This window comes from Perissodus microlepis, chromosome 10 (genome assembly GCF_051167445.1).
Source record: "Perissodus microlepis isolate ML-2025 ecotype Zambia chromosome 10, ASM5116744v1, whole genome shotgun sequence".
Lineage (NCBI taxonomy): Eukaryota > Metazoa > Chordata > Actinopteri > Cichliformes > Cichlidae > Perissodus > Perissodus microlepis.
In genome coordinates, this window is record NC_140470.1 from 12,206,899 (window position 1) to 12,278,328 (window position 71,430).

General features: G+C 39.2%; 4 protein-coding genes across 4 annotated transcripts; 3 read left to right on the forward strand and 1 right to left on the reverse strand.

The window, feature by feature from the left end:
• Nucleotides 1-2,420: 2,420 nt before the first annotated feature.
• Nucleotides 2,421-6,956, reverse strand: LOC146378917 (uncharacterized). The gene is made up of 4 exons (XM_084942074.1): nucleotides 6,811-6,956; nucleotides 6,560-6,685; nucleotides 4,624-4,971; nucleotides 2,421-4,548 (listed from the first exon to the last, which is right to left on the reverse strand). The coding sequence occupies exons 2-4, from the start codon at nucleotides 6,630-6,632 to the stop codon at nucleotides 4,442-4,444; spliced, it is 528 nt and encodes a 175-aa protein (XP_084798200.1). The 5' UTR covers nucleotides 6,633-6,685; nucleotides 6,811-6,956; the 3' UTR covers nucleotides 2,421-4,441.
• A 2,868-nt stretch (nucleotides 6,957-9,824) lies between these two features.
• thy1 (Thy-1 cell surface antigen) lies at nucleotides 9,825-12,739 on the forward strand. The gene is made up of 4 exons (XM_084942075.1): nucleotides 9,825-9,931; nucleotides 10,447-10,490; nucleotides 10,576-10,899; nucleotides 11,036-12,739. Exons 1-4 carry the CDS (start codon nucleotides 9,918-9,920, stop codon nucleotides 11,140-11,142), a joined length of 489 nt encoding a protein of 162 aa, XP_084798201.1. The 5' UTR covers nucleotides 9,825-9,917; the 3' UTR covers nucleotides 11,143-12,739.
• Nucleotides 12,740-14,361: 1,622 nt separating this feature from the next.
• On the forward strand, nucleotides 14,362-22,516 carry f11r.1 (F11 receptor, tandem duplicate 1). Its single transcript, XM_084942077.1, has 10 exons — nucleotides 14,362-14,627; nucleotides 18,308-18,367; nucleotides 18,715-18,831; nucleotides 19,391-19,540; nucleotides 19,635-19,837; nucleotides 19,928-20,030; nucleotides 20,149-20,256; nucleotides 20,416-20,428; nucleotides 20,558-20,612; nucleotides 20,980-22,516. Exons 1-10 carry the CDS (start codon nucleotides 14,576-14,578, stop codon nucleotides 21,013-21,015), a joined length of 897 nt encoding a protein of 298 aa, XP_084798203.1. The 5' UTR covers nucleotides 14,362-14,575; the 3' UTR covers nucleotides 21,016-22,516.
• A 6,201-nt stretch (nucleotides 22,517-28,717) lies between these two features.
• Nucleotides 28,718-51,129, forward strand: ubash3ba (ubiquitin associated and SH3 domain containing Ba). Its single transcript, XM_084942076.1, has 14 exons — nucleotides 28,718-29,578; nucleotides 44,698-44,751; nucleotides 45,003-45,189; nucleotides 46,495-46,693; nucleotides 47,388-47,557; nucleotides 47,673-47,881; nucleotides 47,971-48,115; nucleotides 48,304-48,424; nucleotides 48,522-48,644; nucleotides 48,793-48,885; nucleotides 49,189-49,333; nucleotides 49,433-49,539; nucleotides 49,810-49,919; nucleotides 50,027-51,129. Exons 1-14 carry the CDS (start codon nucleotides 29,451-29,453, stop codon nucleotides 50,162-50,164), a joined length of 1,929 nt encoding a protein of 642 aa, XP_084798202.1. The 5' UTR covers nucleotides 28,718-29,450; the 3' UTR covers nucleotides 50,165-51,129.
• The last annotated feature ends 20,301 nt before the right edge of the window (nucleotides 51,130-71,430 follow it).

A 71,430-nucleotide genomic window follows, 5' to 3' on the forward strand; every position in this document is an offset into this window, starting at 1 on the left:
AGCCCAGCGTATTACATTACCTTGAGAAACTGGTATGTGTAATATGTGTAAACTGGTATGTAGCTTCATATGTTTTAACATTACGTTCAACAAATCTACAAACTAAACTTAGCAGAAAAAGTAAGCAGATTTGTGTTGGGCTGATTATTTGTTGTAAAAAAGCTACCTGATAATAAATATTATACTGTTGCAAAGCCTTTTTATTTCCTCTTAAATGGAACCACATTTGTAAGAAAAACTGCATTTTTGGGTTGAGCAGCAGAGTTGAGTCTGTGGGTCATGCCCATGAAAAACTTGACAAATCGTCTGTGCCAATGCCAAACCACTTATTGTATAACAAACACAACCATGAAATGCTGGTTGAAGAAATGGGAAGCCACCCCACAGCAGAGTGTGACCAGGCTGCTGATCAACATGAGGAGGAGCTGCTAGACTGTTGTGGCTGTGTATGGCTCCTCCACATGCTGCTCAGGCCCCTGTTTGTCAATGAATAAATTGTTAAATTGCCAATAGGTCTTGTTTCTCCTCCATATTATTGTAGGGTCTTTATTTTACAATATAACGGCCTGATGGCAAATTTTGTTGGGATTTGGTGCAATATAAACAAAATTGAATTGAATCAGCTGAAATTTCCTAAAACTTCACCCCATTCAATAAACTACACCAAACAGTTAATAGCAGAATCAGCTGTTTGGCATTTGCAAGGAAGATATGGCAAGTTTTTCATGGTTGCAACCCTCAGACTCAACTCTGCTGCTCAACCCACAAATGCATTTTCCTTAAAATGTGGCTCCATTTAAAGGTAAATAAACAGGCTTTCCAACAGTACAACAATTTATTGCCACTAGCATTGTTACAACAAAGAAATAAACCAAACACAAATCTTCTTACTTTTTGTGCAAAGTTTAAAAGAAGAGCTAACAGTTTGTCTTTAAAAGTGTTGTCAATGTTGGTTCTCACTGTAAATTGGAAGTCTTTCTTCCACTACACTAAGAACCCATGCCCTTTCTAGACAGAAGACATTTCCTCTGGTTTTTCTGATCTATGTTTATTATTACAGGAAGTGACATCAGCTTTACCGTCATTCTTTACTATTAGTGCGTCTGCACCAAAGTTTTGAGGCTTTGCAAAGGGCCTTGAGTTCTTCAGTTTCCTTAGCTTTAGGCCTGTGTGAACAATCACAACGAGAAGATTACTCAATTATGACCTTTTTGAATGCTGAAACATCAGATAACCACCTATCGTCAACCACACTCTCAGTTAATTTGGAGGTGTCTAATGGAAAAAATGACGAAAGACTCAGTGCTGCACAGCTGAATTGCCTTTTTGCACAGCTAGAGCTGTGCCCAAACCTGCAGTTTCCTGAGCGGCCACTTTAGGGTGGCTCCAAAAATGAGTCAATCCCAATATGCTCACATGTGAATATACCAACTTATAGCGTGTTACAAAAAATGTCTTTGGTCTTTATATCTAAAATACCCAACTGGCCCTTTTGAACTCTATCGAGGCCTTTAGCCAGCTGCCAGTCAAAGCTCTGCTGGTGTCTCACTAAGAAATAACATGGCTTGCTGTGCTGTTAATGAACAGACTGTCCAAGAATGCTCTGCTCCAGTTTTGGCAAGTAAAGTTCAACTTTTTTAGTGTGTTATTTGTGTGTTATCACTAATTAGTAGGTATCTGTTTCTGGGTGAGGCACAACCAGTGGATGCAGTATTTCTCTCATCCAATTATGGGCACTTCTGGCTCCAAAAATAACACGGCAAATGTGAACATATTAGTTGAATCACAACATTACCGCTTTAAAATAGGGTCTCACTGTGGCAGCCAAGAAAAAAAAATCATGCATATGACTCTGACTAAATAGAATAGAATAGAATTCAACTTTATTGTCATTGCACATGTCACTTGTACAAGGCAACGAAATGCAGTTTGCATCCATCCAGAAAGTGCTTAGTAATAATATAGACATATTACAAAATATATATTACCAATAATATAGATATATAGCTATATTACAAATATGGGTCTATTATAGGTATGTTACAATGTACACGGTATGAAGGTATGTTGTGAATATGCTATAACTATAAGTATGTACAGGCTGTAGTGAGTGTACAAGTTATGTACAGGCTATGAAGAGGATATAAATATGAAAACTATACAGAAATATGAACTATGAACTATGCAAGTTATAAACAGTTGTAGAACTATAATTATTGTATTATGATCTATTATGTAAATCTATGTAAATCTATTATGTTCCACCAACTCGTAATCACACTGATTATAATCAGGATGCATGACACAAAAGCTGTGGGCCCCCAAAAAACAAAAACTAATGTTGATAATATTAATAATTACACCTGAGATTTCCTGTAATAAAGCCGTGTGTAGTGCTGGTGACAAAGACCCACAGGCAATACAATATGAGACAAGTTTATTTTTACAGCACCTTTCAATACCAAGACAATGAATGTGCTTTACATACATTAAGTCATAAAAGGCATTTTATGTATAGGTCTTTATGGATACTATACTACACATATAATGGCTTTCTATATATTGCAAAAGTGCTCCCTCTACTGGACAGAAATAGTAAGGTAGCAAAACCAAAAAGAATCAGAATCATTATGGCTAACTCGTTTTGGTAGTGTTTAGACATGTGTACATGTGTTCTTCTATCCTAACCTGAAACGAGTGCGAGATAAGACCCACCTCTTGTCCTCCAACTATATTTTAATTTGTTTCATACATTTTATTTCTGTGAAATGAGTTGGCACAGGGCCAAGCAATAAAAACAAACCATAACACAATAAATTAAAAAACACATTCTTTCAAAATAGTGACTTGTGCAGAGAAAATGCAGGTAACGTTCATAATTCATTATCTTTATTTTTCAATATAGTTTAGCAAACCTTAGTACACCTTTAGTGTTACAGTAAAACAATCAAAAATGATGACTAGAAGAAAAATATTAGGCCGTCTTCCAAGAATCATTTTCTAAATAATACTGAAAAAAGGTGCCTTGAAAATAATGCCAAAGTTAAACGGAGAAAAACTGCAGACACAATTATTCGTACACTGTGATCATTAAAACTAAAAAATGCATACACACAGCCTAGCAGGGCCCCAAATGTTGGTGTTGGATAGTATGGAAGGTGAGTACATTTTAAAGATAACATAATAAAATTGAAACACTCTAATATTACTTTCATATTTTGCCAATACTATGCACATTAATGTTTTAAGCAATAGCTCGTTTAAACACCCAAGGTGTGCTGCAGCGATTACTTGAAATGCAAAAAGTTACACTTCCAATATCTATTGCTTATGTTTCATATCTTGGAGATGTGTTTCTGCTGGACTGCTGCTATTTAAGTTTTTATTTAATCAATGCAAAGCTGCAAAAGTCGAAACAGCTACACCAACTCTGTGTCTTTTTGAGCTTTGGGGTGGAATGATGATGATAATAACATGAGAAATCCTTTAAAGTAAAGACTGAAACGCGGTGGAGTGACTGCAAGATCTTCTCCGAGATCTTCGAGGGAAGGAGCGATCATCCCAGCTATGTTATTGCTCTCCAAAAAAAGGTTTTATTTGAGTGATTTTCTTATTATCAGGTGGCCCTCCGTGCAGATCCGGTGTCCAGGTGTAATTTAAATGAGCTAAAGGTCAAAGAGGTCCAGTGCTAGCAGGAAAGGCAGTGTTAGTGCAGTTATGTATTACTGTCATTCAAATGTCATAGCGGCCACATGAATACATCTTTAGGTTTACAGACCGTATGAGCTGTTGCGCACTCTCTATTCTTTTATAGATATGTCTCTATGATAGAAGAACAAAAGCGCTCAGAGATGACCTCCACTCTTAATATAGGCATATATAGACTTCTTCTTCTGTCAGCTTCTCTAATATGATAAAACTTATTTGTAATAAATTTCATTAACAAAATATTTGTATATCCCAAAACTTATTTACAAGAGAGACCTAATAAAGACAGACAAACAAACGGAACCGATTACGTACTCCCACCATTTGGGGTGAGGAAAAACAATCTGATTTAAAACAAATCATAAAAGATTTGTTAGGGAAGAAATCTTTTATCATAAAAGAGAACGAACACCCTTTAGCGCTGCATTCATTTGCCGTGTTTGCCATTTCCACTTGTCATGAATTCTTTTCCCTTGTGAAACAAAGGTGATCAAGGTACTGAGGTGACAGTGAGGTCTAATACATACAATCTCTTACACATCAGCGGTACATTTTTGAAGAGTAGTCCAATGCTAAGGGAGAGGTTATTTAAAATTTTTTATTCAGTCTTCATTTAGAGAGCTTCTACTCTCTGCCTATAACTTGATTTAATGCACAACCATCATGCCAGAGAGAGAAATAAATCGTGTACTAAAAAAGGCCCACTGAGTTGCTATCCTGTGAAAGCAAGAGATCAAGGACTCAGAAGACCCACAGCCACAGGAAGTGAAAACACCAGCGATAAAAGCCAAGGTGCTGATTTGAACATAACACTTATTGCAGAGCAGATTGGAAGAAGCCCTGTAAAGGAGAAAAGCTTAAGTTTAGTTTCCACCGGTGTTTGTGGGAAACAGATAATGAGTAAACGCTACTCACTGTGATGAACGGCCATGCTGTTCTCCTTCCAAGTGCTCCCCTGATAAACCCTGCAGGTGTAGGTGTACGGCTTCTCATCGGCCATCGGCGCCCAGGTGAGGCGGCACAGATTAGGGTGGACCAGGCTTACGTTGCTCCTTCTACGGTCGTCTATGGACACGTAGATGACCTGGTTGGGGAAGGTGGTCCCCACCAGCCGGCTGTCCTGCCGATACTCGCAGTAGGGGCCGGGGACCTCGTAGGTCTCCGGGAACTCACAGTCCACCCTGACATTTCGCTCCAGGTAGGTGAGACATGGAAACATCTGGGGCCCACGTGGAGCAAACAGGAATGTAGTCACCGGGTTCACTGAAACAGAAGCAGCCAGGATGTTTGCTCTGTGATGGAAATTTTTAAGATAAGACGATAAGATTTCAAATTTAAGACAAGAACACACAGAGAGCGCAATTCCCCTGAAAGTCAAAGGTTATACTAAAACTTTGATATTTTATGCTAAGGTCAGCAGTGGTAATACGGATCTAGCGTAGTATATTAATCTTTTGGTGTCATTGTGAAGTTATATAATGTTGTATTGAAAAAATAATAATTAGTGCTCAGACAAAGAATGTGCTTATCTCCCCCAATATTACTTTTAAAATTTAGAGATAGTCTAACGGAAATAAAAGCTTTTTCTTAATTTGTTTAACCTTATGGTTTCTTGAATTTTTTTTCAAGGTCACCTTTGATCTCAGGCGCTAATATATTGCGGTGAAGTTTGAAGACGATCCATGAATACAAAGTTTTTACCGGTTTTCACATTTGGTGTGATCTTGATCATTAAATCAGTGAGTTCAAGCTGTTATTAACTAATTATTATGAAATATCGTTTCATTACCCTTAGTGTTATAACACTACAACTGAAGTAGAATGTTTTTCACAGGCCATCATTCACAAGGCTACTCACTGAGCTAGCTAACAAGCTAATTTAGCATGTAAACATAAAATATGATCCTGCAAATGTTTTTATTCACATTCCAGTTCATTCACACAACAGTGTTGTGCGTCTTTCTCAGATGAAGAGATTAAAAGTAACCCTCAAATATCTGTAACTCAGAATAATAAATGAATGTTAGCCGCTATCGAACAAAGTGCTCATGTGCCAAGATATTCAACAAGCTAGCTGGCATGTGTATTGTTGTTGGGCCAAAGTAATTGTAATTGTTTGATAATTTACATTCTTTATTTTGTATTAGTTTATTTTGAAGATATATCTTTGCTGTTCACACTAACTTAAGAGAGCTGTAGGCTTCTTGACTGGTTGAAAAGAGAAATGGCAGGGACAGCAAAAGTGTCATTGGGAAATAAAGCAAAATTTATTACAGCTTTGCTTGAAAAATATAGTTTATGTACAGCCTATTCATTAACTAATTATAATATTAGATAAAGACAACAAATAAATACGAAATAGAGTTTTTAAATGATTATTTTATTAAGTGCCGTTTTTATTTTGAACATTTCTTTCTCTTTCTCTCTGTATATATCTAACTATATCTATTCATGTGTGCCTGTGTGTTCTCCTGTCCACTCAGGTCAAAAGTTATAACAAATAATTTGTGATAAAAGACTCTTTCCTTGTATATTACATAATCTATATGAATCTTTACTGATCTCTGTGGTGAAACTGAGCAACAACATCTTCGCTGCAGTATCACAGAAAGATTTTTGACTCAATCACAAGGACTGTGGAGCTTACATTTCAGTAACGGTTTTATATATATATATATATATATATATATATATATATATATATATATATATATATATATATATATATATATAGATAGATAATATCTTTCATGTTATCAGCATTCTCGTCCTAGTAATACATTCCACTTAAAACGGGGCTGGATGCCAATGGATGGTAACAAAAAAAAAAAGAGTAATTAAAGAGACATACTGTGAGTCGTCTGATGGGTTATCATTATGTTGCCAAAGAGGAGACAGCCTATGACGGACAGGTGCAGCTCCATGGCGATAGACAGGCTATCTGTCGGATCAGATCAACCTTCACACCAGCCGGAGCCTGGCAAAGTTCATCATGGGACAAAACGTTAAAGTTACGCTGCCGCAGAATGCCACCACAAGATATGTCAGACAAACACATATACGAGCATGCAACCTAAAGGTGGGATAACCTTCAAATCGCACCTATTAGCCTCCTGTAGCCTCTAATAGCGTAATTCTAACAGGCCTGGATGTGGGACTCTGTCTGCAGCCCGAATGCCGATAGGACTACGCCCCTGCGGTGTCCGTGCACTGCAGCAGACTGCTGAGCGGTCCACGTTTCAGGCGGGTAAAAGTGAATTCTTGCCGCAAAACAAGAGTTCCCCCTGCAGGTCAAAAAGTAGAAGCACAACCGAGAAATACAGCAGTCACTTCTCTGCAAAGTACACACGCGGGTAAGCATGCTGAATCCAAACTCAGGGGGGCTTTAAGCATACTGATAGCTGACATCATTTGTCTTCAGTAGTCTTAAAAAACATTTTACCCACGGACAAGTAAATGTGTAGAGGTGGTGTTTGTTATTGCACTGTACTGTATATATTTGCTTCACCTAAATACTGACTTCCTTATATTTTTAAGGATTAGATGTCAAATCAAGCAGTGAACCCTAATAAGTGGCAGAAGAAGCCTTTAAATTCTTAGGACAAGTAAAATGAGTTTGGCATTTCTGTAAAATAGAGTACCTATAGTATTAATATCCCTTCATGCTCTAGTCTGGTGTGATCAGTGTTTGTTGGTAAAACTATATAAAACACTTAAACTAAAAAGAAAGACATTCTAGCAACTGAACACGCTGATATAGAGCTATATTTTATTAAACTTTAAGACATAAATATGACAAATATATATAAACAATGACCTTTATTATAGGTACATCTTGTAATACTGGGCTGGACCTTCTTATACCTTCAGAGCTGTCTTAAATCTTAAAGTCATAAATTCAGCAAACATTCCTCAGAGATTTTGGTCCATGTTGACAAGATGGGCTGTAGTGTTTAAATGGTGCTCAGTTGGTAGTGAAGGACCCAAAGTGTCCCTTGAGCAGTGTTCTTAGCTGACAGTAGTGGCATCTGGTGTGGTCTTCTGCTGCTTCAGAGATGGTATTCTGCATACCTTGGCTGTAAGGAGTTTTTGTTGCCTTCCTATCAGTAGTCTAGCCATTCTGACCTCTGACACCATCAAGAGTTAATCACACTGAGGCTTTTTTCCCCCCAGTCTCTGAGCTGGTTCTGTGAGAAAATCCCAGTAGATCAGCAACCTGTCTATCACCAAGAAGCATGGCATGTTGAAAGTCACTGAAATCAGCTTTTTTCCCCCCATTCTGATGCTCAGTTTGAACTTCAGCAGGGCATCCTGACAATGTCTGCATATATTAAATGCACTGAGTATCTGCCATTTGATTGGCTGATTAGATGTTTGTGTTAACAAGAATTAGAACAGGTGTACCTAATGAAGTGACTGGTGAGCATATACAAAACATTTAAAAATAAAAAAGGAAAACGAGGTAGTTTTTCATATATGGACATTACATTTTTAGATATAAATATGACATTTAACAGAGACAGATGTATGTAGCCTATAGATGTATGTAACCTGCATTCAAAGTTTACTTTGGGGTCGCTGTAGCTCAGGAGGCAGAGCAGGTTATCCACTATTTGTAAGGTTGAATAGAAAGCACTTAAGCATAGAAAGTGTTTGTATGAATAAGTGTGAATGGGTGAATGAGGCATGTTGTATAAAGTCCTTTGAGTTCTATATAAGAGCCAGTTCATTTACCATTTTAGTTTCTTCCTTTCTTTCCTTGGAAAGGATAACACACAATACACATTTGACCCAGTAGGCATACCTCTGTACCCCAAGAACAATAATGCTAAGTTTCCTAAAGTGGAAGAGAGATACCAGAAGCATGTATCATATTCTGCATAACATAAAACTGTTATTTAGTAACCATTTCTCAATGATAATATAATACTAGTTATATGGTATGGCAACAGTAAAGGAGGAAAATACTTATTGGAAAAGAACAGGCGAGGGCTCGTCTTTCATCTGCAGTGTATTAGCAGCAGAGGACCAGCAGGGTTCACAGCTACAGAGTCTCTAATGAATACTTTTGGCATGCGGGGATCATCACAGCCTGCACTCTCAGCTATTTATATTCGAAAAGGAGAAGACAATAAGAAAATGCAAGAAAACGTAGTGTCAGAATATTAAAAGGGAGGAGAGTAGCAGGCATCCTCTGCTATCAGAGACTGCTGAGGGTTGTGCCTTTCAGAGACCTCTGCAACACTTCTGTCAGGGAGACTGCTTCAGCATGGCAGCTGTTCAGGAAGGATCTTGATGAAGTGGATAAGCAGTGTGATGAGGATGCAGGGCACACTGTGGGTTTGGCTCTGGGAACTTTAACAAAATCTGGAAGGTGGTGAGGATTTTAGACAGTATAAGATGATGTTGGACGTTAGATACATTTTTACCACCACCTCCCCCCACCCGATTAAAGTGTTGCTATTAAAAGTGTTTTGAAAAAGTAGGTGTGTAGTATCATATTTATGACAGCAATTCAGCTTTACATTATATGGGTCTTTACCAGATTTAATTTAGTGCACAGTGCGGTTGTAGGAGTGGAAGCTGTGGTCTCTTGTTTGGTTTTTAAAAGCTTCTTCTTTCCACTTCCAATAATGTTTGCAGATTTATCCTCCCACATGGTTCGCTATCAGGTTAATTAAATGACTGCTGATAAAGTATCAGCAGAAAGCTACTATATGATCCTGTCATCAGCCTCGTGATCTCGTGATTTCTGTCTCCTTTTCTTCGTAAACGAATCTCCACATCTCTGTGTTTAAAATTCATGTTGGTGAAAGTAGCAGAGAAACTGCTGACACACATAGCGCTTGCACATATTGAGTAGATCAGCTGCGGAGGTGTGCCAGCTAATCAAATCCTCGTCACCACGTATCCCTTCTCATTCATCTGCCTCCTTCATTCTTTTCAGAATGAAACCAGATGTTTGTGTACTGACACGTGATCCTCCGTCCTCTGGTAAAACAGCCTGAAAATCAATAGAAAACCGTACACAGTCCTAAGAAATGTCCCCAAAGTCCACCGGAGCAGCATTTTCTCCCCCTCCCCTCTCTGTGTCCCCCCCTCCCCTCCCTTCCTCGCGCCCTCCCTCTCTCCCCTGCTTCTTCTATAAGCCGACCTCTACTGTATCTACCCCCAGCATCACACTGCAGAGCACTGAGGAAGACTCAAAAATGCATCAGAGAAGGTGAGAGGGATTCATGTGCTATGTTTGTGCATGCTGTTTAATCTGAATGGCAAAATATCGAACCGTGGCATGCACAATGCATTTCTGTCATTCGGTTATTCTGGATGAAGTATATGGTCCAGCTGCTCTAAAGCAAATGTTTGAATGCAGGCAAGGGTTGGTTTGCATCAAGCAAATAAAATGAAGTGCTTAGTCTATTCTTTCTACATATCGAGGACGTGAATAATTAGCCGGAATCCTCTAAAGAGGTTAAGCACGGAAATGTGTCAGTAAAGTTTGTACTTCGATTCTTTGCATTGTGAACAGTGAGGCTGGATTGTGATCGATTGTGTAGTGTTAAGGGTACAGCGACTTTTCTGTGGTTTAGCACAGAGCAGCAGAAGTGTGATGTTCATGTCTCCGAAGTGACTTGACTCCACTCTTTACAGCTGACTCAGATTTATTTGGAATCCAGCTAATGTTGAGACGAACACAATAAAAAACTCTTAACTTCCTCTTTTTGTTTTGTTTTTTAGGAACCTCGGGAGAATGTCTTTCTTTACCACCATATTACTCTTTGGTAAGACACACATCCTCACGTGAGCAACCCCAAATGTATAAGTTTGTGTTCTTAATTCGGATCATGTCTTCCTGCTTCATTATAGGCTTTGCATCTGCTCAGAAGGTGATTCAGTTGTCCTACTGCTCTATAGACGAGGACCACCTCAGGATGGACTGCAAATACTCACTTCCTTCTGAGTCATCAGAAGTCTTTTGCAAGTACACGCACGGTGAACGCCTCTTCGACACCACTGACCCATCGGAGGAGCAGCACGCCCCCTTCAAGAAACGTGCCAAAGCCCGCATCTTCCCAGGCAACATCTGTCGCCTGCTGTATAAGAACCTGCCCAACGGCAAGTCCACCTTCACCTGCAACATCAAAGTGGGCGACTCGGCCCCTGTGACCAAAACTTCGGTAGTCGAGAAGAGTAAGATGCTTATCCTCCCGCTCGTATGACCCATATGTGCATTTCCTGTTATTTTTACAAATAAGAATAGAACATGTGAGCTTGACAAACAAAACGCGCGTCCTTGTGAACCTGTGTTGCTTTTTTCTTATCGCAGAGCTCCTCCTCCCCTGTTCTGCATGGAGTGTCCTATTACAAACCTGCAGTGGCCTACTGTTGACCTTGATGACCTTTCCCATGCTGCTGGAAATTCACTGGCTGTGAAGAAGGCGCCAAACTGCTGCATATCTTAACACTGCAACCATAACCATCTGGTCACTGATGCTGTACTCCCCCGAAGTTGCGTGTATGCACAAAGTGCAATAAGTTAAACTGAATGTACTCACAGTATATATTTGGTATGTCACACACTTGCACACTTGGCATTATGCACTCAATACTAAGCACACATACTGCTGCATATACACTATACTCTAAACTAATATCAGCTCTAAGCTATAAGTTACCTGTTGTATCTGGCAGACTTTCAGTAGGGTTAATGAGGAAAAAAAGCATGATTTAAAATTGAAATCCTAGATTCTGCAGTGTTCGCTATCTAGATTCTATCATTGTAGCAGATGTAGTCAAAGATATTGACAGATTGTTTCTTTAATAAGACAAAAACTGTCTAATTTAGAGGGTTTTTAAGAAGGGATGGAAACTAGTTTTGCTGTTCCATCTAATGAGTGAAATCTTCACAGCTCTAAAGTGCAGCGCTGCACACTCCAATGTTAATTATTGCTGAGTCACGTCGCTCGTTAAGGTAAGCAATCTATTTTGCCTGACTGAAATCTGTCCCTAGTGTCTCCTCCTGGCTGTCAAAAAATGACAGCAGATGGCAGTGACCTTGTGCTGCACAGGCCCACTAACGGGAGACCGTGCTGTGTATTTGTCAATAAAAATTGGATGGAGCAATGAAGATAGCTGACAGGGTTTTAATGTAAGCTTCAAATGATGTTTTGACTTACTATTGCATGCAATCAAGTTTCTCTATTCTATCGTGTTCTATTCTATTCTGAGGAGAGGATCAATAGTCTGTATCAAGTCCCTCAACTACAGTTGCAAAGACACCCAAACACAGTTTTTTTTTAATTTTGCCCTTCACGTGTGCCTAAAACACATAAGCCATGCTTGGCTGAGGCTTATTTAGTACATGTTTGAAACTATAAGCTAAGTCAGATACTCAGTCTTTATGAATTTATGAATTTACATTAAAAATTCTTTCACTGGTGCAGTGTTTTCTCCTGAGGTCAGCCTGTTCTGATGGCTGTTTCCAGCAGGATAACGCACCATGTCACAAAGCTCAGATCATCTCAGTCTGGCTCCTTGAACATGACAATGAGTTTACAGGATTCAAATGACCTCCACAGTCATCAGATCTCTGTGTCATCGGCAGCTGTGGGATGTGGTGGAGCAAGAGAGTTGCATCATGGATGTTCAGCCAGCAGTTTGTGCCAATACGGACCAAAATCTCAGAGGAACGTTTCCAGCACCTTGTTGAACCTGTGACATTAAGAACTGAAGCGATTCTGGAAACAAAAGGGGGTCCAGTCAAGTAGTAGAAAGGTGTATCTAATTAAGTAGCCAGTGAGTGTATACAGTGTCTGGTATTTCATACTATACTAAAGGCGCATATCCTTTGGCTGAGCCAAGTGAGTCAAATTGTATTTGAAGGTGTTGAAAAGCAACAGTGAAAGAGAAGGAAAAGAATATCTCGTTTCTATAAAAATCTGTGACTGACAGGATCTGTTTTGAAATTGCATCCTTTAACTGAAAATGAATGAATAATAAAATGAATGAATAAAATTCACACTTGAGTTCAGCTTCTGGAAAGTAGTCCTTGTAAACAAGAAATACAGTCCAACTACCATTTGAAAAAAATTATTTTACTGATTGTTTGTATTCTGCCAAAACAGGAAGATGATTAATCTATAGTACTGGTACCCTGTATACAGAATAAAGAAATAATATGGATTTTCTTTTATAAAATACATTTTTTTAATAAGTTGTATCATTAATCTCTCTTTTAAATAGAAATAACGTTGTTAAAATGCACATGCACATATACATTTCATGATCACAAGTATGCGGTGTCTCTATGCCCACATACCTTTGGCTGCATGATGTCATTTTACACCTACAGGCAATTTTAAAAATGTGTCTTCCTAAGAGTGAGCAGAAGATCTGATAATATGTGATCAGCATGCGGTTAAACAGCAACATTTCCAATGAAGCGCCAAACGAACCGAGTAACTCCTGTCATCGTGTTGCCCAATCCCGTGTGCCCGTGAGCATTATTTGAACAATTACTCAGTAACATGCTGGCGTTGCGTAACAAAGCACGGTGTCATCTCGGGGTCCAAAGTACTGAATCATGCACTGATGAATCCTTTGCACAGTTTCACTTTCCAGCACTTCTCATGAACTTTATCTTACAAATAACAAGTGATAATATGACAAAGTTTTGAATATTATGATGTAAGAAACAGTCCATATCAGCCGGATGTGGGCTATATTTAAATCATGAATTAAATATTACTAATTGGAATTGATTAAACATAAATTCCAATACAATTACTCATGCAGGGGAACTTGCCTTTAAAATGAGAGGAAATAAGAGACACACAAGCTAAAAATACAATCTGATTCATAGATTTCGAAAGGTGAAAACAGATGGCAGACAGAAAGTCAGGCAGCAGTTTGACACTCATTGTTTGTCCAGATTGCAAAAGCAGTAAATCCAGGCTTACTGGAGGTGGTTTCATTGTTTGTTTGGTTCACATTTATCCACTTTTTTCTGTTTCTGTTTCAATAAGGATTCATTAGTTAATGTACCTACAATAAACATGCATTTATACACACATGCTTAAATATGTATTTTTATATTGGTGTGTTTATAAGCAATTCTCTTTTTAATCCCCGTACATATGTTTAATAGGACAGATTGCTCTCTTAGGACTGAATTGTGCTGCATACAGCTCGGCTGAAATGAAATGTAATGGTGCTAATAATAAACTTTATTTATGCAGGACTTTTCTTAACAAAGTTAAAACGTACTTCACATAAATACATTAAGAAAAAAAGGGGCCAAGAAGCACACACAAACATTAAAACAAGGTAAAGATATAAGAATCTGTACGAATCTATTCAAACAGTGCCATCGAAAGTCTACTCTGTTCCTCACTTCTGACTCAGCTGGAAAACACCACGCCAGGACCTAACTGCAAGCGCTCGCATGGCCTACAAACACGCACATCAGTTTCACGCAGAACCCACACAGCTGAGAATATGTGAGGGTTAAAAGACTGGAAATGTCTATAGAGTATTGACAAACTAGCCATTACACATGCTTTCCTATGATGTAGTTTCTATTGGGCGTGTTCTAGTCAAACCTGTTTTTCTCCATCAGGCTCGGGGCGGCACCTGACGGGATCTTATTACCGGAAGTTAGGTGTTTGTAGTCACCTGCGCTGATTCTTTAGGTAACAAGAGGTGTTTACTCGAGCTGGAAACGTCGAAATAAGAGAAACAGGAGTCGGTGAAACGGAGACCATTCGTTCTTTATTCGACACAAAGAAGATTTTTGCGTACTTTCGGCTTGTTTTACTCGAGAATTTTTAAAGGAGAACGCCGTCGAATAATAAACAAGAAACCCGACATGACTGTGAGAGGAGTCCTTTGGCTGCTTTTGTTCTCTGGCGCAGCAGTAGGTGAGAAAACTTGGGATTTCTTTTTATTTATCTATTAATTTTTTTTCAATGTTTATTTATGTGCTGTTCTTTTAGTCTTTGTAGGCATTCAACAGTTGAAGCTCCGTGGTTTTTTTTTTGTTTTTTTGTTTTTTTGTTTTCATTTTTAAAGAAGATAGTAATCTTGTTTTGCAGTAGTTTTTGCCAAACTGTAATTATAACCTTAACGGTTCTTTAAAAATATGGGCAGGTTCAGTTACAACGCCCTAGTCTTGAGCAAAACCATGAAAGGCCATTTTGAATTATTGCATGACTGGAATTGTCCTACTCTTAAAACATCTTAACCTTCCGTTTCCACACCACCATTACTTTTACACAAATGTAAAGATGTTTAGCGAGGCCACATTCAATCAAATGTAAGTCATCAAAAGAGCTGGTATTTACTTTGGTAAGTTCTTAAGCAGTTTCCTGTCACATGCCCACTTTAAATGGGTCAGTAGGTATCGGTCAGTATCGTTTGTCCTGTTGTAATTCTCTGTGAGGTGCAGTGTGTTTTATATACAGCACGGCTTTTTGATAATCATCTCTGCAGAAAAACAAACAAAAAAAGGTGAATCTTCATGAAAAAAGCTCTTTATGGAAAAGATAATAATAAAGATAAGAATAAAATAAGAAAACTGTGATCAGGGACAAAAATCAGTTTAGTTTAGTTATTCATCCAGATACCCCCCCAATCCCAGACCTGAACAATATCTGTAATATTATTCTACTTCCGCCTTAATTTAAATGTCATCTCCTCGTTAGTTTGTATTTTCCTTCCAAGTTTCCTTCTGCTGCTTGATGGTCACTTGTGTAATAGTGTAGTTAGTTATCAGTTTTAAGTTTGTTTTGTTTTTTAAAAAAAGGTTAATATGGAGCTGCTGCTGCTTTTGTTGTTGTGATTGTTTTGCATACAGTTTCACATTTGTCATTATACACATGTTGAACGGCTTTTTATCCTTTATACTGTCTCAAATTTTCTGAATTGCTTGCAAGGTGTCAAGTATTTTTACAGTAATTTTTCTGGATTGGTATTAACAGTGAGTACCACTCAAAGTCTGTTCAGGTTATCACGTGTGTATGTTACGTACAAAAATAAAACAACTCCCCCACAAACTTGTAACGAAGTGAGGATTTTCGTCCCCTACCATTCCTCTGTAGCCTGTTTACAGCTCGTGCAAAATGTGAGCAATACAATAAGCGCACTCTGCTGTATGAATCAAACTCTGGCTTGTCAGACGAGTTCCTTTAAAACTTGTTCCACTTCTCAGGTACATTTGCTGTCAGGACTTCTCAGTATGTATGTACACCGAAACTCTAAAAGTATGCAAACAAGGAAGTCATGGTGTGTTCTTTCAGTTTGCACTCCTACCTCATCTTTCCATCAAACTTATCTCGGATGAGATTGCCTATAAGAAATGCCCACAGGCTTTAGGTTGGTCTGCCATGAAAACACATGCCAGCAGTGTATTTGTATCAATGTTAATCTGAAGTTTAGCTTTATTTTTATCAGCACCTTGTAAAAAAACGTGATGAATGCTCACAGAATGAATTTGCACTGAGTTAATAGTTATCTGCCTTCTGCTGTAGTTGAAGCTTCTCTGTGCCACCTAAGCTTAGCAGACAGGGCAGTAGTTAATCATGTAACTCTAAAAGTAATGGCAGCTGTGCAGTGTAATGTGGAGTGGGGCAACAGATGGACATGTGGTGTGACAGAGAGGCTTTTTACTGGCTGCATTAATGATTTAGTGTCCCCGAAGCTCCGCTGACGTGCCTGAAAAGACCCAGTTTCACCCAGAGAGCCGATAGTTTCACCGGAAGCTTCCTGGTTCAGCAGACAGGAATGAGCCACTTTTGTTTTGATGTTTTGCTTGACCGCTCCCTGAAAGCTTCTGAGCATGCTCCAAGTGTTTAGGCAAAGGGTGTGTTTTTCAATCCTCAGTGCTGTATGCCTGATTATTTACATAATGGAAGATTGTGGTCTACTGGGAATACCTTGTAATTTTCCTGGTAATACAGAGGGAGGACTTGGGTTTTCTGATCGTGGCCATCAGCCTAGAATGATTATTTTAATTTATTTAAATGAATGACAACCTTCGATTGATTTTTAGACACCATTAGGTCTCTTTTGTTAAACAAATTACAAATCAAAATAACTTTGAAATGATGTTACCTTTTGAAGCCTGAGTAATAAAATCTCCTCCTGGCGTCTCTTCACCTGTTCCTGCATGCCATGTTTGTGGAGTGTTAAAACTGGGTTTATTAAAACCCAATTTTCAAAGCAGCTTAAGCAGAGCACTATCTGTGTATGTGTGTAGGGTTTTTTTTTCTTTTTTTAATCTGCTTTTTGTATTCAGCAAATGGTTGGCACAAACTTCCTACTCACGCCATGCTTCACTTTTCAGACAGGTTAGACTACACAGAGTACATTGAGTACACAATGAGTATTTTTAAACCCAAAAAGTTCCTATCCTGCAGGGCCTATTGTTAGTGTGTGTTATCAATAAGCTTTTTTTTATTTATTTATTTTTATAAACCATTATGGGGTCTGTGTGTGTCCAAGTAAATGGTAAGGATATTGCTTATAGGTTTATTCAGTAAGCTTATTGTATTTTATACACTGGCTTATTTTAATATTATATTGTTGTCTCTTTTGGTCATGTATATATGTATTTTTTTATTTACACTGACAGTGCACATGTAATGAAACATGTATAAATTACATTTGCGTTTCAAGAGTGCTTGGCCCGTATGCAGCCATACACACAAGCAGCATATAGACAAAAGTATACCTGCCACCTGCATATTACGCATACAAGAGCTGCTCAGTCATGGACACTTAAGCTGTAAAGCTCCTGGTGCACATTTTTTTTGTGTGTGTGTGTGCTGATGTTAATGCTAGAGGTGGTTTGGATCGCTGGTGACTCAGTAATAATAGCACTTACAGCTGATCATGGAACCAGGGGCACCTCCAGAATGTTTTCATAGGCGTGGCCATATGGGGGCCACTAAAAATATTCGGGTGACACAACAAAAAATAGAATTTCTGGTTTTATTATGCTTTGGTCAAATATAGGTTACCTGAAAAATATGGCAAAAAAAAAAAAGAAAAAAAGTTGATATCACTAAAAATATGAAAACCAAACAAGATTTGATGACTATCATCCTTAGGCCCCCAAGTTATTGTTTCTGTTACGAGTTAGTAACATTAGTTTATGTTAGTTAACTATTGCCGACCAACCAACCTGGAGATGAAATGTTCTGTACTGACAGAAGATGACGCTAAACATGTTTTTAAAACTTTTACTTTAACCACTTATTTCTTAAATCCAGCTTCACAGACAGAGTTGCATCCATGTCAGCTTTTATGAACAGGGCTCCATGAAGTAAATTAGTCATGTATCGCTTCATGTCCACTTCAACACTTGTACCGATCACTGATATCAAACCTTCCATTACAAAAGTTATGCTTTCCCTGTTTTGTAGTTTATTTCAGAGACAAAGACTGGTAACTGTATCATGACCGTGCATTCACTTGCTTCATAATTATATTCCTTTAGGCTACAAGCCGGTTCGCTTAAAGGAAGTGAGTATTTTGGACTTGACACTTGATGCTGAGTGTTCTATTTATTTACTTGTTTTATTTTAATCTGTGTGTCTAGGTGTAAGTGGATATTTGGTCACTACTTCAAAGGCAAATGTACGAGCGGAAGAGAACACAGGTGAGTTTTAAAACAAAATTTTGAATACCATACCACCTTTATTTACGAAGCACTTTAAAATAAACCAGGGTTCACAAAGTGTTGTTCATGTAAAAAAAAATAGCATAAACAGAAAATGAAATCAAACATGTTAAAAATAGAGAATTTAAAAAAACAAAACAAAAAATGGGATTGTGAATGATTACCCAGGAAAATTGCAAACTGTCTATGATGTGTCTGCTAAAATCACAGATTCAGAGGTTTTCAAGATGAAGTCATATAATAAGACAAAACTGCATTTAAATAATAGACTGCAGAATTATGCAGGTTAATAGTGTCACCACACAAATTTCCCTCTCTCTTTCCAGATGTGGATTTGACATGCTCATTTTCAGGAGACTTTGGTTCAAACATTTTACTTAGATGGAAGTTTAAGGACCGAAAAGGCTCTCAGGTGTTTGTGGTTCACGATGGGAAACCAACAGGTAAGTTTGACGTTTCTTTCTTTTAACTGACACTTTAATTCGTTTAACTAAAAAACAAAAACACATGATGCATGTGAAATAAAACCACAATTTTCCAAAAATTCTATTTTGATGTCACTGTTGACAAAATTCGGTGAATGTAACAAATATCAGTCACGGTGATCACATTGGTGCCTGTCATGGTCCGTTTTATTTGACAGATCCAGATTTAGATTAAAAGAAAAAACTAGTTCTGTCAGCATTAATCTCGTTAAAATGACGTTAACGCCAAAACTGAATTAACGCGGAAAATCTCTGTTAGCGAGTTACCGCGGATCGCCCCATGCGTGGGGCTGCACGGCGTTAACGAGCTAACTGCACTAACACGTTGACGAGCTAACAGCGCTCGCCGAGTTAATGCAGTTATGGCGTTAACGTCATTTTAATTAGATTAACACTGACAACACTAGAAAAAACCTTTTTCTGTGACCAACCAAATAACCTGTCCTGAAACCCATCTGCTGAATGTGGTGTCTGAATACTTCCATGCTGGTTACGTAATGCTGCGTTTCTTCCACAGCGCCGTATGCTGACCGTTTGCTTGTGTATGGTGGTAGCAATCTGAGATTCTCCAAAGTCACTCGTAAAGATTCTGGAGTGTACACCTGTGAGATAACCAGCGCTGACAAAACCCAAGTTGGGGAAACAGAAGTGACTCTGACTGTTCTGGGTAAGACTATATATCACATTTACTTGCTGTAATGAAGACCGTATGTTGCCATTTATAAGTGGTCCAGATAAAAACTAAACATTTTGTCCTACAGTGCCTCCATCTGTGCCATTTTGTAATGTCCCCTCATCGGTAACAACGGGCAGGACAGCCATCCTGTCTTGCTTTGATGAAAGCGCTTCACCGCGCCCCACATACAAGTGGTACAAAAACAACGTTCTTCTGCCTGATAACCCTAGTAACGTTGCTGGCTTCAAAAACGCCACATACAAGTTGAATTCAACCAGTGGCGAACTGGTAAGCTTTAGCTAGTTACATGTGTAACCTTTACTATGACTGATATGGTGTGTTGGCCTTTAAGTTTAAAATATACCTGTGTGGCCACAGAAATTTCCTGCTGCAGCCAAGACAGATACAGCTGACTACTACTGTGAGTCTGTCAATGATGCTGGCCCTGCTCAGAAATGTAGAGCTATGAAGATGGAAGTTCGTAAGTTCCTTTCACACTTTAAACTCCACAAAATGCTTTCGCCTGAGCCATTTCTTCCTTACCTCACAAAGAAAGTGTACTGGTTCACCTTATTATGTTTCCCTGTGTTTTCTTCAAGGCGACCTAAACATCGGAGGAATTGTCGCTGGTGTAATAGTGGCTCTGCTGCTTGTGGCCCTACTGATATTTGCCGTTTGGTTTGCCAAAAAGAAAGGATATCTGCCTGGTTAGTTTTTCACATTATATTCAAAGACTTTTACCGTCCTCATTGTTCTGACGATGATCTGTGAAAAGTTAGTTTGTTGATTCAGGCAGGCAGAGGTCTAAAAAGTGTATCTGTAAGAAGTACTCTGTGCTGATGTTGTTTCCTTTCTTCCTATTACAGCAAAGAAAGAAAGGTAAGTGCATATTTCTATGCATTTAAATGTTGCTTAACATTATTGCCTTTGGTTTAATAATGTAAAAATGATAGCGATCTATATTTGGTGATGTCAATACTGGGTTTTTTCCCCTCATTTTTCTTGCAGCAGTTCAAAGATGAACACGTCTTACCAACCACCTCCTAGTGGTGGTGGTGATGATGTAAGTACAACGTTGCCTTTTATTCCAGTAGCGGATTCATTGTTATAATAAGTACTTTTAGCTCTCGTTATAATGAAGTGTGCTTGGTATGTTTGAACTTTGAAATTGCCAGAAAATTAATTTTTTTTGAAATTGGAGTGTTACTTGAACCTTCTGAGAGAAACTAAATATCAGTTTGCTTTATCGAAGGTTAAATTTTACATCTGGTATTTTTTTTTCTTTTTGTGCAAGTAGTCGGCATAAAAACAATAACTCATGTGTCACATGTGATACACTTTGCATACAGGGCTAAAACATGGTATCTGTGCAAAAACGGATGATGCCGAGCTTTATTTTGATTGTGTTGTTTGATATGCTTGTTTCTCAGGCGGATTTCACACAGAAGTCATCATTTGTGGTATAGTATACGAGCAGCAGTGGCGACAGCAAGCGCTCTGAGCGAGATGTCTCTTAAGTGTGTGGTTTTCCAGGAGTTTGAAAGTTTGTACAATGCAGTTTTTATAGACCATTGCAATATATATATTTTTTAACCTGAGCCAGCTGCAGTAGTCTGTCAAATGCATCAACACGTGAGGTTCATGCAGCAACACCCTACAGGAAATAAGGAAATGGATAACTAATGAACCTCGTACTGCATCTATCTTTACTCAAATGAACTGTGGCCACTAGTGACCTATTTTCAGCAGAGACCAATTTTCTGCTCATCACTGATGTGTGCTTTTCTGTGTGCTTTTTATCTTCTGTCTTATGAAGAACAAGATTTTAAAGATATGCGCTTACTTGTGAAAACAAGGTTAATTAGAGTACCCTTACACCACCACCAGCAGCAGTAAATGAAAATAAATATATTTATTTGTTATCTTTACATTGAGGACAGATGTATATTGCTGCATTTATTACATTTGCTGTCCCATCACATTCATTTCCGCTAGCACAACTCTCTTATCGGTCTTTGTGGGTTAGCTGAAATGTTAACAGAGCCTGAATATCACGGCCACGTTTTTAAAGGTGTTTTATTTTTTTGTTTTTCCTGCTTTTGTTTTTTTTTTGTTTTTGTTTTTTTATTTCTTCTTTTTCCAACCACAGATCTGATGTAATGTACATGATAATTTTTTTTCTGTCTCTTTCTTTGTAAATAAAAATAATTTTAAAATTTGGATAGCTTCTTGGGATTAAATGCTCACTCTTATACCCCTTTCACTGCAGGAAAATGGTTCAATACTGTTCCCAAATCTTGGAACTTTGCTGCCGTCTGTAGCATTTTCACCTGCTTAAGCCAGAATGACTGAGGATTTGGTGCAGTACTATTGCAGGCTTGCTATCTTTCTATCCAAAGACCAAATGTCCTCTAGTTTTGCTCATCTGAAGTGAAGAAAAGAGCAATCGTTTCCCATTAGATCCTGATCCTATCTCCATGGAAGGATAATTTATTAGATACTAACAACTTCCTGTGTTATAGACCATACAGACCACGTTTCTGACTTTTAAAGGAATAACATTCAATTCAATTCAATTTTATTTATATAGCGCCAAATCACAACAAAAGTCGCCTCAAGGCGCTTCATAGATACAGAGAAAAACCCAACAATCATATGACCCCCTATGAGCAAGCACTTTGGCGACAGTGGGAAGGAAAAACTCCCTTTTAACAGGAAGAAACCTCCGGCAGAACCAGGCTCAGGGAGGGGCGGCCATCTGCTGCGACCGGTTGGGGTGAGAGAAGGAAGACAGGATAAAAGACATGCTGTGGAAGAGAGACAGAGGTTAATAACAGATATGATTCAATGCAGAGAGGTCTATTAATACATAGTGAGTGAGAAAGGTGACTGGAAAGGAAAAACTCAATGCATCTTGGGAATCCCCCGGCAGCCTACGTCTATTGCAGCATAACTAAGGGAGGATTCAGGGTCACCTGGTCCAGCCCTAACTATATGCTTTAGCAAAAAGGAAAGTTTTAAGCCTAATCTTAAAAGTAGAGATAGTTTCTGTCTCCCGAATCCAAACTGGAAGCTGGTTCCACAGAAGAGGGGCCTGAAAACTGAAGGCTCTGCCTCCCATTCTACTTTTAAATACTCTAGGAACAACAAGTAGGCCTGCAGAGCGAGAGCGAAGTGCTCTAATAGGGTGATATGGTACTACAAGGTCATTAAGATAAGATGGGGCCTGATTATTTAAGACCTTGTATGTGAGGAGCAGGATTTTGAATTCAATTCTGGATTTAACAGGAAGCCAATGAAGGGAAGCCAAAACAGGAGAAATATGCTCTCTCCTTCTAGTCCCTGTCAGTACTCTTGCTGCAGCATTTTGGATTAGCTGAAGGCTTTTCAGTGAGTTTTTTGGACATCCTAATAATAATGAATTACAGTAGTCCAGCCTGGAAGTAATAAATGCATGAACTAGTTTTTCAGCGTCACTCTGAGACAGGATATTTCTAATTTTAGAGATGTTGCGCAAATGGAAGAAAGCAGTCTTACATATTTGTTTAATATGTGCGTTGAAGGACATGTCCTGGTCAAAAATGACTCCAAGGTTCCTCACAGCGTTACTGGAGGCCAAGGTAATGCCATCCAGAGTATGAATCTGGTTAGATACCATATTTCTAAGATTTTCAGGGCTGAGTACAATAACCTCAGTTTTATCTGAATTAAGAAGCAGAAAGTTAGCGGCCATCCAGGTCTTTATGTCTTTAAGACATTCCTGCAGTTTAACTAATTGGTGTGTGTTATCTGGCTTCATGGACAGATAGAGCTGGGTGTCATCTGCATAGCAGTGAAAATGTATGCTATGTCTTCTAATGATGCTGCCTAAGGGAAGCATGTATAATGTAAACAGAATTGGTCCTAGCACTGAACCCTGTGGAACTCCATAATTAACCTCAGTGTGTGAAGAGGACTCTCCATTTACATGCACAAATTGGAGTCTATTAGATAGATATGATACAAACCACTGCAGTGCAGTACCTGTAATACCTACAGCATGTTCTAATCGCTCTAATAGGATATTATGGTCGACAGTATCGAACGCTGCACTGAGGTCTAGCAGGACAAGCACAGAGATGAGTCCACTGTCAGAGGCCATAAGAAGATCATTTGTAACCTTCACTAAAGCTGTTTCTGTGCTGTGATGAGCTCTGAAACCTGACTGAAACTCTTCAAATAAACCATTCCTCTGCAGATGATCTGTTAGCTGTTTGACAACTACTCTTTCAAGGACTTTTGATATGAAAGGAAGGTTGGAGATTGGCCTATAATTAGCTAAGACTGCTGGGTCTAGAGATGGCTTTTTGAGTAAAGGTTTAACCACAGCCAGCTTGAAGGCCTGTGGTACATAGCCGACCATTAGAGATAGGTTGATCATATTTAAGATCGAAGAATTAATCAATGGCAGGACTTCTTTGAGCAGTTTTGTAGGAATGGGGTCTAAAAGACACGTTGATGGTTTGGAGGAAGTAATTATTGAAGTTAACTCAGAAAGATCAATTGGAGAAAAAGAGTCTAACTTAACATCAATGGTACTAAGAGTAGCTGTAGATAATATTACATCTGTGGGATGATTACTGGTAATTTTTTCTCTAATGATAAAAATTTTATTTGTGAAGAAGTTCATGAAGTCATTACTAGTTAACGTTAAAGGGATGGTTGGCTCAACAGAGCTCTGACTCTTTGTCAGCCTGGCTACAGTGCTGAAGAGAAACCTGGGGTTGTTCTTATTTTCTTCAATCAGTGATGAATAGTAAGATGTTCTGGCTTTGCGGAGGGCTTTCTTATAAAGCAGCAAACTATTTCTCCAGGCTAAATGATGATCCTCTAAATTTGTGACACGCCATTTCCTCTCCAGATTACGAGTCATCTGCTTTAGGCTACGTGTTTGAGAATTATACCACGGAGTCAGGTACTTCTGATTAGAGACCTTAGTTTTCACTGGAGCTACAGTATCCAGAGTCGTACGTAGTGAGGAGGTGAAATTATTAACAAGATAATCAACCTCTGTTGGGGTAGCGTTCAGATAGCTGCTCTGCTCTGTGTTGGTACAGGGCATTGAAGATGATAACAGTGGGTGGATTATATTCTTAAACTTAGTTACAGCGCTTTCAGAAAGACATCTACTTTGATAAAATCTACTCTCCACCGCTGTGTAATCAATTATTGTAAATGTAAATGTTATCAGGAAATGATCAGACAGGAGAGGGTTTTCAGGAAACACTGTTAAATGTTCAGTTTCTATGCCATATGTTAAAACAAGATCTAGAGTGTGATTAAAGTGGTGGGTGGGTTCTTTTACATTTTGAGAGAAGCCAATTGAGTCTAATAACAGACTAAATGCCATGTTGAGGCTGTCATTTTTAGCATCTACATGGATGTTAAAATCACCCACAATAATTATTTTATTTGAGCTCAGAACTAAATTAGATATAAAGTCTGAGAAATCAGACAGAAACTCTGTGTAAGGCCCAGGTGGACGATAGATGATAACAAGTAAGACTGGTTTCTGAGTTTCACAGCTGGGGTGGACAATGTTAAGCATCAGGCTTTCAAATGAATTAAAAGTCTGTCTTGGTCTTTCATTAATTAATAGGCTGGTGTGAAAAATTGCTGCCACACCGCCCCCTCGGCCTGTGCTTCGAGGTTTCTGGTAGTTAGAATGACTCGGGGGTGTTGATTCATTTAAACTAACATAATCATCCTGCTGCAACCAGGTTTCTGTAAGGCAGAGTAAATCAATTTGTTGATCAATTATTAAGTCATGTACTAACAGAGACTTGGAGGAGAGAGACCTAATATTTAATAATCCACATTTCACTGTTTTACTCTTTGGTTCAGATGTGGATACTGTATTGTTCTTTCTTTTTGATTGTTTATGTTTAAGTTGTTTGTTGCTGGTTTTTAGTTTGTTTTTTGTCTTTTTGGAAGCTGACACAGTCTCTATGGAGATGGGTTTTTGGGGGGGTAGCAGGAGGAGAGAAGCTGCAGAGAGGCGTGTAAGACTGCAACTCTGCTTCCTGGTCCCAACTCTGGATAGTCATATTTTGGGGGGTTTAATAAATTTGTCCATATTTCTAGAAATGAGAGCTGCTCCATCCAAAGTGGGATGGATGCCGTCTCTCCTAACAAGACCAGGTTTCCTCCAGAAGGTTTGCCAATTATCTATGAAGCCCACATCGTTTCTGGGACACCACTCAGACAGCCAGCAATTTAAGGAGAACATGCGGCTAAACATGTCACTCCTGGTCTGATTGGGGAGGGGACCAGAGAAAACTACAGAGTCCGACATTGTTTTAGCAAAGTTGCACACCGATTCAATATTGATTTTAGTGACCTCCGATTGGCGTAACCGGGTGTCATTACTGCCGACGTGAATTATGATTTTACTGAATTTACGTTTACCCGTAGCCAGCAGTTTTAAATTTCCTTCAATCATTCATTTCATGAATCCTACTCTTCTTAATCTACATGTATTTAATGAATTTGAAGAAAATACTTAATCATCGTTAAGCCACACAGCCTGAAGAACTGTGTAGTGTATGTCAAAACAGAACAACATTAGTGTGATCTGCTGGACGCGATTTTCATCGCAGCAAATTCTCATAATGACTTCAGTTTATTTTAGAGGGTATGTGTCTGCGTCTGTGCGCCTTTGGCAACTAAAGTCATGAACTGCTACATTCCTTGTGATGTTTATGAAGCAATGCTGTTGATGAGAGTGTGCGCGCGCGTGTGTGTGTGTAAAAATATGCCTTTCCTGCTTAGTATAAAGGCTTCCACTTATTTGGCATAGAGCCTGTTTAGGAAGGGTGAGACTTAATGCTGAGAGTGCGCAACCCTGAAGCAGTATTAGCAGTAAGCTAGCACACCCACCAATTCCACCATGATTCACACTGGAAAAACTTAATATCCATTTTATTCCAACAAGGGACCGACTGTCAGGTCCCAACCAGTTTATTTTTGGCCAGAATGCTCTGAAGGCTTCAAGATTAGGTGTACAGCCAGTACTGAACCGGTTTCCTGTTAGTGGAAAAGGGGTAAAAGTTTACTTTGTGAATAGGATTCATGGAGAAGGTTGTATGAAGTCAATGCCTTGGATCTACTTGCTTCTGACACATGCAATTTTCACACAACATATCTTAATGAAATGCTGTATACCTCTGGATGCTAACATTTAGATAGTTGTGTGATGAGATCCAGGTATATTGATGGCATTCGATATTTAAGTGGATGTTGTTTTGTCCTTTTTGTATAAGTGTATAATTTTTCTGTGTGCTTATTTATAATAAACTCTTAAAATAGGTCTACATTTGTCTCGGAAGGGTAATATTTAGCTTTTGTGTCATCTACAGCCTGACTGCTTGACTAACCAACCCTCACTTACCCTATAAATACTGCTCTTTTTGTAAAAGTTAGTTGTACTTGCAAATACATGCTGATCCAATAAAGTTAAAGCACATGTACATCAATTCCTTATAAGCCTATTGCCGCATGTTAGATTTTTTTTGTCTGCCATGTATAGACTAAAATGACAGTGGAACAGCACTTTTATTTTTGAAACTGGGGAAAGTTCATTATACCCTTCTCAAAAAATAAATAAAGGAACACTTTCTATCCTACATCATATGTGTGGGGGAAAAATCATGCTGGATTTCTATTTTAATATAGATTGGGTAATGTGTTAGGAACGAAAAGATCAACCTACAGAGGGCTGAATTCAAAGATACTCTTAAAATTAAAAGTACATTTTACTAAAATTTCACTGTAGCAACTTAGAATTGTACTCAGGAGTTAGACTGGACAGTCTAAGGTGCAACCTGGTGGCATTAGATAGACAGAAACGTAATGTCCCTGAGGAGTTCAGCTGGATTTAGATCAGGCGAACATGGGACCTGTCAATGTATTAATTCTTTCATCCTCCAGCAACTGCCTGCATACTATCACCACATAAGGCCCAGCATTGTTGTGGACTCAGGAGGAACCCAGGAACAACTGAACCAACGTAGGGTCTGACAGTGGGTCCACAGATTTCAACCCGATACTTACTGGTAATCAGGGTGCCGTTGCCTAATCTGTAGCGGCCTTTGCTTCCATCCATGGACATGCCTCTCAAGACCATCACTGACCTACCACAAAACCGATCGTGCTGAGCGATGGTGCAGGCAGCATAGCATTTTCCACAGCTTGTCCAGACCCTTTCATGTCTGTCACCTCTTCCCATGTGTGAAAAGCACAAGGCATAAGTGTTGTACTTCCAATTTCTGGTATTCTATGGCAAATGCCAATCAGGCTCCAAGGGGCTCAGCAGTGAGCACAAGGCCACCTAGAGGACATAGGACTAACTAAGAACCCTCTCTGTTACTTCCCTGACCACATACAGTAGGTTTAACTGATTTAATCCAACACTTTGATTAAAAAGTTTTCCTTTTGGTTTTTGAGTAGCGTCCATCCACCAAGCAACAATCCAAAGCAAATGCTGCCCGACAGCTTTGAGTATGGAGCGAGGAATCCAGGTCATCGTAAAACATTTTTGTTATAATTCTGAAGTTTTAACTGTTGTTTCAATTTATAACTATTGGGATGTATGGAAAAATATACCTACTGCTAAGTATGTGTGATGGACACGATGGGCAGTGGACTGAATAAGAAGTAAACATTTTTGTCCATTGAGCTGTATGAGACATGTCACCCTTCATTTTCAATACATGGCCACGTGTGCACAAATATATAATCATAGTCATGCAGACGAGTTTAAAAATTAATGCTTCGTTTCAAACACGATGGGGTACTAATTATTATCATGATTATCTATTTTATTGCAGTTCTTTGCTCTATTTTCTCCTTTAACAGTGTACCTCACACACAAGCTGAAACGCTACAGCTGTCAATATGAAAGAAAATAAAGCTACCATTAAAAAAGTTGTGCTATTGTCTACACAGATACATTTTAAAATGACAAAAATCATTCACTTAACTGCAGCAGGAATTCACAGATCACCGCGATCCGTAAGAGTTAGAAGTACCTATATTTCACGTAGTAATGTAGGGCAAATTGAGCGGGTTACTGTGGCAACTGATGGTGCTCGGATTCCCTTTGCCGTGCACTGCGCATGCGGAGTAGTGTCGACACCGACTTTCGCAGACAGGAAGTGTGACCAACTTTTTCCACCATCCAGCCCTACCTCGGCTCTTTACATCACCCTTTCTCAAGTAATCTCATTACTTTCATCGCACACGTATGTAAGCAGAGGAGTGTGCTTTACTTTTAGTTTCACCCTGGTTCCGTTTATAACAGCTTTCCTGTCCTCTCACAAACAAGCGTATGCCCCTTTAACTGAGAGAGAGGGGCCGCGCAGTCAGACCTGCGACCGTTTACAGGCTGAGCCTTCCCCTCACTCCGGGATTCATTCATAAATAAGACATCGTTTCGGCGAGGAAAGGCTGACTTTCTCACTCGAGCGCACCGGATGCGAACAGCGAGCGGGAGTCAGACACTTTCGCCTCCGCGCTCGGCGAATGTGGATCGGGGGCACGGCTGACAGCGCAGAAGTGACTTTCCATGGCTGAGCCCCCTGCTGTTGAGTTCATGTGCGAGCCCGTCAGGAGGCAGCTTGACAAGCTAAGTGCGTTTAGACCAAGTCTCACCATGCTCGCTTCCCCGCACTGTTTCGTGATTTCTACGCGCTTCCTCTTCAGCCGGGGCAGCCTGCTTTAAATAGCTCGCCTCTTCCTTTCTTCTTCTGGTTTACTCTCTACACCCATCGGTCCATCTATATCTATACACATCTATTACTTCCAACAAATGACAGTACATCGGAGGAGGGGTGGACCTGACGTACCGATGGAGCAGTGAGTTATGGCAGCTAAAGAGGAACTGTATGCCAAAGTGACCCCGCGGAGACAGCGCCAGAACCGGCCGAACACCATCAAACATGGGTCCACTCTGGACGTACTGCTGTCCATGGGTTTCCCTAAAACCAGGGCGTGAGTATACGCAGCTTCACACACTGCTCACACCATTAAACACTGTAGAGCTGACCATCAGCAGCCTGTCAAAGTTTTCCTTTATCTGCCTTTCGGCGTCAACATCAGCAGCTGATCAGCAGCATCTCTGCAGCTGGAAGGAGAGGCAGCGAGTCTGCTCAGCTGTGCGTGTTTGTTGATACATATTATCGCCCGTGGGGTATTCTCAGATGACTCCCGTAAAGAAAAATGCTACAGCAGCTTTACACAGTAGGATTTCGGCTTATCTATTGTGCCATGCGTTACTTTTTTTTCTTTTCTTTCTGCGGTGCTGCAGAAAGTATTTAGTCCAACAATATGAACGCAAGCTACTCAATTTCAGCTAAAAAAAGACAGCAACAATGACTTAAGCTCAAGTGTTGCCTCACCAGCAAACCCAAGTACCTCAGTGCTGCTTTGCACGCACCTGTCCTTGTGTTGTTTGGTCTTCTTCCCACTGCTAAGGTAATAAAAAAATGACAGGAGATGTTTAGTGTTGTCTGAGGCAGTCTTTTTTTTTGCTTTTTTTTTTTTTTTTCAATGAGAAGCTGACCCCCTGGGCCTCTCCTGGATATGCCTCTCAATACTTCTTTTCATTCATCCCTGAGCAAAGAAGTTGCCAGGAAACAAGCAGTACTGGCTTGTGATTGTAGTCTGGGGATTATGTAATTATACTGGAAAATGACAATGTGTGGTCTGCTTACTACTATTGCACCCCTGCCCCCTAAAAAAAAAAAATCATATAAATAACACATTTTCTTATAAAAAAAATGAGGGTTAATCAACAGAAGGATGCGTTTATTGAAACCAGGAAAGAAGAGAAATTTAAAAAATGGATGCGCAGCTTTGTTAGTGAGTAAAGTTATGAACATTTCTGTCGCTGAGCCTTTTATTTCACTCGAGCCTGTGGGCAAAGGAGCGTTTTATCAAACATGATGTGGTTTGTGTAACCCGACATACTGAAGAGGTGTCAAATTTTAAGTTCTGCACAGAGCTCGGTTTTTACATCTCAGCCTCCTCTCGCTGCGCAAACTCCACATAATCACATAATCTGCAATCATAGTGTCTCTCATTGCTCGCTCTGCCGTTGACTCCCACATTACATATATTTCAGCAGCCTCATCTTCTCACACAAAAGCCTTTCTGTATGTTCAGCCTCTCCCCAGGTATCAAAAGAAAGCTGAAATTACTGCCACAGCAGACAAAAGCGAATTACCTGAGAGCGCCGCGATTAACGTCGAGCTCTGATGCTTGTTTTGCCGTCTGGATCGTACAGATAGAAAACTGTCTGACCATTTAGAACAAGGAGTCAGAATTTAGCAGTGACAGTTGTCAGAGTTTTGCAAGTAGGCCGAAAGTGTTGAACAGTCTTTCGCTTTTGTTTAAGATGCAGCGTCTCCAAAATTAAGCCTTTTTATCGTCTGCAAAACTGGCTGAGGTCATCCCGGCTTTGATCGCTCCAGGCTGAAGCTCTCAGTCGTTCTGCACAAAGAACCGATGCAGACAGAGCAACCTGTTTGCCAGGGCTCGCTTCTATTATTGATGACAGACTGATACACTTTGATTTGATTGAGGCTATTACATTCATAATGGAGCAGGATTATTAGGAGCCACTGCCTTCTAGGCTGTCTGACCTCTCTGGCCTATTTATGATATTAGAAAACAAACATAAAAGGTGTTTTGTGCACACTCCCCCTAGAAAGCCTCATGTAGTGTGAGGCTCCTTTTTTACTTATATGACTAGTGATACCAAAATATAACATGACATTTTTATATTTTAGGAGCCTAATTACATGTGTGACTGCTTGCGGTTCTTTATCCCATTTTATTTTTAGGGAATCAAATATGCACAGGTTTTACTAAGCATTTTCTGGTCTTGAAATAACTGCACACAAAGCTAATTGTTTTTTCTCTAAGTGGAACATTAAAGACGTAAAAGATGAGGCGATAATGTCGCTCTGTATCTGATCGATGTGTAAACAGGCAGCTGCTTTCGGACACGCTTGTCACGTCTGCTTTATCAAGCGATAATGCAATACCTCCCAGTGTTGTCTGTGTACCACAGACAGCTTTGCAGTAACCCTCTCTAAATGAAATACTCGTGTCAGAAACTGAGAAATCCACGATTAAGACATTTGGGGGCTGTAGTTCAAGTGTAATTCACTTAAAAGTTATCTGTGTTCTGCAGATGTGTTTCAGACGGTCAGAATCTACTCTGACGACCACGCCAGACACGTTGCTGTAAAATATCAAAAATAAACATCTGCTTATTAGGTTTTGTTGTCAGCTTCTCTCCCAGTTGGTATTGTGAGAGGGAGAGGTACTAATAGGAAAATCAGTTATCAGTCATGGCTCGAGCGAACAGCAGCTTCATTGTGCTGGAGTTCTTTTTTTTCAGGGAGTAGGGAGCATGAATCATGTACACACACGCATACACGAACACGGAGAATTGGGCTTTCTGTTTTAATTGGGCAGCGAAGGGTCTGCTGAGTCATCCAGGAACTGACTTGTGTAATCAGATAGGACATGGACGGACAGTGGTCTCTCTTTCTCTGCTATAATGGTGTCAGATGGTTGGAAGACGGTTTGGAAACTGAGCCTGACAACACAGACTTGCCATAATAAAAGACCGAGGACATGATATAGAGTTAAGCTCCTTTTATTTGGATACTTGACCAAATATTTGGTATTTTAGCTTTAGATTAAGCTCATAATTAAGTAGAGTTATATGACTATGGGTAGTTTTTCTTTTCTAGAAAATAATAATGGCAAATATAATTTTATTTTAAATAAAATCTATGCCATAGTGACCAACGTAAAGGGGCTGGACCTCTACTGAAGACAACTGGTGTATGATCACAGCATCTTTTCTATGGTAAAGAAAAGTGCTGAAACTCTCCATTATGTAGGCTCATTATTATCGAATCCCTCTGTAAAGAGAAGACTTCAAGAGAGAAAAACGTAGAGATTTCAAGACGCAAAACACTCATCAGCCTCAAGAACAGAAAGGCCATTACAGAGCCGAAAATGGCCAAGCCGATCACTTGACTGACTTGGCCAGTCGAGCATGCATTCCACATACTGAATGCAAAAATGAAGGCAGAAGTACAAATAAAGAACAGCTACACACAGCTGCAGCAAAGGCCTGCAAAGCATGACAAAGAAAGAATCTTTGGTGAGGTCCACAGACATCGTGCAAAGGATCCTCAACAAGATCTTAAACTGAGTCTTTTTACATTATAGTGTGAGGGGAGGAAGTGCGTGTAAAAATAGCTGTAAATGCAATATCTTTGTTTACCACGTCAACACCTTAAGGGTAAACAAATTCTGCACATGAAACAGAAATTTGTGTCCAAAAATATGGAACAACTGTGAGTATCGGACTAGAACTACCGTTTTGTTTTTGAAGCTACACCGAGCCACCTTCTGGACTTTTGGTGATTTTTTTTTTTTTTGTTGTGACGTTATATCCAAGCTTCTGGCCACTTCCAGATATGGTCTGTATAATGACAGATATTTTGTAAACAATATGTTCTGTGAAATTCCTTGATAAAGCATTTGCTTGCATTACTGCCACCGTAGTTAAATATTAACTTTTGCCATGAGTTTATATCCCCAGTATTCTCCGGACTGCTATACCTTATCAGTAAGGCAGTTGCTCTGTCTTCCTTCCTCTGTCCTGACTTGGATCCTGACTTTTCTCTGACCTCCAATTATCAATAAGTGTGTAACGTCAGAGCAGCGTATTACCTGAGGCTAAATTTGACATAACTATGGTATCGGATGACTGTAGGTACCTGTGCCGATGGCAGATTTAGGCGCAGTTTTACAGCTCGTGAGAAAGTCAAGAGAGGAATTAAGCTCTTGATTTAAACAAATGATGAACTATGTTAAGAGAAACTACGAGAAACAGACAGTGTGTCTGCGGCTTCTTCATGTCAGCCATGCATGAAGCACAGACCTGCCTTGAAGCAGCTGTAAGAAAAAAAAAAGTGACTGAAATAGAAACAAATTAGGATATGAGCCAGCATACTAATTCGTTAAAATGCCTTACCTCAGTGTTTATTGTGGCAGTTTGGAGCAACTGAAGCGTGAAGCTGATGACCACAATGCACCAGAACAAGAACCGCAGGAACAAAGAGCAAAGCGGGGAATTAAAAGAGTAAATAAAATATTTAGACACCCTTTTGCTCACGTTTACTTTCATGCTAACAGGATGTAGACAAACTAGAAGTGGTGAAGGCTTTTGTAATGCATTATGCAGCATGACCACTTCTCAGTCAGAAGGTCTGTGCTTCATCCCAAAAGTCACATAACCTCTCGTGCATCCAGGATTGTCACACAAAATCCAAAATCTGAAATAAAAATATATATTATGGGGTAATCAGGTGATTGGGTTTTAATAAGTGCTCAGTCTGTAGTGTATTAGAAAATATAACATCATAACTAAACACAAGTTCTAAGAAAATTGCTGCTTTTGAAAGGCTGGGTCCATCTAATATCTGGCAGTTTAGCATAATAAATGCCATAAATGTGCCCTTCATTTGTTTGTTATTTGGCCTAAATCTGGTGTTGATTGTGAAATAGGATGCAGCCCTTCTGAGCTCCAGTATAAACCCTGACAAATGCTGACCAAAAGCCTCTGTTTTGTATTCCTTAACACGTGCAATTATGTTCAGGCACTGCCATGTCTGTTGGTTTCCGACAGTGTGTCTAAAGTGAAGAGGGCGATGGCACTGCGGTTGCTGCGCTCTAACGTATCTATGCTCAGATAGCATAATATGTGGTAAATTTGTCATTTCTGTCTTTGTTTCTGTTCTTTCTGTCTGTAAAGGCTTTTGTTTGTTTAAGAGGAAGTCGGTGTGGGACAATGTTCTCTTGCCTGCATCGGTTTCATAACTCCCGCCTCAACCATAGCAGCTACATGCATTAACTTTACTCCCGTGTAACACGCACCAAAGGCATCAATGAGGAACCGTTTAAGTTTAACTGAGGAAATCTTACAGCAGTCACTCAGTGTAGCTCACGAGTACATCAGACGTGTTAGTGGCTGCTTGCAGTAACAAACTCTGAGCTTGCATTGCAGACGGCCAAGAGGAAGTCGCCCATTTCCGGAAGTGGCTTGTGACCTTTAGAGTGTGCTCGTTTGAGGGTTGAAGGGTGGCTGACGCAGGGGATTCGCACGTCTCTTCTGCATTGTAAAAGCCTTTTATACCACTTGAGTTGCTGTACTTTTTTTCTCAGTAGACAAATGCAAAACTTTAGGAAATGTAAACAGTTAAAAACTCTATTTAGATTAAGCTTTTATTTGTTAACCTGTCGACAGGCCAATTTTAATCTGACCTTTGAGACCTGGAAACAAAATTTTCACGTGTAATTTAACCAAAAACAAACAAACCCCAAACTAGAATAAAGATCCTGATTTTAGTTTTCAGAAAGCATCCATGTGCGTGCCAACTGCAACTCTTGAACATTTGCTGTTTTGCTTTGCTTTGCATGACACATCCGCGGACTTTTGATGAATGCTGTGCTATGCGTCACAATTTTGGCACCGAGCCTCACATATTCTTAGTGAAACATTTGCCCTGTGCACTCATTTCACTGACGTCACGGGGCACTAAAAATAGCATGCTAAAACAGCACACTTTGTTTTAGTTGTTTTAGAAGCATTTCTAATCAATTGCTCAAACGGCAAAGCTCGGCGAACACAGCGAGCGACTAAACATTAACTTTAGTAACACAAACGGCTCACAGTTCATTAACTGGTGTCAATCTCTGACTTTCTCCGTCGGATCTTGTGGATTTGATGTGTCAATTGTGTGGAAATAATGAAGAGTAGAGGCCCATGTCACGGGCCGTACACTGCTTGCTTTGTTAGAGGGGTGATACTGAAATGTTGCTTTGATAGCTCTAAAGAAAGCTCTGAATGTACAACACCAAGAGATCAAAGTATATATAGTTATGTATTCTCTAAATTTCTTTCTTAATTTTTTTCAGTTTTGAGTTTTTGTTTTAATTCAGTTTAGTTTCACTTAGTTTCCTTATTGCACTTTAGTTTTTATTGTTTGAAAAAGCTAGTTTTTGTTTAGTTTTCAATATTTTTAGTTTTTGTCTTTTTAATTACTTAAATATTGAGAGTATTTGTAAGGGGCAAGATTTAGGAAAATCAGAATTGGTATTTTAATAAACTGCTCAAAAAAATCATCAGATCTCAGTGGGAAAGTGATCATGCTGGATATCTATACTGATATGAACTACGTAATGTTTTAGGAACACGTTTGGGTTGGGAAGCTCATCTTGTAACCGGTTCAATCACCAGCTCTCTCTGTCTTGGTCGTTGTTTCCTTGGGCAAGACCCTTCACCTGCTGCCTACTGGTGATGGCCAGAGGGGCCGATGGCGCGATATGGCAGCCTTGCTTCTGTCAGTCTGTCCCAGGGCAGCTGTGGCTACAACTGTAGCTGCCTCCACCAGTGTGTGAATGTGAGAGTGAATGAATAGTGGAATTGTAAAGCGCTTTGAGGGTCTCGAAAAGCGCTGTATAAATGCAATCTATTATTATTATTATTATTTTGCTGAAATGTAATTGCTGCAATTCAAAACCTAATGGCTGCCACGGTGCCGTTGCCTAGCCTGTAGAGGTCTGTGACCCACCACCAAACCAGTCATGTGATGTTAGAGGCAGTATAATTTTCTACATGGCTTTTCCAGATCCTGTACATGTGCTCAGGGTGAACCTGCTCTCATCTTTGAAAAGCACAGGGTGCAAGTGGACCTGCCAAACCCTCTCATTTCATGACAAACGCCAGTTGGACTCCACGGTGCTGGGCAGTGAGGACAGGGCCCGCTAGGGGACACTGAGCCCTCGGGCCACCCTCATGAAGTCTGTTTCTGATTGTATGGTCAGATACATTCACACTAGTGGTTCCTAGCAGATTGCTGCGGTCACCTCTAGTTTGCAAACACAAACACTACAAACACTCACAAGCTGAGATGCCGTAAAACTAAAGAAAGTGTCATTAAAACTTGAAATATCATTTATCATATATAACCTGGCTTCTACACAATACATTATGTTGCGAACCAGTTAGCTACCAGTATATCATTATGTCATGTTATAATGTCATCATGTTGCCTAACAACCGCCTAGCAATGGCTTAAAATATCTATTTGTTGCAGTTATGCACCTACAGCACCTTATAAAAGCATCATATTGTTTTCATTTCAAGCCATTTCAACAGAACAAACAGGCCAAACAACACTGACGCACGGGCATCTACTAGTAGATTAAACAGACAAGATAAAACAAATTAGCTGTAGAGGTGTTAGCAGGCAAATGTCTAAACATTAGTGTGCTTACAACTTTGCGCTGCTTCCACTTTTTGTGCAAAGCAAATTGACCTCAAAGATGTGGCTAGTTTAATAGTGGGATTTTCAAACTTTTCAGGGTCAGAGATGGATCTCTTGATAGAAAATTTTGCAAGGACCTTTTTATAATCCTACCACAGATAGCTGGCTTAGTGTCACTAAGTCAGTAAGCATAAACAGCTACCTGACTTGTGGACCAAACTTGAGAAATAAGTGCTTTAATGCACAGACGTCAGAGCTGCAGCAGTCTTCTCATCTAACTCTAAGGAAACAAAATGCCATAAAGCATCTCTTTCAACATATACAATAAACCTACATAATGGAAATGTTAAGTCGGTAAGTGTTATTGAACGCATCAGCCTTGTTGTGTATAAGGATACTTGTAGGCAATGTATAATGATGAATCAGCTGTTCCGGCCTCATGTCTGGCGTGGGCTTACCACCCATTTGCATAGTCTGCTAGATTGGCCGAAGGGGAGCCCCTTTCCTCTCCTGATGGGGGCTTTCCTCAGGCTGCAGTCTGGTTTTAGCAGCATCAGTCCTCTCAGCCCTGTGGCTGTAATAAGTGGCAAAAAATGTGTGGCTTGTAAACAGGAAATGTTCATTTGCCTATTGAGTGAAGTCAGGAGGGGCCCCTGGGAGCATTTAACACATTTGTGTGTGTCCTAAGATGTGTTGATATGCTTCTTTTTTTTAACTTCTGTTCTTCATTTGTGGTTTGCTACTTCTTTGGAAATTTATGTAGCTAATCTGCATGGAAAAATATCCAGTTCAGCTGTAATAAACAGTCCGCTGTATGTTTACACGTGTGAAAAACCAGAAACACTGCTGTTTTAACATGCAACACAAGACTTTATCTGAAGTGGGCTTAAATGTGGAAACAGGAACTAAACACAGTTGCCATGTGTGGCTGCCATGAAAAGCTGTTTTCTGTATTGCGTGCAGCCGTGGTGCATGTGCAAATTAAGTTAAAGCTCCATTCAATAATAGTCACTTTCTCTTATACTTCCACGTGACGGAAACTATTACTAATCCAGAGTGCGTTCACTAACAAATATATATACTGGAACGACATGGAAAAACCATTTGAAACATGGAATTAATTCATGGTAAAAGAAAACGCATCGACTGCTATAGTCAAAAAGTCTTTGCCTTTTTTGGCATTTAACATTTTTAGTAAGTGAAGGCTGGAATAACTGGTTCAACTATTTTGTTTTCTGTACTTATGGCAGTGTTGTCTTTATTTATCATTCTACTCTAAAGTGGTTAAGGTGCGTATATATTTTTAATGAAAAAAATAGACAATATTCTGTCTGTCAAGACTCTACATCTTGTCCTCACTTGGTCTTAAAATTAGTTAAATGTAACCATTATATTATTTATTTAACTTGTAGATTCGCCTTTAGCACCAATCCGGTCGTTAAGTCTGACGTCACTAGCCGTGTCTGGGCCTAAACTCCGCTGCAGGTCCATATATCAAACGATTACTATGGCATTACTGAGAATTGAAAAACTGTCTAAAGTAGTGATGGTAAATTTGATTCTTTTTACTGAATCGAGTGTTAATGAGTCACTCACCAAAGTGAATCGGGTTTTTTGAGTCATTTGATTCACTGAGTCAGTTGACCAGAGAGTGCAAAAATTTTACATTTTCACTCAAACTTAATTTGTTTCCCTTTTCATGTAAATCCCACTGCTAAGATGAATGATTCAAAAAAAAAACAACAACAACTATTTTATAGAGAAAAAAAAGAGCAAAAACATTTCTAAAATTAAGCAATTTCCTATCAAAATTGCTTAATAAACATTTATTTTGTTTATTTGTATTTTAATAATATATTCCTTAAGTGTGTCAAATATATATTTTCTCATCTAAATGTCCACTGCGCTGTGAGCCAGGGGGCGGTAATGCGCCTTAACATTGGTTGCCAACCAAGAAGAAGAAGAAGCTGTGAGTCAGGAGGGAGGGGGTGAGTGAGTGAGTGATTCGTTCACTCGCTCTATGATTCAGCACAGGAGGGAGGGGGTTAGTGAGTCCTGAGTGATTCGTTCGCTCTTTGATTCAGCACAGGAGGGAGGGGGTTAGTGAGTCCTGAGTGATTCGTTCGCTCTTTGATTCAGCACAGGAGGGAGGGGGTTAGTGAGTGAGTGAGTGATTCGTTCACTCTATGATTCAGCACAGGAGGGAGGAGCGAGTCCTGAGTGATTCGCTTATGCTTACGATTCAGCACAGGAAGGGAGGGGGTGAGTAGCTCAAATGTGTTGTTAGCATGTTAGCAGCGCAATGCTACTCTGAACCGAGGAGCTATTTTCTTGATGTGAGCTTCTACTCAGGGTTTTTTCTTCCAGTTCAGAGCAGAAATGCTTTTGTTACGAAACTGGCTGTTGTTTTTTTCCCCCACAATTTTAATTATAAGCTAGATATATTTCTACTAATGGAATTAGTTTGCTAACAGCAATAGGGATGAGTCAGTGAGTCAGTTGGGCTTGTGAATCATGATTCACGAGTCAGTAAAGTGATTCTCGAGTATTGAACGATTCGTTCACGAATCGAACATCACTAGTCTAAAGTCTTTCATCTTTAATAAAATGATCAGCGTTCTGCTCTACCAGGTGAGTTTAACATCCAGGCATCCATGAAAACGGAATTTATGACATTCAACGGAGTTAGAAGTTAGCAGGAAGTTAGCTCGCTAGCTTCTATCTAAATACAATATAGCATGTCCTGACTGCGGGGTTTTGGAAACAAATTAAAACGTACAGCTCTGTTATCACTTCCAACATAAATGAAGACAGAAAACTAAACAGCAGTGACGTTTGTAGGGTTACTGAAGTTTGGCTAGCTGGTATATAATGATGTGCTACGTGATCGCTAGCGACACAGCTATGTTAGCATAATATAAACAAGCTAACTTTTTTTTCCACTCGATAAAAGTTAACCTGAGTGTTCTTGGTGGTCAGGAACAAATGTAATCACATGGCAGGATGCTGTAAAAGGACCAAACTTCAGCCAGGAGAACAACTGAGATAATCCATCCACAATACGAGGTTAGTCATTCATATACTGCTGCATGGGCTGGGCTGTAGTTACATCCTAAGGTTTTAAAAACTGAGCTTAAATAAATGATTAGCGGTAATAAAAGCCGAGGGAGGTCAACAGTGATCACTGACTGTTTTAGAAGCTTTTTGAGATTAAATAGAAGAAAATACAAAACATTAAACATGTTAACAACACAAAAGCCATATTAAACGCAGACTATTTTAGGCCGGGAAGTAGGATTCATCATGTCATCACTTAACGACCGGATAACTGTATGACTGTATCAGTCTCTCACATTGTTGTGGAGGATGTTTGACCCACTCTTCTTTCCAGCGTGGCTTTAGTTCAGCTGACTCTATAACATTTTGCCATACAGACAACTTCGTGGTCGACTCAACGGCTGCGAGGTGCTAAGGTCCTTTTACTGAAAAACAAGCCGAAATCATCACACCTCCACCACTGTGCTTGACAACCAGTATGAGGTGTTTGTCCTCATTAGAAAACCTTCGAAATGTACTCTCTTTTTACTAGGGATGGGTATCGTTTAGGTTTTATACGATACCGGTGCCAAACCGGTACTTTTGAAACGGTGCCGGTGCTTAAACGGTGCTCAAACCGGTGCTTAAAGAATGGAGAACACAAAATTGGTCCAGAAACCTCTCATGTTCAGCTGTTTTTTTGTAAAAAGATAACAATGTTAGCCTTTTCTGCAGCTATGGGGCATATATGGTATCACTCTTGGCTGGAAGCAGTTCTTAAACAATGGAAAAAACACAAACTTTGTCCAAAAACCTCTCATGTTTAACTGTTTTCCACTTTTTCTTTGGTCATTTTAGCCTTTTTGGCCACCGTGAAGGGAGTATCTGCCATCAAACAAGAAGACAGCCGCATGTAGCTATGATGATGTTTGCTAGTTCACCTTACATGCATTAATGTAATAACGTGGTTAGCCTACTCAACGTAAATTACACACGAACAACATTAAGCTACTCACGCAGAGAAGAACGGCTGCTGCTGCTGCCATCATCATCCGTCATCATTTCTGCTACACTGGCAGGGCTAGGGGCCAGGACTCTATTCTTCGGGTTTTTGGGGATGTTGCTCCGGGTCCGATAACTGGCAACCCACCCGCAGTAGATGTGCACGGAGTGAGGTCTCGCAGCAAGCTATCAAATACGGCGCATTTCTCGGCTTTAAAAAAAAACGCTATGCGTCGCCAGGTGTTTCATCGGATTTGAGGTGTTACCTCCTTTGACAGTATCACAGTATCACCTTAAAGCACGTGTTGCAGGCTGCTGAGTTTGCATTTTTTGCTGTAAAGTACAGCCATACATTTGACCGGTCCTCCTTGGGCATTTTTAATCTGTAGCTCTGCTCTAAAAGAAAGTACGTACCTGGACCCGCCTACTATCCTCAGAAACGTAAAATGATTGGCTAGAATCTAAAGTGTATCACAGCTCAGGAAAAAAAAGCACCGAAATAAAGCACCGAAATGTGCGCTGCTTTTCGGTCTGGTTACTACCGTTTATGTCAGAACCGGTGCCATCATGGCACCGGATACCGGTACCCATCCCTACTTTTTACCAAGACTGCATCCAAATATCTACACTGATATGATCTACATGGGTTGTGTGACGCCTAGTTCTTGTAATCAGTCATAACCACTCTGTAAAGTAGGCACTCGTCTGAGGTTAGATTATGAAATGCAAGCAGGCGTGTAGGAATTTGCGGTGGCGAAAGTATACATGACACCTTTAAGCATGTCTGTTGGTGTACTACGACTTCCTTGTGGTCCCGCATGTCAGTCAAAATCAGACCATGAAAGTAAGGCTTTAAAAAAGTTAAAGATATTTCTGAAAATGGCCTCACCACAGCTTGGAAATGACTGCAAGAAATACCAAGAACAACGCATACTTAAATCAGCTCATTTCTTTTTCCAAAACTATTAGAAATGTGGGAAAGTTTAATAAAGAAGGCACCGAATTTGAAAGTGGGGTTTTGAAAAAAGTATTGCTACATTTATAATTTAGTATAAGGATATTTCATTTTCAAAATGTGGAGCAGTTGATTATAATATTCCAATATGAGCGTTAAAAATTGTGGAAAGATTACCTTCTTTATTAAACTTCTGGCAAAGGAATACATCACATGCATGTGATTTCTTGCTTAATCAGTATCTTAATATAAAGATATTCTTTTCTAAGGGAACTATGCATGGAAGAGCTCATCGTGAGAACATTACACTTACAAGTTTTAACAAGTTCCACCAGAGGAGTATAACGATTCCAAAGTGAGCCATCAAGCACAATCATGAAGAAAAATGGTAGCAAAAAAAAAAAAAAACACAGCACAAACCACAGTGAAACATGCTGCAACGAAGCAAGCCTGGTGGTATTTAGCACGGCTTCCTCACAGGAAGAGGCTCCTCTGTTTCTCCAGGCATGAAAAAACCTGCTCGGTTACTGTTACCTACTTCAGTCGAGGACACTCTCACAAAAGATCTCAAGAATTTTATTTATGGATTTAATAAAGGAGGAAAAATCGACAAGTTTCAGACAGACATATTTCTGAATCGGCTGTTAGCTGAAACGTATGATTTGATCAAACGTGTCAGCATCGATGTTTTTACTTTGAAGTGTTGCCTGAGTCGGTAACGATGTCCTTTTCACGTGGACTGATCCACGAAAAGCTGAAGCTAAAACTCCAATCTTGTGCGTTACATTTTCAAAATACACACATACAAAAAAAATCTTTTGTTTAAAACATTGCCCTTTTTATTCATCTGTGCCACACAGATGAATAAAAAACGGCAACACCATCCTGCTTGATGGTGTGTTATTGTTTATGCATGGATTCTTCTCCTTTGAAAAGCTTTAAAAAAAAAAGGCAGATTAAATTCAAGTGCCATTGCATCAGTTTGCTCTGTGACGCCGCACTAAGAGCATTACTATTATTTAATATCGCAAGGGTTCACACATAAAAAACCAAGGAGATAAGAAGCAAGAATCCAATGTTCCAGCCTGGATTGGATTTTGTGACGTCTCAGTCACATCTGCATGTAATCCCATCATGCCTTCTGAGAGAAAATCCCCTTCTTTTCCTCCTCCACACAGAACCAGGTGGAATCTTTTGAAAAGGACAACTGACTCTCTTTCGTAAACCTCCTCCTTACAGTGGTGGTGTAGTGCTGAAATAGTATAAATAATAGATTAACCATAGAATAACCAAAATTTTTGACTCTCACTGTAGCTGATATATAACTCAAGTCTTTATGTAGATCTGTGTGAGCCATCTGTTAGGATCCTGTAGGCTTGACGCTCTCATCGTGCACGCTGTGCTCTTTCAGTGCGCGCTGCCCCAGGGTTGGGGGATTTCGCCGTATCTAGGACCCTCTCACTGGGACAAATTTAAAAATAGCTCATTGAGTTCGAACATCAGGGCGGCACAATGAACTCTGTCCGCATCACGCTATAAATTCAGTCAAATGGTGACCATACAATGATGCAGAATACGACCCCTTGTTCAGTTTTATGGCTCATTAGAACTGCCATTAAGAGTACCAACAAGCAAAGCTCTCTTATGTGAGAATAGAGATATCATTTAGAAAAATGTGACATTATTATGAAGGTTTTGCTTTTAGGGTTATCTGTTGCAATGAATGAGAGCTAAACAGACTCAGAGTTCTGCTTTATTTTCAAGCACCCTACAAAGCTCAAAGGAGATGGTGTTGGGTGGCTTGTAGCTGAGCTTTAAAGCTTAAATGCTACAAAGCAACGTGCAGTTACTTACCATGAATTCCCTGTTGTTTAAAAATGAAACTGTCTCCTTCCTTTCTTTACTCGTTTATCAGGAATCCAGCTCTTACAGGCTGTAATACCAAGCATAAGATATATTCGACAAAACAGCAAAGTTTGTGCTACAGTGCACCAAAGATTTGCAGTGCGTGTGTGCTCTGAACCTTCTAAATTACCGTCTCTTGCAGATATAATCTGTGTTAGTCCTCTAAGAGCTGAAGAAACCTCCTTGAATCAGCAAATCCCTTCAGAGGCAGCCTGCAATAACAGAGCTTTTATAAAAAGATGCTAATTAGATTTTGAACACTCGAGAGTAATCATTTAATCAGCTCTCTGTTTCAGGAAAAAAGAAAGAAATTAGAGTATAAAATGACACAGATAAATCTTGTGGTAGGAACCGTTCATTTTATATCATTTTAGAACCAAAGGCGTTATTTTATCTGTCATTTATAGCAGATCTTGGTATCGTGATACAGGGGTTTTGTTGGCCTACATTTTTAAGCAATGAGACGAGTGATTTGAATGTGTTGTTAGCGTACTCGAGTGTGCTCGGCTTCAAGTTCGACCTCAGTTAACACTAACACAGGGAGATGCATCTCCCTGTAGGTGGCCACACCTAACTGATGATAGAACCAGACTGTCCTAATGCATTCTTAGTTCTTAGCAAAGAAGCTAGCTGCTTCAAGTCAGAGTGTTTCATGAACCTCTGGTATGAATAATGAAAGAATCATTGTGTGCTTGCTGTCCTTTTTACTGGTCTCTCTGGATGTTTGTTCTTTGTTCACGGTCACACGGAGACGCAGCAGTCTCTTCCTAATAAATACAGTCCGGAAGAGAAAGTATTGATTTGTGTGGCTGTGCTTTGATCTCCCCCTCTTGCTTTCTCTTCCTGTTTTGCAGCCTAAAAGCTCTGGTTTCGACAGGAGGGAAAAACGTCCAGGCGGCTTGTGACTGGTGAGAGCAACACATGCGCACACTCATATTTACTCTCCCTGTTGTTATTGCTTAACAGGAAATCAAATGGATATTCTTGACATGGCAAAAATATACTGACCTAATGTAACATTTTATTGACACGTCAGATTGCATTTACAACCATCGCTGCCCTCTGCTGGACATTAGCTGCTCCTTCCTTTTTATCTTCCATTATCACAGCTTTTTTTTTTTCTCCCTCTTTCCACTTGACGTGATCTTGGTCACTCCAGGCTCTTTTCCCATGTCGATGACCCCTTCCTGGATGATCCTCTACCCAGAGAGTATGTGTTATATCTGCGACCAAGTGGGCCACTGCTCCAGCAGCTCACGCACTTCTGGAAGCAGTCCCGCCTGTCTTGTGGCAAGAACAAGGCACACAACATCTTTCCCCACATTACCCTCTGCCAGTTCTTCATGGTCAGTCTCAACTTCCTGTGTGTGTGTGTGTGTGTGTGTGTGTGTATTTAAATTATTTGTGCTCACCCAGAGGAAGTTGTTTTCAGTTTCTGCACATGTACAGTAAACATTTAATATATGCTGTCACATTTCCGCGTGAAGCTTGCTGCAGAGAACGCAGTGAACAGTTTAGAACTGAAAGAAGTGCTTGCAAATACAACATGTTAGATTTGAGTTTGCTGGATTGGTTAACCTCCTGCAACCTCTTTGTGGTCTTCAAATTTAAAATCTGTCCCTCAGTTGTTAGCTAACTTATGACCCAAGTTCCTCGTTGTTAAAGCATTACGTCTATGTGTAGAATTTCAGCCCAATTTCTCCCAGTTCAAAGCCTTGCATGCATAGACGTGCATTGTGAGACAGGATTTGAAAGTGGTGAGTGTCACAGATGTCAAGGTGCGGAGCTGAGCGACTGAAAACTCTACTGTAAACATCATGGTAGTCAAAGGGACTGTGAGAAGAAGACCTTTGGGGCCAGTCAGGAGAAAGTCAGAGTTGCAAGCAAAGCAGATTTCCTGGAGGTGTCACAAGTGGGAGAGTGGTGTTAGGTTTGGTAGACAGGTAGAGCTGGATGTCATCAGGATAACAGTAGAAAAGTTGACTAAACTTACAGAAAATATATTCAGTGGAAATAAATAAGTAATGAATAGAAAAGGACCCAGAACAGATCCCTGGGGAGCACTGGCAATAACTGGAAATGGGTGGGATTTTACATGAGTGTGACCGAGAGCCAAGAGATGGGATTTAAACTAGTTTAAGGGCGTGTCTGCGATTCCAGTACAGGCTAGTCTGTCTAGAAGGATGTTATGGATATATAGTCAAATGCTGCACACAGATCAAAGTGGATGGGAATGGTTGATAGACCGGAGTCAGCTGCCAGACTGTAATTGTTCACAAAGGTTATTGCCAGACAAGGGAGCATAAACTGGAGAAACAGCTATTTTCACAAGGACTAAAAGAGTAAATTGATATAGCACAAACATGACTGATAATATTGGAATCTGAAGCAGGTTTTTTTTAAATACAGGAGTTATCACTGTTGATCTGAGAGATCAGGGAACGACATCTGTGACAGGCCTTCTTTGTTCTTCTAGTTGCCAAAGTTTTCTATTGATAGTCCTGTGTAATGAAAAAGGATCTATGCAAATGTTTGCACTAAACTCTATATTTGCCCATGTACAGATTGTTTTTTGTATGCATATCACTAGCAATGACAGAGTGTTCAGTATATCACTGAGTTTCCTGTGTTGTTATCTCCTTTACACTCAGTGTACTGATGCGAAGGTGGAGGCTCTGTCCGATGCTCTCCAGACCACCATGGCCAAGTGGAAAGGTCGCATACCTATGCCCCTCCCCCTGGAGCTCTACGTCTCCTCAACCTTCATTGGTCTCTTCGTGGAGGAACAGATGGCAGAAGTTCTGAAGAGTTTTGCTGCTGACTTTGCCAGTGAAGCCGCATCAAAAGCAGGTTCAAGTCCTCTTTTTCCCTTTGGTTAAGCGGTTATACATGAACGCTGTCTTGCAGACGCAGTGTTGGATGCTAATGCTCCCAGGCTCTCTGCAGCAATGATTTAGTTCAAAGGAGTAGACAGACATTTGCATGCCTAATTGCTTTCTGACTAAGAGTTTTATGAAAGGATCAATACAATTCTCTCTTGCTTATCCCGTGTATTAGAATTATTTGGGCAGAACTGCTTAATGTATTATTATTTGGGGCTTGGTTTGCTAGTTGATACCATATCCTGGAAGTTCCTTTGCCTGGTTAAGAGAGTCCATCATGTAGCCATTGACGAAAAACTACAACCATGGAACTGTATCATGGTACAGAGCCAGGCTAGCTAATAGTAACATGAAAGATGCTATCGTCAAGGTTAAAGGTCAGAAGTGGTACTAGTATTTTCTATATTTTCAACCGGTGCATCCCAAGAAACCCTTAACTTTTGCATGGAAAAGGCACATATTAGAGTTAGGCTTAATATGGTTGGGCTGAATTGGGGGTACTTTTAGGCTTTGGAAAGATGCTGAAGGCCAGGATCCAGGTTTTCCCATAAAAATATACCACTGTGACACGATCTGTAGTGTTAATTACTTTACCTGCCAGTGCTTTTATTATTGTGGATGACTGGTGTGTATATGTTGTTCTTTTTTTATCCTTAATCCAGATGTTCATGTTGAGCCCCATAAGAAACAGCTTCATGTCACGTTGGCTTACCACTTTCAAGCCAGTAGCCTTCCGGCTTTGGAGAAGCTGGCCAAAAATGTTGACGTGTCTGCAGGGTGTGACTGGCTGGCCGTGCTCTTCTCCAGGGATATTCGGTTTGCTAATCACGAGGTACACTCTCATTTAGTGCCATCTCTTAACAAGCATGTTTCCGCTCCTCAGTTGTAGCTCTGGCACTTGAAATTGCTGCCGTCTTAATGGCTCTTAATCATCTGGCCCCCCGCAGACACTGCAAGTCATGTACCCGTACATGCCTCAGAACGATGACGAGCTGGAGCTGTTGCAAGGAGACTTTATTTTCATGTCTCCGATGGAGCAGAGCACCGCTAGCGAAGGCTGGGTGTATGGCAGTTCTCTGAGTACGGGGCTGTCCGGCCTCCTGCCTGAGAACTACGTCAACCGTGCCGATGAGTCTGATACATGGGTCGTCCATGGGTAAGGAAGGGAAACAGGGTTGCTGTGCCCTTTTTAAAACTATTAACAATTTAAATCATTTGTGTTTTGTTTTTTGTTTCATTCTCTAGGTCTTACTCCTTTCTTAACTGTGCCTCTCCATCGAACTCTGGCAGCACTGTTGGTGGGCTATTTTGTGACGGACAGCAAAATGACAGTTTACTTGACAGTCTTGTGGATCCTCCCAGCCTTCCAGGCCTCTGTCTTCCTATGCAGGTACAGCCCATGTTAAAGTAAAAAAAAACCAAAACAAAAAAAACATCACGAACCTCACTGTTGTCCTGTAACAATCCCAGTAAAGAGTTTGTTAATGACAATAATTACTGCGTGGGCTCCTAGCAGAGGCTCCAGATTAGTGCATGTTGTCTTTAATGACTCACAGTTTCAAACAATTCTAATCGTAGGTGTCAAGACCAGCTAGTCAGCCGTCCCTGTCCAAGATGAGGCTGTTTGTGTGTCGCCATGGAGAGAGGATGGATGTGGTGTTTGGCAAACACTGGGTCACTCAGTGCTTTGACTCCAAAGGTAAGGGTTTAATAGGGAGATGACCATGTTTTTTACACATTAGTATGGCATTAAATATGTTTAACTTGATTTGTTATATTTTATTTGTGTTGTGCAGGCAGATACATTCGCTCTAATCTCAACATGCCAACCAGTCTCCCAGCTCGAAGTGGTGGGCACCGGGACTTTGATAAGGATTGCCCAATTACTGTCTTTGGCGCCACACAGGCCCGTCTTGTTGGTTGGTATATTTTACTTTTATATCATTTACCAGTGTAAAGCTATCTGAGATTCTGAAGAATTGAGCTTTTTAAGACTGAAATTTTTTATTTCCCATACTACATGACATTCTTGCCTGTGGAATCACACTGTATTTTGTCCTATCTCAGGGGAAGCCCTGTTAGAAAGCCATACAACAATAGACTTTGTTTACTGCTCTCCTTCTCTTCGATGCATTCAGACTACTCAGCACATTCTTCAAGGTAGGACCTCATCTTCACAGACGTCAGTGTACTGACACCAGCACCTACTCAGCTTCTTTCTACTGTGTGATATTTTCAATGTTAGCTTTGAGTCATAAATCTTTAGTTCAGGTCTTATCACAGCGAGGCTTTTCTAGGTCCATTTTATAAAGTGTAACGGGACCTTCGTAGTATTTAGACACATCAATATGTCTGCTTTAAAAAGGCAAATCCTTTTTAAAGTTTACCTCGTTTGCACATATTTATACATTTCCTTTACATTTTACTCCAAAAAGAGTAAGTCTCAGTTCAACTCTCTGCCAGGTCTCCAGCAGGACGGAAAGACAAAAATCCGTGTGGAGCCAGGACTGTTTGAATGGACCAAGTGGGTTTCAGGTACATGTTTACCTTCCTGGATCCCTCCAGCTGAGCTGGCTGCTGCTAACCTGAGTGTGGACACAACATATAGGTACACAGCAACACTAACACTAACACTATGGAGGTTGTGCTGTTTTCTCTGATCCTACAATCTACTTCACCCCTAGTATCTATTTCGTTTTTCTCCTAGACCTCATATTCCCATAAGTAAATTGACAGTTTCAGAGTCCTATGACACCTACATCAGCAGGAGCTTCCAGGTGACCCGAGAGATCCTGACTGAGTGCAAAAACTTGGGTAAAGTATAATAATTAACATGTATCCAGGATTTTTAAGTAATTGCTTAGTAAGCATTAAATGTTGCCAACATTCACAGGTTAAAACAGCCACTTTATGTAGATAAAACTGTAGTTTTCAGTGTTGTACTTTTAAACTTCTTAGCTAGACTTTTTAGCCCGTAAAACACGTGTATCCAAGAAACTAAACATTATCAATGGCTTAGTTTGGGACAGAAAGCTTATGGTATCTGAGGAATGTGACTCTATGTTCTCTACCTCTTTCACACAGGAAACACGGTCCTGTTTGTGGCCCATGCTTCCTCCCTGGAGGCCTGCACTCGCCAGATACAAGGCCTCAACCCCCAAAACTCCAAGGACTTTGTCCAAGTTGTCCGAAAGGTCAGTGTAGCGTTTCAGTTTCAGCGCTTCTTTGATTTTCTTTGTAACCTCTCCCTTTCCCAATGCTTTTTTTGGACAACATCCATATCTGTGTCTTCTTTGTCCAGATTCCTTACTTGGGATTTTGCAGTTGCGAAGAAATGGGAGAGACTGGGGTGTGGCAGCTGGTCGACCCACCGATTCTGCCTCTGACACACGGGCCCAATCACAGTTTCAACTGGAGGGAAATGCTAATGCAAGATTGAAGGATATGCTCTTTGGCTCTCTTATCTTGAACTGCTGAACAAAAAGTGGCTTCCATCAAAAGACATCATGCAAAAAAACAAAAAAAACAAAAACAAAAAAGAAGCGCATAAATGAAGGCAAATGTATTCAAACACACTGCTCAGGAACGGGAATGTACAGTTTGTGTGGAGATTACAGAAAAATGTGTTACAGTTTGGGCGGGACTTTGCTGCATTATCCTCAGCGATATACTTGTTAACCCAAAATGTAGAGGTGCTGCGAGGAATGTAGATGGCTGCTTGATTTGTTGATGGTTGCCGATGAATCAGGTTTTATGTCACGAGAGGGTGCCTCATTAAACTGTGTCTGCGGGCCCCTCTTTGGCAGAGAGGGGAGTGGGTGACGACTTTGTGTTCTGCTGCCTTCTCACACACTGTGACCAGAATTAGTTGAGAAAGACTTGTGTATCAGAAAAACTATATTGCCGTGGGTCAAAAATAACTATTTAACTTGTAGCTGTGACCCTCTGGTGAAAAAAAAACAAAAAGCACAAAAGAAATGTTGACAATCAGACAGGGCAGAACTGATCTTCATCGTTTTTTGGTGCTCAGGTGGGTAGCTTGTTATAGGTTTGATTCCTGTAAAATGTCATATCATTTTCTTCTGTGTTGACATTTACATGCCCACATGACTCATTTAATCTTGCTGTAAGCCATGGACTATGGGATTTGTCTGGAGACAACCAAGTCAATATGACCAAGAAAATTTATATGATAATATACAGAATGTTGCTGTGTTGTTGTTTTTTATCGACTGAACCTTCTGCTTGCTTTCTCTGACCACGACAGTACTTTTTCGACAACGTGATGAATTTTACTTTTTCTGGATTACATAAGACACCAGTTATTTGCTGCATGAATCTGAAAATCCACAGATACTCTAAAAATTAATAAAACAAGGTTGTGGAGCTACAAAGGCCAGCATATATCAGCCCTCCATGTCTTCTGTAAAGACCTTACTCCCTCTTCTCGTGCAGCAAGAAAACGAGCATAAGTGGACACTGCAGTGCAGTAGAGCAGTGCTGCCAATATCCCCTTACTGTAAACTGTCTGCACAAATGCATATCAAATAAGTTTAGTTGCTTTAGGGTTTATTCTGTACCAGTTGCAACATCTGATTTGTTTTTAAAACAGTAATGAATACAGGGACATCAAACTCATTTTACACTTTGATATTAAATCTCTGAGCACAGGTTTAATGTATTTGTATTTTATGTTATGTATGTGTGGTGCTTTTGCACCACTATATTTTGGATACAATGTACTCAACACCATTTATTTGAAGGCTTTAGGTTTTTCTTGTGTTGCAGATAAATTGCATTTTATTAGAGTAAGCTATTCAGCAACATATAAGTAATTAAAATTATTAAAGAGACATACACATGAATGTATAATTATGACAATATGTATAATAATAATAATAATATGTATATATGTAGTCTGAAAATTGCCATTCTACATAATTAGTACAGGTACTATTTGAGGTAATACCTGTACTATATATGTACTTCAGGTATTTTAATGTTTGATTATACAAACTGAGTACTGTTAGGCTACCAAGTAAGGTTGTAATTTTTACTAAAGTAAAAAGTCTGAATGCTTTTTTCCACTGCAAAACAACTGTCCACCGCAGAGTTATATTTAAAGTCTTGTGCAGAACCCCTGCGCATGAATCTGAAAATAATTCTTTTCTATGATAACTTTATTTCTGATTAAATATCTGGATTTCCTGGAGCCCCCTGTGCCACCCTATTTTTTTTAAACCCAGTGGCATACATCTCTGATTAAAAACACTTGTGCAAGTCATAAACGAAAAGGAACTAGTTTTTTGCAGATACTTAGACGATTCACACATTTTATTTTCAGACATCATGCTGCCAGATGTGGTTTATAACATTTCAGACTTCCGTTTCTTTCAATTGCCTACTATAAACCTTGCACTGCCTGCAAAGAGGATTTCTTGCTTAATGTGTGAAATTTATCAACATTTTATGAATCTGAAATATTAATTTAGGACATAGAAGAATTATATAAACTCACAAATAATACTATGCTAGCTAAAAGTAATTGCGCTAACCTGTTCACCTGAATTTCCTAATTGTTCGAGGCGCTTAGTATAATGCACTTATAATAGTGACGAAACTTAAAAAACTACATTTTATTTTAAATCCGTGGGACCACTAACAATATATTAAACTCACTACAGATTAAAGCGCAAAGGTGAAAAGCACCTGGGACATGAATAACTACTGTATTAGCATGGTAGCCCCACAAATGAAACTTTCTAGCTAATACAGGTTCTTCCACGTGACATGAGAAGCTGAGGAGGATATAAGGTATGTTTGATTTATGGCCTGCTGCTTATTGCATAGTCTAGTTGTCAGAGTAGTTAAAGCCGATATAGTGTATAGCAAATATTACATTAACAGTATATCTTGTAGTATGTTAAGAGGATTGAAGATTCAAGAGTCAGTTACTACAGGTGGCGCAAAAAAAAAGAGACTTAACATAAACATACTGACATAGTATAAATAGAAATACAACAATTAAACACAATTTACTGACATGTAGTAAAAAGTAGAAAGTGTGTGTATACACACACATATATACACATATGTTTATGTCTACAAAACCCGCAAATACCTGCTCATACGGTAAGATTGGGTCTTAATATTGCACTGTTTTAATGAACATGAGCTATTTACAGGCTGTGTGCATGTCTATGTAAAACGTATTCAAGAGGGTTGTAATTGTGTGAAGCTGAGCAGTATAAAGTGCACTTTACATGAGTTATTTAGCACATTATAAAATGTATATAAAGAAGTATGTCAGATTGAAGCAACATAGCTTAATCCGCCTTACAGTGTTTTAGATACTGTCATATGAAGTGCCTTTAGTTTCAATTCTTGCTGTAAATATGTAGCCTCAAACCTTTTTTTGTTGTTACTGGCTTTTTTGACAACTATAGTGATTATCTAAGGATATGCATCTTGTTCTAAACTGTATAAAAAATGGAATTATTACAGACTTTTAAGTATAAATTATCACTAGGAGTAAATTGATTGCTTCTAAAATCTTAGTCTGCGTTGCCCGCGTTTCTCCTCAACATCACTCACACGTAAACTCTTGGCATGCAACACAGCGCCATCTAGCACTCACGCTAGATGGCGCTGTTAAACCAATCTCTGAGTCCCGCATAGTCAGTTACTCACAGGCTCACAAACACTATGAGCCAGCAATTTCTAAATTCTGCCCCGGGTAACATGTAGATTAACACTGATCCTGGTGTTTGATTTGTTTTGCCTCAGAGAGCTGTGTGTTGGGCCTGAGTGGCATTTAAACTAATTCAGTTGTGGGTTCCCTGCACTAAAATCTAAGAAGAAAAATAGGACTTTATCTAAAATTGTCAAATGTAGTTTTTTGACAGTGAAAATTTTTATTTTTTTAATTGGGAATCGGAAAAACATGGATTGTTTTACTTAGCAGCGATTACTTAACAATTGCTTTTGATTGTTATTAATAATACATTACGAAATAGTGTAAAAGACTAATGTTTAATGATAGCTGATCAAAACATCATAAAGAAAACATCTACACAAAATCAGCACAGTAGGTATTTTTTAGGGCTTACTGGTTCGGTTATGATGGTTTACATTTCATGTATGCATTCTTTGGTAAGGCCCTGAGGGTAGTCGCAATCTTGACCAACATCCCTTTAAGTATTCTGCAGGTGTTCATAACTTGATCACACATGTAAATAATCTCAGTCTATTAGTTAATTAATTTAGACAAATTAATGTTCAATTCAGCATAAAGAAATGCTTCAACAAAAGTCTGTAAACACAGTTCTGTCCTCTCTGTTGGTGCAGAGGTAAAGCACAGGCAAAGAAAGAAACCATGCAGAAACTGAGCAGATATTTTTGTTCAGAGGTGCGCGATTAGGCCTTGGCCCAGTATGCATTCTCCTTCGTCGAGTTATGCAGCCGCTGTGCTACACTTAAGATTGAATAACTAACTAATTGGGGTTAGGGTTTGGAAGACCGTAATTTTTAATGCTGAACAATGAATTGGTATTTTTAAAAAGGATTTCTTTCCGTCCTTTATGCATGTATTTTCTATCAAATGAGTCTTGCAACATCAGTATGATTTTTTAAAAACTTATTGTGTTATTACTACTTAGATAATCTCTTAACTATATGAGCTGTTTTCATCTAATTTTTAAGTCTGTCCTTCTTTCCTGTGAAAGCGCATTCAAGTTTTGGGTTTTTGGGGGGAACTTTGGGCATGGATTGCAGTGTAGAAACTGGAATATTAATATAGTTGTTACGGTGATTATAATGTGAAACAGTTACCTGTTTGCACATCTGTCTGGCTTTCATTTTGCAGTTGTGTCAAATTAAACTCAACTCACTCTTGTGTGAGATATCCTGCTCTTCAGTTGCTAAATGCTCCACTGTGTTCACAAGCTGTTTTCCTGCTTTGACTGTGTGCTGTTTGAGCAGACCACTTAAAGTGTTTTCCAGAGCTTTTTGACTAAAAAAAGGGTTTTTGGGTGGGAGCAGTGAATCAAAACTGTGGAGCTGCCAGCTGTAAGCTGAAAAATGCTAAAACGAAGTTAAAAACAGAGGTTTGTGACTTCTTCCATTAGAGATAAGTGCTATGAAGACTTTCACAGTCCAATATTAAGGTGATCTGTAAATAATAGAAAAAGATTGTCGTTGATGAATATTTATGGGCTTGATTATAATGTAGATTTTACTCTGGGTTACATGTGCCACAATTACATTGCTGGTCTTTTTTATTTGTGTCCTCCGTCTAAACATTTTGGAATTCAGAGTCATTGTGAGAGGTGTCTCTTGGCAACTTTGAAGGTCTTCAGACACATTGCAGAACAGCATTGGCAGTTTGCATGTAAGAGGAATCTAAAGTGGCTGTCATAAGTCCTTGGGCCTTCGTGTTGGCAATAACATGAACCAGATTACTGGGGGTCCTGACATACAGCTAAGTCAGTTTGGAAAAGAGTCAAAATTCTTGCTCTGTGTAGTGCCTTGGCTAGTTTATGACAAAACCAAGAATTATAAAAAAAAAACATTTTTATTTCAGTACTATGCTTGACAGCATGACATCAAATGCAAAGTCATTGGCTTGTCACTCGAGCAAAGCAGCTCTAGCAAATAAACATGAAAATGTCAATTTTTCACAGAAGCACAAGCTTAGGATTAGGCAACCAGTTCCTGCAGAGCTAGTCATTCTGACCAGCGATAAGGTTGGACACAGCTGTCACGAGTTAAGTGAGGCCATAACACATTATCACGATGAGCTGAAGTGCCTGCAGAGTACAAGAACAGAAAAACATGGATATACTGTAAGAAATAAGATGTCAGCGAGGTCTGACATCTTATTTCTTACAGATTGACGGATGTCTTAGTGTTAGTGCTTCTCAATGTGGGGTACAGTTATTAATCGACTTTGGATATGTGGATGGACTTAAGCGCAAACATCATCAATCATAGTGGTACCAAATGAACAAACATTTTTGAGAGCTAGCAGAAGCTATTTGAAAGCAGCATCCCTCCGAACAAAAACAGTAGCCTTCACCTTTACTGATTTATTAAAACAGGTTTCACCATCATCATGGCGAGCATTCTCATCTGCTCTACTGGGCACACAATGCAAGCCGTTACTAACTATAGTCAGCCGTACTGAAAATTCATAAGAAATGTCAGTTAATGTGAGAGATTTCTAGCTGTTTGCTAGGATTAATGCAGCATATGAAATATATGACATATGGCCATGCTTATAGGTCTTTGATTGCACAGACATTTTTCATTCATGTATCTCTGTGACGAGTCACCTGAAATTGTGTCAAAGGATCATGAAATCTGGGCTATTTAAAGTAGAGCAGCTAAAGGATTACTGTGCATATAAAGTGTGTATCTTTTTTCTCCGCACCACTGAAAAGACAGAAGCAAGCAAAAGGTTTGAGCTTTTTTTTTAAGGATTTAAAACGCACGTGAACATTCAGTTTGACTGTTTCTGATTTTTATGTCAATAAAGAGGATCGTACTTTTAAACAAGTGTGGATAAAAACAAACATTTCACACTGTTTTGCTCTGCTTTGTCGTACAGAAGCAGTTCGGTGTTTTTTTGTAACCAGGAAAAGACGACAGTTCTGCATTGTGCGTTGAACCGTTAACAGGAAAAAGTTGAAGAAAAAGAAACTTCTGAGCCCCTTTCTCTTTGTGTCTTGGAGCTGTTTAGGAGAGAGGGAGGGGAGGTGCGTGGAGGGGGAGGAGGAGGAGGAGGTAGGTGGAGTAAGGTTGGAGTTCCACACAAGGGGCGAACTGCTGGCAAAGGAGCTGTTTTATACTGTGCTTCTCTAAGCTGTCTATGCCTTCTCTGTTTGTGTTCACTGGGGGTCTGCGTGCACCTGTGTGTTTGAGCACTGGTGTCTGTCATTCCAGTTGGTTGTTTATCAGTGTTGTCATGTTAGCAGCTCATGCAGCAGTCAGTAGGAGAGAAGCAGAACCGGACCTGCTAATAACAAAAACTCAGAGCAAAGGAACGGTGTTTGGAGAGTTTCTGCCTCCATCTTGAGACGAAAGAAATCTGAGGAACAAACTTGCCTAGCTGGAATGAAAGACTGACAACAAGCAGACTTGTGGGGAAAAGGGTAAGTTTCACAAACAGCTAAAGTTACTTCAGGTTGTTTGGTTTGAGCCAGGAGCACTGTGAAAGTTTTCACCTTGTTTATTTTGTTTAGTTTTGTTCCAAATTCTGTTGCAAACCCTAGTAAACTGTACAGGACTGTGGCAGTGATACACTTTTCTTGGACTTGAGCTTCTGTTTGTGCTCTTTGTGTATATGTGTGTGCCAACACGTTTGTGGGTGTGTGTTGAATTTTCTGTTGTCTAGTTTGTGGTTAATCTTAGCTGCTCTGCTTCTTTCAGGATGTGTCTTCTTTTGTTTTTCATTTGTTGCGACATCTCACATGTCCAGAGGTTAAAATAAATAAATAAATAAAAAGAACTGCGCACAGGACAATGTGATGGCTTCACTCCAGAGCAGACAGCATTTACCCCTGCTGGCTTAAATTAAGGCAGTTCACTAGAAAACCATTAATCCATTAACCCTTACTGAAATGATGCTCACATGTTTAAAGTGGAAAAAAAAGTGTTGTTGCTAGATTATCTGCATTTGGAGATTTCAACATAGGGCCAGTCTGAGCACAAATGACAAGATATCACAGCAGGAGTGGATCAGAGAGAACTGTTCTGCTAACTTTTCCAATGATGTTGCTGCTTTAAGGACTGTAGTGTAAAACATTTTACTTATTGGTAGCTTAAATGGATGCCAGCAGACAAGGGCAGAATTGGTCAACCTGGCAATGACTAAAGAAGGTGGCACCAAATGACAGTTAACTCATGGGTCAGCATCATGTTTTTGAATTTTCTTTTATGCACAGTTATTTAATATGTTGCCCTTAATTATGTAATACTTGATACTTACCAAAACAATCACATATGATGGATTTGCACATCTGTGTACCAAAAGAGGGAAAAATTAGGAATTAAGGATTCGTTCTTTACAGTTCGGTGTCTGTGCATTTTGTTTTGATAACGTGTGAGTTTGATCTTTCCTCGGTGTCCACACTGTCTCCATCATTTTCCCCTGTGAATTCATTAATTTGATAAGCTCCATCACGAGGAGTCATGACGTAGTGACTAAGTAAAACTGTTGGGGTAATGGGTTAGACCGCCTGACTGTTTAAAATATTGATGCTGTTTGTTGACAGTAATATTGATAACTTTTTGCAGGAGGAAGCTAATGCCGAAGCAAAGGAAGTTGATATTGCCTCGCTGATATTGTTTCACCCCTAGGCTGGGTTCATATGGTCATAGAAAGCTTTTGGTCATGGAATTGGGAAATGGCAAATAAATATACTGGGAAACTTTAGAAAAGGCAAGACTGTGAATTTCTGCAGTACCTGGAAAATGCTAAATTAGGTTTCTATTGTAAAGTTATAGGGCATGACTTGAAAGACCAGTACCCAGGACATGAAGTGAAGACTATGTTGACTCATTTGGTGCTCTTAGCATGAGATAGCTAGCTAGCCATTCGATTGTAGATACGCTTTGGGTGCCTCAAGCATATTAAGTCTCTTCTCCAGAACGGTCTTTGTTTCCCCTTCCTGGTGTGACACCTGCTAGCAGATGCACCGTTTCCTCTTGCCCACCATGAAGCAAACCATTGTGAGGAATGTGTCCAGAAATGTACCCCAATTTGCAAAGGAACTGTGGATGCTAAAGGTGGCTAACAGCTACGCTAATTTAGCTCTTACTTGCTATCTTCTCTGAAGATCGTTCCATTACAAGGTGGGGTATTTTTTCCAACGCTCCTACAGTAGCTGTTTGTTAATTATGGCTACACAATGAATTATCGTGGTTTGGCACATTTTCTTTCTATAGACATTTTCCTGGTGTGTTGACCTTAAATGTTTATTTCATATTAAAACATTATTTTTTTATCCCTTGAAAGCCTACTTGAAGTCATCCTTGAAGCTCTTTTCTGAACCCAGTGATTTCTGTCATATATGAGGGCTTCTTATTGAACAAAATGACTGGGTTTGAATCAGAAGTTATAGTGAGGGTAGTCTCTGCCTAACTACCCTTAGAAAAACCCAGAAACTATTTTAATGGTCATAATGATATATACTGAGGTGTCAAAACTCATCATTATGGGTACTGGGGAGGTTGTCAAATGTTGTGTTTATGTGGGAAAGAGCTGAGACATATTAAGGTACCACTGTAATAGATTTAATCATTTTTATTTTCATTTTCAATGCAGATATTTTACACAACCATGCATTTCAGAGAATATGTGGTGATGAACATTTGCTTAAAAGTCAGGGAAGTTTTGCTGTATGAGCCTAGTCTGACTCAGCATTGTAATAGAGGACTATTCAATGCTACTCAATTTGCCTTTTCTCCCAAAAGTCTGTACATTGTTCTTCCATATAACTTTCAGATTCAGAGAAAGACAGTTGGTAGTTTTTTTTTTTTTTTTTATTATGATGCTAAACAGCCAAACCCATTTCTTGCTTACCTTACTTTCTTACTTACATGCACATCTTCCCTCAAGCACACCCCACACATAATAATCTTAATCTTAAATTTAAATGTCATGTAAATTGATGCTTCTTTGGTATGGGAAATAAAATAAAAAACCCATCAACAACATAGTGACATTTAAAAACTGGTGAGTCTTTTGGATTGTTCAGAGCGACCAAAGAGAGGACTGAATGTTTGTAGCTAAGCTAATGAGCAAGGTAACGTCCATATAATGTTAAAATATTCTTGTGGTACTCTCTACACAATGTCTGTGTTTATGAGGGAAGAACCAGAACTTGGTGGTGCTGAAATCAGCTTCTGGGGGGAGCAGTGTGTGAAGAATCCACTCAGTTTATCTTCATTGAAATTTTGTGGGGATTCATTGAGATTTTCTACATTATATTTGTACACTTACCAGTAACCTCTACATTAGAGTGCTTTACAGAACAAAAACAATAAGAAGTAGTCATGTTAAGGATGATTAAAAGCGACGAATTCTAGGTTTTGTGTACATGCAGTGCTGAGATGCATAATTAAAGATTGTGAATGCCACGAGCTTGAATGCACTCAGAATGGCTCGACTCAAGTTAATGTCTGTTGTGTGTGATTCTGTTTGACATGCTGTCCAAGGATATCCTGCAGGGAAACAGATTAAAATAGCTCTCCTATTTTTTTCTCAGGTCTCTCCAATGATTTGCTACTGTTCTTCAAAATACTGACCAGCGTCACCATGACATCCTATTTAGTGCTCACAATAGGGTGTGCTACAAACCTGAGGCAGCTGAAAGTGTAGGACAGGAAGAAAAAGGAGAGGACATATAGGATGGTGGAGTTACCTCAAGGTATGCTTCAAAATGTGCTTGGTTTCAAACAGAAATGAAGGTACTGTATAGGTATAGTAGTAAAAAAAATTTAGAAAACAGTGTTGGGGGTTGTTGGGAAGAGAAAGGGATCTTTCAGGCTCTGCATGCTTCACATTCTTAGCTGCTGATCTCTGTGGAAAATAATAACAGCCGTACTTGAAGGTCACACCACCACAGCCAGTGGTGGAGTCAGCCTCGTTACTGGCTACAAATTGGATGTTTATAAAGTTATAAAGTGCACTTGTCTTCTCTAATTATCTATTTATAGCGGGATATTACAGTTAGAGATTACTTAAGTTATTTGGAATGATTTTGTTGTTGTGAAACTGTCAAGTACTAAAGGTGTCTGCTCAGTACACTGTGTGGTCGATGAGGCAGGACTATTTCTTATAGATGTACAGTAGTTAAGCAATTTTATAGAATGTATGAAGTACCCATCACAAGTGTTTGCCTGAGGTCATATCATTTTAGGGCCCTAAGGATATCTGGACATATTTTTTTCCCCTAGAAAATGTAAAAACTGAAAGCACCGTCTCAGACTAAAGTTTAGGTGAAGGTGAAAGAATGTGACAGAGCACCTTTTTTTCCTGCGGTAATCAGCAAGAGGCTTAGGTCTGAAAAGACAGTATCAGGCAGTGATCACACACCATTTCACTAAACGGTTTAGAGTAATCCCTAAACAAACCAAAGGCCAACCAACGCATTAGTGTCTGTGAAAACCTCTGCTTGGCTGGTTGCAAATGTGGGACATATATCTCTTTAAATATAATCCTGGGGTTTTTGGACAAATAGCTTCGATGTTCTACCTAAATCTTCCCTAAAAGATTTCCTGTATATTTTTTAATGTGGTTGATTTGATGTATGTATTCGGGAAACTAAACACAAAACATCTGTAGCATCATCAGAGTTTCCTCCACATCAGAATGATGTATTGAAGGGTAACACTTCGTATGAATTATTATTTGTCGGCATTGTGCAAGTTGTAGTCCTCCATAACCTTTCATCTACTTTTCTTACTTTCCCTGCTCCTTGTGTCTGCTGAGGTAATGTTTCGTAAATTGGTGCACTGATGCAACATGTCATATCCTTTTTTTTTTGCTTCTCTTTACATTAAACAAAGCGATTGCAATGATTGTCATTTCATCTCATTAAGATGAACAAAACTAATTTAATCCAAATTGTGCTGCTGTCAGACTTGTCAAGCTTTAATTGTTATTTTCATATCACAGCCTAGCATAGAAGTGTGTACAGTCACTTACAAAGAGTAAGATTAGGTCTTGCTCATGTAAAGCTGTTAGCCATGAATTTTATAAAATTGAACAGCTTGTTGTTTGGATGTTAAAGCTTGAGTAATCGACACAAGAAATGCTAAAATCCCATTCTGGCTTTATAGGTTTAATTTGACCATATGAACATAGACACACTCCTGCTGATTGCTTGTTCTTTAGGTGTTATTTATGCAGTGATTTTTTTTTACATGCAGATCTATGGATTGAGTCAAATAAAAGTATCATGCTTTGTAAAGACGTTGGGCTGAGATCAGTGGTCTGAACCTGCTCTTTTTTCTTTAGGACAACCCCTCTTAAAAGGAATAACGGTAATAAACGAACTCCTTATGTGCCTGCCACACCGCACGCCTGCTATCAGTGGTAAAATATGACCGTTTTACATTCCTTTTTCACTCTTCACCTCGCTCGTTTGACGAGCTCGTCTTTTTCTCTGTCTCCTTTATGTTCTGTTTTCTCTTCCTTTTCTCTCTCTTCCTGTTTGACTTCTATCTGGTTTCTTCACAAATATGTTGTCTGGCTGTTTCGTCTCGCCTTTTGTCCCATTTCACCACATGGTCGTTGCTGTAAACTAACCTCTGTTCTACTTCACCCTTTTTAATGCCAAATGGGAAAGCTGTGTATTTATTTAAACAAAGAGTTTAATGAAAATTTTAGTTGAATTCTTAAAACAATGGCAAAATTAAATGATGACTTGATATGGAGTAAGTAATACATCACTGTATCCTTGCTGCAATTTCTCTAATAATATACACCATATGGACAAAAGTACCAGGCTGCCTACACATTACACCTACGGGAGCTGCTCAGCCATGGAAACCCATGCAGTGATGAATGTGCAAAGTTTTTGTGCTGATGTTAATGCCAGAGGAGGTTTGGAGCTCTGCAGCTATTTAGTCAGCAGTGTTGGCAACTTTTACGCACTGTGTGCCTCAGCACTCGGTGACCTCACTCTGTAACTTTATGTGGTCTACCACTTTGGGACTGAGTTACTGTGGTTCTGAAACTCTTCTAATTTGCAGTAACACCACTTACAGCTGATCTCAGAATATCTAGGAGGGAAGACATTTCACAAACTGACTTGTTGTAACCGTTAAACCCTGTTACGGTACCACGCTCAAACTCAGTGAGATCTTTAGACGACCCATTCATCCACAAATGTTTGTGAAGGCTGACTGCAAGGCTAGGTGGTTGATTTAACAATACCTGTGGCGACAAGACTCAAAACACCTGCATTCAAAGATTAAAAAGTGTGGCCCAATGCTTTAGTGCATTTTTGAATTTATTCTAAAAACCTGGTAACACACAGACTAGATGAGACTTTTTACTTCCTGCTCCTTTCAAGTTATAGCCCCCATTTATGTAATGAAGCTGAAAATCCCCCAATTAAAGCATAATTAAGTGGTAAATTTAGTCATTATGGCAGCTTGCGGGATGAATTGCAATGAAATTATTTTTATGGATCTTTCTGACTTGTGCTCTGCTTCTGAGAAAGAACTTTTTGTTTTGGGTTAATGTGAAGTTTTTCCTTTTTAATTGAATTTCTTGGTGATTACTGGAAAAACAAGTACGCTGTGATATACTGAACTCAGCTGAGTTTCTTGGAAAAGACAAATCTGTTTGCAATGTTGGATGAAGCAGACAAAATGTACCTATAGATTAGTAATCTTTAGCTGGAAAAAAATGACTGCTTTTCTTGTTTCCAATCTGTTGCGTATATTAGGCTCAGTATGTCATTCCCTTTGAAATGCTGCCTGCTTCTTAGAAAATCTGGCTATTGACGAAAGAACATGACCAAAATAAATAGCACACTGTGAGGGGATTAAGGTTGTTTAAGAGCTTCTAAAATTACAGCCCCCAGAACATATCCAGATGTTGCCTTCCTGATCCTCCTCAGGTAACACAAGTGGCAGTGGGGTGGTGTGTAGAGGAGCTAGAGCAGTTCATGCAGAGCACCCCTCAGGTGTGAACATTTAAGATTTTTGCTGTCCTAGACTCCAGCTGATGTGACTATCATGCAGTATGGAGTTGGCTCTGTGTGTCCTGCTGATCAGATGTTGAGCCGGTTAGAGGGAAAAAAGAGAGAGGTCATGATTTTTCAGTATATTAATCTTTGAAGTTACTCTAAGGTTAGCTTCTTAATACAGCAAAAAGCAAAAATAAAAACATAAAAAGAAAAGTACTGTTGATTTTACAAAGAGAGTGCTGTTATGAGATTCTGTGTAAGAGGTGGGAACTCGGAGAATTTTCTGAACTGATTTTCTGACCAGCACATTTTTTTCTGAGACTTTTTTTTCTCAATGCACAAAATATATGGAGAGCAATGTTTAAACCAACAAATAATTTACTAATGTTTGCAACACAGACTTTCCTGCTAATTGTATCAGTATTTTATTGTTTGCACTTCACCTTGAAATGAACTGAGTGCACTTGTGTTTTGATTGTTAAAGATTAGGTATTAGTGAAGAATTAGTGAGTCTTCTTCATAATTCTAAAACACTCTTGCAGAGCTACATATGAGATATCCTCCAGCCTTCCACATGAAAGAAAACGATAGACAGATTTGTCATTGTATAACTTAGTAGCCAATATATGAAAATTACATGTTCAAAAATATGTTTCATTGAAGAAACATATATCTGAGAGTTCCTCTTAATTAAGCATTTATTAGGCGTTAGACTTCTGTACTTCAGGAGGTAGAGCAGGTCATCCATTAATCGGAAGGTTGGTGGTTTGATCCCTGGCTGCTCCCAGTCTGATTGCTAAATATCCTTGGGCAAGATACTAACCCCAAGTTGGATGCATTTGATACATTGGAGTATGAATGTGTGAGAAAAAGCAAAGCTTGTATAAATGGGTGTGAATGGGTGAATGAGGCAATGTGTGTAAAGAGATTTGAGTGCTCAGACTAGAAAAGCACTATATAAGAACCAGGCCATTTATTATAACTTAGAGAAATCATTTACACAGAGAGCAAATTTGAACCAGGGATAAATGTATAACAGAGTGAAGCCATGTAAAGGTTATTACACATCAGCCTCCTCGCTATGGAAACTACTGGTGTTACAGAGATTCCAGTTGTTCTTCAAGTTGGGCAACATTCTCATCAGGATGACAGCTTTTACTTAAAAGAAAAGTGTTCTCCATTCTTCACAGTCTCTTGTGTGATTCAGGACATATGCTTCCGGTGGAAGGAAACAATCTTGTAAGCTAGCATTTTGGTGTATCCACAGACATTCTGGTTGCATTCGTGAAGCCACATAAAGTCACACTACCACCTCTGTGTTTGAGTTGTGGGATAGTGCTCTCCCTGAGCGCTCACTGTGGTTGTTTTTTCCCCACCTCAAACATGCTGGATCCCATTTGAACTGAACAAATTTATCTTGGTTTCATCTGCATCTGACCATAGAATGTTCTCCTAATGTCTATCAGATGTCTCTTCATATTCTGTAGCAAAGACCAAACCTGCAAGGTTTTTGTTTGTGTCTGCAGTGTATAGGTTGACATTATTCAATGTCCTCAGACTGTCTGAGCGGTTACAGGAACATTAGTAACTCCTCTGCAACTTCTGAAGCACTTTTCAGTTTGTCTAGCAATTTTTTCCCCATATGGAGCTATGATGCAGGAGGGTCTAGAATTGAGTTCTGGTGCTCATAAATCATAATTATGGTCAGGTAGTTGGGCTAATTTGTATTTACACATATATATTTTTTCAGTGATCGGGGTTTTCTATGTTGTTGGATTGGCTTCTACTTCTACTGTTTTTTTTTCACAGTCTTACAGTCTTTCAAAAAAAATTTTTTTTTTTATTGTTCATAACAGGAACTATGCTACTTTCAATTATACAGAGGTCAATCTCAGCATGATTGATTTTTGTATAAGATGGCAATAGGAAAAGTACTAGGTAACTTTGAGGTAGGGTTTAATAATTGGAGCGTGGGCAGCAGGAGCTTCATTAACTGCTCAGCTGTCTAGTGTTTAAACAGGAATGTTGACTAAAGTGATGACAATGATGCTCATGCATTAGTGCCACATGGAAGAAACATAGAAGAGCATATTTTTCTCAGGTGACTGATTCAAGGAAATTATTAGTCTAGTCAGCAAAAAAGTAATTTCACTGACACTTATGTAGAGAAGGATTTTATGGTAGGAATGCAGCGCATAAACCCCTTCGTTTTAAAGAGGCTATTGTTCATCTTTGCATAAAAACTTTATATAGATCTCTATGCATATTAATTGTAAACTACTTTGTATATTGAAACAACATTTAATAATTAAGTCTTTCTTTGGTTCTGTTTTGTGACTTGTACATAACTTGTAGTGACTTAACTTTACTAGTTTAAAGTTTTTAATTTTCATATTACCTAAAGTGGTATAGGGCACTAGGAGTAACTGTCTATTATAATTAAATCGGCTCTCCTGCTCTCTGTCTTCTACTGGTAAATATGCAGTGAAACAAAAAGTTGAGAAGAGGTGTGGCTACACCACACCAAACTAAAAACAACACACACCTTATGTTTTCTCTTATTTTCTTCTCATTTGATATACATGTGGCACATTTAATATGAATCTGTTAAATTAACCCTTTCACACATAGCGGTCACTACAGTGGACAGCTATTCAAAGGCTTTTTTCTTGTATTTGTGTCAGTGTTGATGGTATACTTGCACATAAACCACTACATTGGACACTGATGTGTCACTCCATACCCTGCCACCCACTGGTCGTTTAATGTTACTATAGAAGTATGAGGTGTGTCATTGTAATCATTGTTATTTAACCCTGTCAGGATTTTTTTCTTAAGTATTTTTAATCATCTTTTCATGTCTAAAGATGAATAAAAATACTTAATAAAAAATCCTGATTGAGGTTGTCATAATTCATGCATGGAAGGGTTAATACAATAATGGAATAACAAGCTTAAAAGTTGCCATGATTGACAAGCGATTGGTGATTATCTGGACCATCACTGATCCCCAAGACACAGCACTATATGATTAGTTTGCTTCACAACTAATTGTATTTTTTATGTCTTTGTGACAACAAGTAGTTACAAACAAATTCTGTTCCTAAGATGGAATTTAATTACGAAAACTTTTACAGTTCTTTAGAGAAAGTATTAAGGAGATGGAAAAAAGCTGAAAAGCTGTCAAAGCCTGGGGTCAAAATGGCTACAAGGACAACATCAACACAAAGACACAATGTGCAGCTCTTATTAAAAAAACATCAAAACACCTGCAGAATTCTTTACAACTTCATAAATCATTTGCTCATTTAACCACTACAAGAAAAACTGTAAGGATAAAATTCTACATTAAGAGAAAGAAAACACTGGTACCTTAGACCAAAAGGTATTTTGGCATATCTCTAGTTTGTAAAAGACAGACAGAATGTTCCACAAATTTTCTGTGGACGGATGATAAGTTGAAGAAGAACTTTTTTTTGTCAAAAATGCACAAAGCTATGATATGAATGCAAAAGGCACCACATAAAATCCTGCTCGCACATCTAAGCCATGTTGCTGGGAGCAGCACAGTTTTTCAACTGCCTTGATATCTCAGAACCTGGACATCTTGCATCAGTTAGGAAGCAGTTCATTTTAAATTATATCAATAAAATTTACAGGATGCTGAGGAAGCAGTGCAGGATAATAAGCAAGATGGTTGAAAGGAAACCATAGGAAAAATCAGAGTCCCAATCTTAATCCAAAGGAAATGCAGTCACATGACCTAATGAACTAACACAATAGTCTGTTTTTTAAATATGTGAGCTACCAGGGTGTTTACTGCTAATTTTACAAGCTTAGCGTTAGATAAAGCAGCTATTAATCATCTGTGTATTCTCAGTAATAATAAGTTCAGTAGAGGAGTTAATCAATTTGCCACAATCTTCTTATTTTACTGCTCTAGCTTATGAAATTAAACTTTCTTCTTTTTCCTTTACTGTCTATTTCTCAAAGTAAGCCTCTGTGTTGTTGGCTGAATCAGCATCTTGAGTGGAAATATAGACCCTTGGGCCAGAGAATTATATCTGCCTGCAGGATGCCCTTGCTGAGTGTGTAAGCTATCTGGAGAAAAAACACAAAAGTGTACATTTCCAAAGATTATCCTTACTCTGAAGAACCTGTGGATACTATATATACTTTGAAAACTGTATCTGTGTAATTTCATTTTTGCTAAAATCAAGCACAAAACAAAATGTGAAAATTAAATAAGTGGAAGAAAATATGTGGCTAGATAAACATAAACATACATATTGAAGACTGTTCACCCAGTATCCGTAAGGTCAGTCTCAACATTACACATGCATATAAAGTGTGCTATAAATAGCAGTTTGCTGCAGGCTCTTGGTCTGGAGCAAATAATTTTGCTGAAATTCTTTCTAATTATCAACAGATACAAAAATGGTACTGTCATCTGCATAAATGGCAATGCGTAAGTTATAGCAGATGTCCTAAATAGCTGCCCTGATCAACTTTACATTGTCATAATTTTAATGTTTGATTTTAAATCTCTTGGATTACTAACTTTCATTCATGTACCAGCTGATGATTTCAATCCATATGCAGATTGTTTAATTAGACCATGATTTAAAAGCTTAAAAGCAGCACTAATATCTACATGTGGAGTAGCAGATGTGGGAATTTAGAGTTGATATTGTTTTCAGTCGAACTGAACATTTTTGAACGCAATACTCTCCCGGAGTTTACTTAAAAAAGACAAAATATACTAGGAGCATGATCTTTATATTTATTTTTTAGTCAGTTTTGCTTTTATTGGATAGTTGATAGCACAGAGACAGACAGTGATTTATCCACTCTGTGATCAGAACATTATATGAAAGCAATTTAATGTCCCTGTATATGAAATAATGGCTGCAATGTAACAAATCATGGTCAGGTTTGTTGACCTTATGAGACCTATGGCATACACATTTTCAGTTTGCACACTTGGTTTGAAAGTGACGAAATTACAAAGCCAGTCTGAAGAATTTTCTTTAGGATTCCTTTTTTGTTCTTTATATTGGTGCATAAGGTTTTAAAAAAGCCACAAAGGTTTTAGTTGTGCAGTCAGCACCAGTCTCAGTGTTACGATGGCCTAGCAAAGTGAAGACCACATTTTTGCTTGACAGCCAAAGGGTGGTTTGTGCAGCATTAAAAAGCTTTTAGTTAGATTAAGATGCATCGACTGATTGGTGGAATATTATTTTAAACGGAGCCGGAGACACTGCCTTTAGTTTCATTAAAGAGATAATAATAGTACTTTGAAGTAACTTAACATTATTTCAGAAACTAAAATTGAAAACTACAAAGGCAAAACAGGCATTATTACCTTTTGTATTTCCTCTAAGTGTTATCAATTTATTTATTTTTTAATTCAAAATAAATCATGCCTACTTCTTCTAAAATTAAAGCTCTTTGTCCTTTTTATTCTGGTGGCCAGAAAGAATCTTTAATAACTTCACGGCAAATGTTTTCTACAGTTTCAGGGACAGGATAATAATTTATACTGAATAAGTTAAAACCAATTTTTTTTATGTCCCACTCACCAAAAAGCATGTTTTCACACCACCACTTATCCACTTTTCGCACTTTATTTTTTTGTTGAAAGGAAGAAAAGTATTTCAAGGATATATGAGATTTTTTTCCCCCTCCTCCATCATTGGAGTGACTTGTTGTTTGTGTTTGACAGCAGTCGGCATGCTGATCTCTGGTAGGGGCAGAGAGAAACAAAGTAAACATACTTGTGCTCGGGCATACCTGTCGAGACATTGATGTGCTGTGTTAGCAGTTTTATTGTTAACAGCGGGATCGATGACTAAAAAACAGTCGGACCACTTAAAGGTTACAAAATAAACATTTGTAAATGAGTTTACAGAGTTGGTCCACCCTCTCGACATCTGTTGGATGGATTGATATGATAATTTGTACATGTGTTGGCCCAGAGGTCATCACTAATGGCTTGGTGATCCCCTGACTATGCAGCTAAATATCTCATGAAATACTTGGTTTGTCATAAATTTTGCTACGTGGATCAGTTTTAATACATGTTACTCAAAACGTCTGTATCAAAACGTCTGCTAACCGATGATCTCCCCGTTACTTTCAGCTGCAGTGTGAACATGGTAAACATTAAATCAGAGGGGTGTACTGTGAAGTGAGGTTAATGAGTCAGTGAGCTATGTTGAGCCTAAAGACATGGAGCTTACCTGGTCCGTTGGAGGGTGTGCTGTTTTGGTTTGAAATCATAAGTAGCATTTTCACCAGTTATTTCCCTGAAATTATGATCTAAGTGCGATAAATGGTCTCATTTGATAAAATATTTTATGTACGCAAAACTGTTGAGCTGCTACTGATTGAACCCATGCAGTACAACTTCATCTGTGTCAGCTGTATATTATGTCTTGCAAGGAATTTACTCAATTGATGATGTTGGGGTTGGGTTTTTTTTTATTTAATTTATTTTTTTGCTTGAATTTCTTGTTTGAAGCTCTCAGATTAAAAGACTGGTTATTTAGAGGTATTTATCACATTTTTTTCACTTTCATGTCTCATCTAACTATGTTTTTTTCTCCATCTCCTGCTAAGTCAGCATTATCCCACAGCCTACCCAAGTGGTTTGATTAGTTTGGTATCAAGTGCAAAGTTGTTTGGACCCAATATTTGAGTGGCGACAAGTTATTGAGAATGAGGCCAAATGTTTAAAAATGCCCGAATTTCCTCTTTCTAAACCTGCCTGATTATTTGCATTTAATTGGCTGCAGCTGTTCTGGTCTCTAAATGAGACTGGTACCTCTGAATTGTGTACCCTTTCACTGTGGGCTGAAAAAATCTCAGCTTGTACTCCTTTGTATACTTGATAGATTTGTTTGACATGTAATTGTCTGTGCATGTGACTTCATTTTTCCGCCCATACGTGCAAACAAACATTTGAGTACACACAGTCAAGAAAATACTTTCTACCAACCAGTTAGTGGAGCACCGAAGGGCCTCCTGGTTCCTGTGTATTTCACAGAGCTTTACTTTTAGGGCGAGCCTCGCTACTTAGTTAAACAAAAGGGCCTCCATGTTGGTCCTCTAGGTAAACACACTTTCCTGAGAAAACACGGACACAGTTACACTTTAACCTGCCCGGGAGGCCACAACTACATCCTCCCGGACAGTTTAGATCGAACTGGGCTATAGTTCAGACCCTCAGTGAGAATCATGTGCTGCACGTGAAACCATGCAGGCCTGTCAAACAATGGTGCCTTTGACAGCCATGCTCCCCCTCCCTAGTCCACAGTACAGTCAGAGCACTGTCTCTCTAGGGCTTGGATGTCACTCCCCATCTCTGTTGTGCTCCCCTGGAGCTGACCAGCTGGCTTCTAGGCTCTGGGATGTGAAAAGCAGCAGCACAGAGGAGCTACAGTCAAAGTTTAGCCCACATTAGCTCTTCAGAGAGGCCAGCAGCAACTCAAGCCAACCAAGTCGAAGTTGTTCCACGTAAATAACCTGATAAGTTCAGCCACTTGAGAGTAGGCTGAGCTGGTCCTTTGACCCACCTGACATAATCTCATCTTCTGCCCCTTAATCCTGCTCTGCAATGTTTTTCACATTTTCACACACATTTTTTTTTCATACACACTAACCACAGTGTAATAATCCTATACAGAAAATATGCAGAATTTGCTTTCTCAGCATGGCAAAAATGTGAATTATAGTCTTTTTTAAGCAATGAACTACAATTAAAATCACTCCCAGTTAGCAAAGACTGCAGGGATTGAGCAATTGCCTGAAGAAACACAAGTCAGTCAAATTTTAATAAAATGCAGATGGCTAAGCTCAAATGTGTTTCATGCTCTGGATTCTCAAGTATCCACAAGGCATTGCAGCATTAACAATTGTTCAGCTCTATAAGTCGCTGGCGTGCAGTACAGGTACTGCATGTCGTGTCTAACTCACAGGTCATTCTAACTACATGCAGCAA

Excerpts from the sequence above, each read along its gene's own strand:
- LOC146378917 (XM_084942074.1), bottom strand. The coding sequence starts at position 6,632 with ATGGAGCTGCACCTGTCCGTCATAGGCTGTCTCCTCTTTGGCAACATA. Across the intron at positions 4,972-6,559 it reads AACCCATCAGACGACTCACA|TGAACCCGGTGACTACATTC; the intron begins GTATGTCTCTTT and ends CTTCTGTTTCAG. Across the intron at positions 4,549-4,623 it reads CAGCATGGCCGTTCATCACA|GGCTTCTTCCAATCTGCTCT; the intron begins GTGAGTAGCGTT and ends TCTCCTTTACAG.
- thy1 (XM_084942075.1), top strand. Across the intron at positions 10,491-10,575 it reads TACCACCATATTACTCTTTG|GCTTTGCATCTGCTCAGAAG; the intron begins GTAAGACACACA and ends GCTTCATTATAG. Across the intron at positions 10,900-11,035 it reads AACTTCGGTAGTCGAGAAGA|AGCTCCTCCTCCCCTGTTCT; the intron begins GTAAGATGCTTA and ends TTCTTATCGCAG.
- f11r.1 (XM_084942077.1), top strand. The coding sequence starts at position 14,576 with ATGACTGTGAGAGGAGTCCTTTGGCTGCTTTTGTTCTCTGGCGCAGCA. Across the intron at positions 19,541-19,634 it reads AGTGACTCTGACTGTTCTGG|TGCCTCCATCTGTGCCATTT; the intron begins GTAAGACTATAT and ends TTTGTCCTACAG. Across the intron at positions 20,613-20,979 it reads CTAGTGGTGGTGGTGATGAT|GCGGATTTCACACAGAAGTC; the intron begins GTAAGTACAACG and ends CTTGTTTCTCAG.
- ubash3ba (XM_084942076.1), top strand. The coding sequence starts at position 29,451 with ATGGCAGCTAAAGAGGAACTGTATGCCAAAGTGACCCCGCGGAGACAG. Across the intron at positions 45,190-46,494 it reads CCCTCTGCCAGTTCTTCATG|TGTACTGATGCGAAGGTGGA; the intron begins GTCAGTCTCAAC and ends CTTTACACTCAG. Across the intron at positions 49,540-49,809 it reads GACTGAGTGCAAAAACTTGG|GAAACACGGTCCTGTTTGTG; the intron begins GTAAAGTATAAT and ends TCTTTCACACAG.